This window comes from Cucumis sativus, chromosome 5, assembly GCF_000004075.3.
Source record: "Cucumis sativus cultivar 9930 chromosome 5, Cucumber_9930_V3, whole genome shotgun sequence".
Classification (NCBI taxonomy): domain Eukaryota; kingdom Viridiplantae; phylum Streptophyta; class Magnoliopsida; order Cucurbitales; family Cucurbitaceae; genus Cucumis; species Cucumis sativus.
In genome coordinates, this window is record NC_026659.2 from 6,859,816 (window position 1) to 6,931,904 (window position 72,089).

Sequence of the window (72,089 nt, forward strand, 5' to 3'; positions counted from 1 at the left end):
ACCTATTTCTAGTCATATTTGGCTCACATGATCCACATAAGAGTTGTAGAAAATTAAATAAGCTTTCCAACCATAGTAGATAGAGCTTCTAATTCAAATTGTACACTCTAAGCTATTCGAAAAATAAGAGGTTTTTCAGTTTTGCCACAGAAACCTAACATCAGAATTTGCCCAAACTTACATTAAGAAATTTGTTAAAAAGTGAATTAACTTTCTAAAATGTCAAACTTCACCTTTTAGTTCTTCTTGTGCAGCTCGAACAACAATAAAAACCAGAGATATTACATATGAAACCAAAAACTGTCATGATTGCCACTACTTGAGTTTTCTTCCATCATCTTCAACCTCAAAACACCATAACTTCTTCTTTTCTTTCTTCTCAATCTCCACCTCTCGATTTTGCTCTGAAGTTTGAAGAAGAAATGATGGAAAATGGATGAGAAAAGAACCTAAAATAAATTGGGATGGTGGACTTCTTAAAAAAAAATTGGAACGGTGGACATCTAAACAAAGATTAACTCACCACTTTCTCTTTTACTTCTTTTCCTTTTCCTTTATAATTAATTTCCCTTTTCTTTTCTTTTCTTCAAATTATTTTTCTAAAATCAACTTCAAAAATTAACTCTAAATAAAACTACCTTTAATTTAATTTTATTTTTCCATTTTCTACCATAAAGCAACAATAAATTTACAACCAGTATGTGATTGAACAAGAAGTAGGAATGTCTTGCATTTACAATAGATGAGACTATTAATGGGATGAGAAAGAAAAGTAACGTATAACTATAACTATGTGAGCATATCTATGTGAGTATGATCATATAACTATCCTAAATGTTGATGTATTGAAAAAAATTGTAAGATATGAAACCCTAGATGAGATGAAGATGGAGATGTAAATAACATGAATATATCTATGTAAGTATGGTCATATTTATGTGAACATACTAAGTATGTGTGAACATTTACTTATGTTGCTTAGCTAACCTAGTTTATAGACTTCAAACAAGACAATCTTGTAATAGGGTACATAAATTTGCCTATGATATATTGTAAATGTTTTTAATGAAAAATGAGACACACACTGTGTAAATAAGGATCAACTTTACCCTAATTGCATCTAATCCTATTAGAAATTAACATGCATTACTACCTTAATTAAAATAAAACTGGGGTTAATGAAACTCATCTTTAAAGCTCCTCTTTGCTTGACATCTCCACTTGATCTCAGACCGAATCACCACTAGTGTTAATCAGGTATTCTTCGAATTTAGAATTGGATTGTGGGATTCGATGAGTGAAAGATTTGAGACAGATGGAAATTGGATGGGTTGAAAATTTTAAGTAAGTTTTTCTCTTTTTAATTTTAAAGAATAACATAAAGTTGCCAAGAAGTTCATTCTTATTTGAAAAATTATCCGTTGAATACACTAAGGACATGCAACTATTGCATGTGTAATTCACCAAAGTTCAATACCTCATATTCTATTCATTCTTAGTGAGCCTGTATCATTACAATGAATTTCTACTTAGCCTACTTATAAATTAGTGGAATTATGCAAAAAAAAAAAAATACACTTTCTCTCCGTGGGCTTGGTGTTATCACTACGAGCCTCCACATAGCCCATTAGTGGAATTATCCAACAACATATTGAATTTTTCCAACTTTAGTCAAAGTGTAAAATAATTATTTGACCATTCAAGTCAAAGTCAAAAGTTAATATTTTGATTTCTTTACCTTTTTGTCAACTTGACTAATTTCTACCTCTCAAGCATAAATCCACAATCATTTTTTCAAAATTCAAATCACATTTGAATATAAAGTCGATCAAATGTTGACTTTTATAATCAAAAGTCAGCCCTTTGACTATTTACAACTTTGCCCACTTTCATCATTTCCAAGCTTTCAAATATGAATCTACATTCATATTTTTTATATTTAAATCATATTTAAATATAAAGTTCTATCTCTAAACTAATAATCGACCACTATATCACATGTACATGTCAGTTTCTCTCTCCTTACCTAATTCGAACTATCCAAACTAATCCAACAATTGGGTTTTATGTTCTAAAACTCGTAGATAGTAAATTTAATATATTGACCGTTATTAATAAAATGTTATTATTAATAAAGTGTGATTATTATAATTTCAATAAGTGTTATTGATTATATTTTTAGTTTTGTCTTAATAACCTAAATCCAATAAACTAACATCGTAAGTTGTTTGATGAGTCTTGAACAGTATGTAGAGATATACATGGATCAATGTTTGAGATATAACTTAAAGGGTCAATAATATAGGGATAAGGTTGGATACCTTATCTTGGTAACACTATAGATACAACTCACTTTGTATTTAATACAAACGCAATGATTCAACGTGTTCGTGTAGGTGACATGAGAGTGAGGATATCTTATGCAAAGAGTTTGCATAAGATCGAACCACGAAATAGTAACCACTAGATGTAACTTGTTCACTAGTTAGATTTTTATGGCATTAGAATGACTTAGGTAACTTAGTTTTAATCCTTAGTATATTATGAACTCCAGTTCGCAAGGGATTGTCCTTTGATTTGTACAGGTGAGAGTCGCCATATTTTTAACTCAATATGTTTATCATTTGGGGGCAGGGACAAGTGGAGAATTGGAAACATAATCACATAAGATGGAATTCACTACTTCCCGACTTTAGGGTAACTAGATAAGTGTTCCCTTAAATGATGTCTCTGAAACTTGAACAAAGGGTCCTACCCTTTCTAATGGCATGAGAGAGATTTCTATTTAGTGGTTGGACTATAAACAAGTTGTTCATTAAAGGAGCACGAGTATTTAAGGACTAGAGGTAATCTAGGGGTAAAACAGTAATTTGACTCTGTTGGTGTTAAGAACACACGTGAAGAACTAACTTATTGATATTGGTCTATATCCGTGGACACAGAAATATATCTAGAGTGAGAAGAGCTCAGCTGTGAGTCTTTAGGAGAGTGTACACATAGTTAACGAATATTGATTTATGTGGTTAAATTAATGAGTTTAGTCAATTAATCTCATATCGTTATACTTTTTGATCTGTAGATCCATAAGATTCCTTTCCTAGCTCATAAAGGGTAGTGAGATTTATTTGTATTGGTTGTAATTTGAAATGTTCAAATTTACTTTGAAAATTAATATAATGTATGGTGATACATTATAATATAAAGTTTATATTTTAGTTAAACTTTATTATATAAATTTAATTTTGGATATGATTCAACATTAATTTATGAAAGATAGAATATTTGAATGAGTTCAAATATTAATTTAATATGAATTAGATTTATATTAAAACTATAGGTTAAAATTTAATATGTATATGATACACGTTAAGACGATAAGATATGAAAGAAATTTATATTTGAATATGGTTCAAATTTGGATTAAATTAAATATAAAATATTTAATTTAGAAATTAATTCATTGGAGAATTAATTAATAGTTTGGTTTAATTTGATTTAATTAAATTAAAACTATAGGTTATGTGAGATATACTTATTTAAATATGATTTAAATGAAATATTAACTTAATTAATTATTTATTTTAATATTAATTCCCACGTTCTTTTATTCTCTCAACTTTCCTCTTCTTGGAGTTATCAGTAGACAAAACGATGTAGAGTTTCTCTTAGGATTCTTAGTATTTGCCTCTTGTGAATTCTCTCAGGGAAGAAAAATGTTCCCTAAAAAAATTTCCTTCCAATTTTGCTTTCCACAAACTAAATCTCTCGCTTAGAGAATAGGAAGGACTCCAAGTGATGGTATCCTACTAATTTGGAGTTTTAGTAGGTACAGAGGCATCAAACGAACGTAACTCTTCTTCCTCTTCTTTGTAATTCTCCATCTTTATTTTTATTTTTATAAGCATGCTTAGCCTTTAGGTTATAGAAATTGTTTCTACCAATGTATTTGGTATTTTTAAATTTCAAATTAAATTGAGTTTTACGGTCTTTGTAAAATCTTCTGCTACGAATGGCTCTAATCGCTTCACCAAGATACTATTTTAAGTTAATTCCATATGAGCTAGCAAGAGAACCTAATGAACCTATAGATCATGGACTCCAACAATCCGAGATTAATTGGCTAAACCTTTTTAGACTAAGCTAATCAACATTTGTTAGTTAATGGATCATTTTATTAAAGTCTCGTAGTTGCACTCCCCTCACTATAGGTATGTTTGTGTCCATCTGATATAACCATGATTGGTAAGTTAACCTTTCACAGGTTGTTCGTTGTCACGGCTAGATCAAAATACTATTTTACCCTTGAGATTATATTTTGCTCTTTATGTCCCACTGATCCACTATTGAACAGTTAGTTTAAGGTTTAGCCCTTTAAACTGAATTCCTCTCGAGCTAATGAGAGAGTAGGGTCCCTTGTTCAAGACATGAATTTAGTCCTTAAGGGAACAGCTTATCTACTAACTCTATAGTAGGTAGAAGTGAATTACGTCTTGCACCTTATGTCCATAGCTATCCACCTAGTTTTATCTTTGGAATAGAGGGCTTATTGAACCAACATTGTTGAGTTTCTCCCACCTATGTAGATCTAAGGATAGTCTCGTGTGAACAAGAATTCATAGTTAGCTCAAGATTAAGCTTAAGTTGTCTAGGTAATCAATAATCAAAATAGTCAGTTTTATATAGTTAATAGTTCTATAATGTAAAAGTGATTATTTCATGATTCAATTCTTACGTAAACTTTTTACATAGGTCGCCCCCACTTTTTTGTCTCCACAAGAATAATTCAAGATCACATCATTTGTACTAGATACAAAACAGACTACATCTATAGTATCTTCAAAATAAGGCATCCAACCTTATTCATATACTATAGACTGTTTAAGTTATATACTCAAATTTGATCCATAATTATGTCTTTATAAAAAGTTAAAGTATACTCAATATAGTCTCGAGACCGTAGTAATGTATTGGATTCAAGATTATAGTATTCAATTTTACAAATAATTTCTGAACAACAACTTTATTGAATAGAATAGAATACAATTTAGTCAAGAAGTACTATTAAGTGAAGACTTCGTTTATGTTTTTACAAATTTGAGATATAAAGTTAAAGTTGGAACATTGAAGGAAGAAGGTAATGATAGACATTGTATTTTGTATTTGGGAAGATACAACTTTGTTCTTATCTGCCTGAACAATCTTTCATCAAAATAGAGATACTCCTCATCATCTTCTCATAATTAGACAAAACAGGAAAAAAAAATCCAAGAAAATAGAAACGTGAGGAACATGCTTAAGATTAATTTAACAATAAAATCTAGGCTAAGTTACAAATAACTTCACTTGTAATCTGACTTTCCTTACCGAAAATTTCTACTACATTACACTTGTCCATGATAACGATTCAAAAGGGAGACAAATTACAAATATTGACAGAAGAATTTTCCAGAAAAAAGATTTGATGCCATTCTCTTTTGTGGGTCAACAAGAATCTTCTTGTTACTTAATTTTTTGAGTACTCCCAGCAAGAAGCTGACCCAATTTTCAATTTAATCAAAGGGATAAAGTTGATTGATTGATGATAATCTGACCCTTTACTTAAATCATCTGTCTCAGTTCTTTCCCCCTCTTTCGAAAGGAAGGAGGTCGGAGCATCCATTAATGGCGAACAGGATAAGGTTTGGATCAGTGTTTTTACTGATTTTGTTACTCTCGGCGGCATATGTGGCGATTGCAGAAAGAAGAGTGTCACTATTGAATGGTTACGATAAATCGATTTTCAAGTCATCATTTCATCGGATTTTTGATACCTCCAAGTACGGCATACTGCAGCTTCAAAATGGGTTGGCTCGAACGCCTCAGATGGGGTATTCTTCTTTTTCCATACCTCTCAATTTTCTAAGTCTCCTATGATTTTCCTCATCTTTTGAACAACTGGGTTATAGTTCATTTCTAATTTTGAGTCCATTTGGAGTTTTATATGGGAAGAACTAGTAGAAACTTTACAATTTTTTGACGATTGGGAATATCGAGTTTTGTTTGCTGGCTTTGCCAAACTGTTTATGGCCTTTATGTTTTCAATGATCAGTGGTTTTCGGGTTTGTTTTGAAGATTATGATTGTTTTTATGTGTCCTTTCAGATGGAATAGCTGGAATTTTTTCGCCTGTGATATTAATGAAACTCTAATCAAGGAAACTGGTAATCCTTCTTCCTTGCTTTCTTTCCCTCATATTCTGTGTATTGGCTGATTTGAAAAAGTGGCAGTGAAAAGCTTCTTATGCATAGTACATCTTTAAGTTTAATGGTTACACTTTGCAGGTTAATCTGCTTTTAAAAGCAATATTTTCTGTTTGAAATGGAAGACTGAATATAAACTGAAGTTTTCTTAGAGGATGAGAAGTGTTCTTTGAGTTAATGTTCCACTGCTTTCCTTCTTAAGATTGTCGGTTTATCCTGATGAAATTAATTTATTTGTGAAGTTTATGACTTATGTTAATTCATCGGGTTATTGTGCATACAAGCTGCGATACATTGAGTTCTTTAGTTCATATATGAAAATCATCACTTTGCAATGGTTGAGTTGTGTGTCAGTTACTCCTCAATAATAATGGTATTTCTCTTTCTTGCTTCTGTTTCAACATTATTTGGAAATTGGTTTTGACAGCGGATGCACTCGTTTCTACGGGTTTGGCTGAGTTAGGTTATGTGTACGTCAACATAGGTACATTTCCTGCAGTTTGAAGTTCCAACTTTTCTATATGTTTTGTTTTAATTTAGTTTTGTTTTAATTTAGTATTTACTATAGTTTAAATAACTGCAGATGATTGCTGGAACACTCAAAAGAGAGACTCAAAGGTTATTCCAATTCCATTTTGTGGAAGAAGATTTGACTGTTCAATGTTTGAAGATTGTTTTAACAAAAAACATTGGATGGAGTTGTAATTCTCCAATTTAATATTTATCCTACTCTGCCTGCGAACTTTCTTGAGGCCCATTGTGTAAATTATGAATGTGAAGTGACAAACTATTCAAACTTATTGATGCTATCATAGAAACTACCAGCAATATCTTAGAAGAAAAGAATTCTACATGATAAACCATGGAATAGGGCTTTTTGGTGACATTGTACTAAGTTCCTTGTTAAGGCTCCCATCCTTGTATGCAGGATCAACTGGTTCCTGATCCCAAGGGTTTCCCGTCAGGAATTAAACCTCTTGCTGATTATGTTCATAGTAAAGACTTGAAGCTTGGAATATATTCTGATGCTGGGTAGGAAGAAATGTCAATTTAACTTCTAAAGCTTAAGAGTTAAATTTTATCTCACTCTTCTCGTATATTACTTTATAGAAAGGCATGCTGATAACTTTTATTTTGATTCTCACATTTGACAGTCTTTTCACTTGTCAAGTTCGAGCTGGGTCACTTTACCATGAAAATGATGATGCACAGTTGTTTGCTTCTTGGGTGAGTAATTGTAATTTAACTTTTGATAATGGAATGGTGTATTCAATACTTTTCCTAAGAAGCAGTATGTATAGTTTACATATGGGTTTGCTTAGTGGTTCTTGGAGCAAGTATAGAAAAAGTAAAAGGATGGCTTTGAGAAAGTGAGTTCAAAACTTCAAACCATGGTGGCTATCTACCCAAGACATTAAAGTCATACCAGTTTTGTACTGACCAAATTTCAGGGTTTGAAAAATTGTGTAGTGAGATTATCAAATGTGTGCATAAGCTTGTCTAGACACTCAAGGTTATCAAAAGGGAAAAAAAGAAAAGAAGAAAAAAAAAAGAAAAGTAATCTACAGACATGTGTTTTATGATCCTTTTTCTCTGGCCCCATCATCCTCAGTCGGCAAAGAATTTTGGCGATGTTTTTGTTCTGAACAATTTTTAATCCTCCCTTGTAGTCATATTCCTACCTTTCCGAGGGCTGGACATCTTTTCTCCCTCCAAGATGGAATTTGATTGGCTCATTCCACCTTATTTCTTCATAACTCATTGGCCTATGGAATGTACGCTTTTTTCTTTTTTGAATGACTTATTGGAGGGTGCTTCCTCAAGGCAGAATATGTAGGTTATAGATCGACATTCAAGCACTTTTGTTTAATGAATAAACATTCATTTGTTTTGGAATTCTAAGCTGTCCATAGAATTCTACTATCACTTCAGTTTTTAAGTTCATTTTATTCCATCTGATTTACCATTTGTTTCCATATTTTTTTTTCTACTAGGGGGTTGATTATCTGAAGTATGATAACTGTTTCAATCTAGGAATTAAACCAATAAAGCGGTTTGTACCTCAGTAAACTCAATAGTTTATTTGATTGTAAATTGGAAGTTTCTTACTGTTCTGAAATTAACTTGTGACTTACAGATACCCACCTATGCGTGATGCACTAAATGCAACTGGGCGGAGTATTTTCTATTCACTTTGTGAATGGTACTCTTGTTCTTCTAAACATCTTTGCTGATTTTTAAACTTTCTTTGTAATTTTTTTTCCTTATCGTCTTTGAATTTATTGGGCTATGATTTTGCTGCTGCCAGGGGAGTTGATGATCCAGCATTATGGGCCGGCAAGGTTGGAAACAGTTGGCGTACGACAGACGACATTAATGATACATGGGCAAGGTCAGGTTTTAGGCCTTCCCATCAATCATTCTTCTCTACTGGAGATTTTTAATCTTCTGTAATTTGCCTCAAGTCATTCTCTGTTGACACCATATTTTAGCGCATTGCTCGAACTTCTGAGCAGAAAATCTTTTGAACTGGTTAGAAAAAATTGGAAGTTATTTTTAGTTTTATCACTTTGCCTGCATAGATTTGCGTTTCCACTTTTTTTATGAAACTTAGAATTAAGACAGTTTTCCTTTGTATTGATTTAAATTCTTAAAAAATTAATTGTTGGTTTTAATGCTAAATCTTTGTGACATGCTTTGAAATCCATACCGCTACCATATCTTTCATCCCTTTCCTTTTCAGGTAGTGCTAATGCTAATTCTTATCTATTATTATGCTGATAGGTATTTTATTTTGTGTTTTCTTTTCTTGTTCAAGCATGACTACTCTTGCAGATCTCAACAATAAGTGGGCAGCCTATGCCGGACCTGGTGGCTGGAATGGTAGGAATATGATTTTATGCAAAGGTGTTGATTTCTCTGTTTGTTATGAGGCTTGTTATTTATTTTAACCTTTCATGGACAGATCCAGATATGTTGGAAGTTGGTAATGGAGGCATGACTTATCAGGAATATCGTGCTCATTTTAGCATATGGGCTCTGATGAAGGTTTCTCCATCCCTTTCTCTTTATAATTTCACTGTATGAAAAAGTCCAATACAGTTAATCTACCTCTACTGAGTTATTTTTTTGACAGCCCTACATATGCACATTCATGTAGAAATGCCAATTCATTGACCATCCTAAGCTTGTTTTCTTTTTAGTTTTAAACGCCTTATTCTCTCAAGTCTCATTCCTCATTGGGGAGAAACTACATTAAAAAAAAAAAAAGACTTGAAGGCACATACGTAAATGATAAGTTGTATAGAATTCTATGTCAATCAGGTAACTTATCAGCGTATAATTCAGTAGATGATTATACTAATACATGCTCTGTTTTTATAAAAAAGGAGACAAACTTCTTTATTATTAATAAACTCAATGTACAAGAGATCTAGACAATGAAAATAATAGCGAAGCCAAGAAAACTAATACATGCTCTGGTTTAGAGTGACAGATAAGGTAGTTAGGGAAATTGAAAGGTTAAGATAATTAATATGGTTAGAAATAGTGGGCTTAGGCCTCGATGAAAGACTGTGCGTAGTTATGATTTACTTTGTCCTATTTGTTTTTCTTTTAATTAGGCTTGTGTTGCCTATACATTTTTTTCCTTTTTATACCTTTATGATTATCAAAAAATAATAAGAAACATATATTGTGGTTTTCTTCTTGTACTGGGGTTTCCACTTAGTTCTTCTGTTCTTTCTTCGTTTTTATTTTTCAATATGGTATCAGAGTGGGATATTAATGAAACCCTAGACGGCTTGACACTTGATGGAACTCAAACGGATGGAACTCATGTACAAATTTCCTCTCTAGGAATAGCCCAGAAACAATTGGACATGCTTTGACAGCAAATGCGTATTGTTGAAGGTGGAGGAGCAACGATGAAAAGAATCGAGATCGACGGAAAAATGAATAAAGTCGAAGGAGACAAGAACTCGAATGGTCATAGTAAGTTTAAGAAGGTCGAGATGCCTATGTTTAGTGGCACTGATACAAATTCGTGGCTGTTTGGAGCAGATTGGTATTTTCAGGTCCATAAATTGACGGATTTCAAGAGAAGTTGGTGAATCTGGAGAATAATCGAGGAAGGAGAAAAATATGGACAAAGGAGAGCATAGGTAGCTGAAGAGAGATCGAGATCTTATTGAAACTGGAGGGGCAAAGAGATGAGCATGTTCGCATGATGAAAAAGAAAACCAGGTGTGGGTGGAGGAAGAAATTTATAAAGAAATATCTAATACCATCGAAGATATGTCAAAACAAGAGGAAGAGAGAACAACAAAAACTAGCATGGTCGAAGATAATATCTTGAGGAAAACGTGGTTGCAACTACAGAGAAGGTGAAGAGGATGGCGAAGAGGGACCAAGAAGAAACTATAGAGGAAGGTCAGTGAGGATTGCCTGTGAGGCCTGAAATGGAGGCTCGAGTGAAGAAAAGGTTGCTGCTCAAAGAAGCAGAAAATGGCTGGTTGCAATGGAGAAAGAAGACGCTGGCAGTTCAAGGATTGGGGCAAAGAGTACGCAAATCGAATTGTTGCAAACTGCACCGGAAGGAGTTAAAGGGGAAGTCAATGAAAGTGGAAGCATTGATTATGGCAATCAAGGCCGAGTTACGGCGCTTGGCATCGTTGTTAATAGCGAGAAAAGCCGATCTACGGTGGCCCGAGAAGGTGGTTTGGAATAGGGGTGAAATGTGTGTAGAGGAAGAAGTTGCTGCCTATGTGAAATGTCATGAAATGGTGTCAATGACGTGGCAGAAATTGGTAGGAAAGTGGGTTAGGGTAAACGAAACAATTTATCTTGGGTTTCACTAGTTCAAATGGGCTTCAACGTATTCTAAATAAAACATTAGAGGCCTATCATTTTGTAGGTGAAGTGGGTGGTGAGTTCCAAAAATGGGAGAGAAGAAAAACGTGTCTGGAGGTGGGTCCTGGAAGCCCATGGCTGTTTTTAAGGAGGGTAAAGGTGTGCTGGCCCAAGATAACTGGCGTTTGGCACAACAATTTGATTATAGACCTAGCCTTCTAGAGAAGAAGAGGTTGAAAATTAAACACTTGGTGTTGGTGATATGTAATGAGTTAACCATGACAACGTGTTTGGAAAAAGGAAAATTCAAGAACATTGGGCTGCCTTGTGGGCGGAAGGAAGATGATTCTGGACTATGGCCTGAATTCAATGGACCTTATTGGAGCCCAGAGTTTTTCAAAGCTTAAGGGGAGAATTTATTTTTCAACATTGAAGAGCAGAATGATGGGGATGGTTAGTAAATTAAAAAAAAATGGCCAATTTTGTGACCATGTTTTTAAATACACCTTGAGGACAAGGTGTTTTGAAGTGCAGGATAATGTTAGATACCTAGATTAGTATAGGATTAGGGGTATAAGGGTACTTAGATATTTAGGCAGTTACTAGTAGTAGTAGTGGTTATAAATAAGAAATTGGTGAGTGAAGAAGGAGGACTAGGAGGTTGTTGAGTAGTTAGGTCTTGAGTAGTATTCTCAAGAGAGGGTGTTTCAAGTACCATAAACTTGGATCATATTGTAGTTCTTCATTAATTCTCAATATATTTCAGATTTTGATTCTTGTTAGAAAGTGGTGTTCTAACAGAATCCAGCATCTTGTTATGTGGAACTATAAATACAAAGATATTTGGTCCTTTGACATCATTCTGCTGTGTGTGTTTCTATGTGTATGTTTAACAATTTTCAAACTTTGTTGGTTCGGACCCTTGTCACACTTTGTACATGTTTACCAACTGATCTAATTTGTTTTTCCTTTTTATATTCTGCTTACAAGTGAGTGGGAAATAATTTGCTGCCTGTAAGAAAACTGGAATTAAGGCTGGTTATGTACAAACAAAATCTTCAACCAGTTTTTCGTCCTTTAATATCTCAAATTTTTGGCGTCAATGTGCAGTCGCCTCTTTTGATCGGTTGCGATGTTCGAAACATGACCAAAGAAACTTCAGAAATTCTTATGAATAAGGAGGTGATTGCAGTAAACCAAGGTGAGGCTTATCTTTAATCCTTCTTTCATATCTCATTGTCTTGAGCTGAAGCTGTCTTTTCGTAGTTTGTTATCTTTGTAGTTTTTCTTGTAGTTTCGGCCTTTGTGGTTTCGTTTTCTTCTTTGTATTGCCTTTGTGTATTCTTTCCTCTCATTGCCATAAAAGTTGGTTTAATCATATTAAAAGTTATTTAAATAAAAATGAGAATATCCACCAATAAAACTGTTGATCCAATTAATTGATCTATTCTCAACATTGATAGCAGTGATATTTTCTCTCGTATACATGGTCCATGATTAATTGTTTCCAAAACTTAAAATTGATCACTGAGATAACCTAGAATGTTTTAACTTAAACTATCTCGATAACAATTGCCTTTTAGTTTTTTAAAAATGAGCATGTTTTCTCATGCTTTCTTTACCACGATTTTCATTCAAGTATAATTCAGTGTTTTAAATACTACTTTTTTTAGATTTCAAAACTTGGTTTAGATTTTTTTAAAAAATATCTCTAATAAATAGATAACAAAACAAAGCAATCCATAGTTAAAACTAAACTTCAAATGGTTACCAAATGGGGCCTTAATTATTTGTCTATGGAGAGTGGACATAATGTATTAAAACTTATTTTATGCAGATCCTCTTGGGGTCCAGGGAAGGAAGGTTAAAGTTTTTGGAAAGGATGGTTGTCTTCAGGTATTCCAGTTTTTGCATCATCTTATAACCCATAAATATGGCAATATTTACTTATATTTGATGTCGAATAATGTCAAGTCAATAACTGGAAATATCTTTACCTTACAAACGTGCTGTCAGTGTTCAAATGAAAACTGAGAAGGCAAATTTGAACTATTTGAGTTTTGTTACTGTTATGGTTTGTACATTATTAACTAACCAGTTCAGTTAGCTGAGTTAGGTGTAAATATTTCAGAATTTAAAGAGTTGTCCTACAGGTTTGGGCAGGTCCTCTATCTGGAAGCCGCTTGGCTGTTGTTCTTTGGAATCGATGCTCGGTTGCATCAACAATCACCACGGATTGGAACGCACTTGGGCTTAAACCTAACACCAGCGTCTCAGTAAGAGACTTGTGGCTGGTAAGGGATCTAATCACTTGAGAAAGAATTTTCCTACAAGTGATCACTGAATTTTTTATGTTGAGATTATACACGGACACTCTTTACTTTTGATGGATTTACAAGTAGGATGTTAGGTTATTACCTAACAAGAAAACTCAAGAACAACCAAGAACACAAATATATTGAAAGACAGAAACATATAGTGCAATATCAATGAAGAAATTACAGTTTCATAGCTTTTGAGGAAGCTACGCTCTTCCAAATTCCAAAGTCACACATAGGAAATTCCTACCAAATTGATTCGCACTTTGTTCAATTGACTGACTATTTATTACCATAAGACCCTAACAAACTCACTAGCTAGCTACTAACATGTCCCTTACTAATGACCATAAAATAATCCTAATATCTCCCTAACTAGGAGTGTTACATAGGAGTAGTAGAAGCGTGTACAATGGACACGTGATAGAGCAACTGGCGTCTGACAAAACCCAACTTAATAATCTGGCCATGTTCTTCTCTAGTTTCTTTTCGTTAGGTAGGCGAGGAGATTCAATGGTTGGGTCATTTGATGCCTTCATTTTAGTTGCAATGAGCTCATAATCATACGGATAGTAGTGTTAAATTTGATAGTACGAGGTTCCATCTCAAAACCAATTGGCAATGAGAGGAGTAGCCTATCTATCTTATATGGAGTATGAGTCTCCTTGGTTTTTTCAACGTGGAACTCTCAACTTCTCCAACAAGTAGCTAACCTATCTACACGTCTTTCAATTTGTTTTTTTTACCACCTAACCTATTTTGTGAACTAACTCAGTAACTTGATTTTTGCAGCACGAAGATGTTGCAGGAGATGCAATGTCATCATTTGGAGCAGAAGTCGACCCTCATGACTGCAAAATGTTCGTATTCACACCTGTAGCCACGTTCCGTGCTGAAATGTAAATTATCCATCCTCAACTGCTTCAAAGCTGGAAAGGATAGCAAACTCACAAGTGATCCTCCTATTTCAAGTATCATTGGTGATAGTTGATCCATCAGACTGAAGAAGTTAATAAATCAATAATTGGCTCGCCCCATTTGGCGCATTGTAGCTATTTTGTGCAAGTTGTATGGTTTCTGATGGTTCAACTTTGTAAAAGCACTAAACAATGTTTGTGAAAGTACTAAACTATGTGTTTGAATTAAGTACTGAAATGAAAAACAGGGTAAAGGGATTTCAGTTGCTGTGCCTTGGATGACAAAAGATCACTTGTAAAGTATTTGTTTTTGTGTTCAATGTTATTTTTCTGGTGTTTTAAATATGTTTTTATAACTTACTAATCCTATTGAGCCTTTTCTTAAGTCATTTAGGAAAATAAAATATTCATTTATTGTATGTATTGGTTTCTACAATTGTAAGAGGTCCTTTTCCCATACAAGAAGGCCTAAGTTTGTACATAACATATTAATTAAAAATAATGATTTTATTGTTTGTCATATTTCCTCTTCAATTGAACATTTTTCATAGTTTAAACCCACAGAGAGTTGTCTTTTTTGTTAAAATTAATTTCAGTTTTGTTCACTACCATAGTTCCATCATATTGCCTATTCTTCTTCTTTCTTCAATTTATATTCCTCATTATATTATAATGAGATAATTAAAATTGATGATAGAAGTTTTTCTTTTATTGCAGAAAAATGAACCATTAAATTGACTAACAATATCTCTTTACAGTTTGTTCTTAATGTTTTAAAATTAACTTGTAATCTTTTATCTGTTTTCAAGCCCTTTAAATATTCTGATTATCATATTATATTTAGTAAAACACATTGATTGCTGAGTGTTAGGATACTTGTGATCTTTACTACTTTGATGAAGGTTCTTTTAGCTGTAAAACAGGGCAAGGTCATTGTAGTATCAATTCTCTTTTCATTAAAGAAAAAACTGCACTTTGGCATCATAGACTAAGACATCCTAGTTTTTCTTATTTAAAATATTTGTTCTCAAATTTGTTCAAGGGAGTTGACTGTTCATCTTTTGGCTGTGAAAGTTTCATTTTCTCAAACTGTCATCTATCCACATATTTTTCAAAACCTTTAAAAGACTTCAAAACTTTTTTATTTAATCCATATGATGTTTGAGGTCTTTCTAAAATTACAACCCACAGTTGAAAACGATGGTTTGTTACCTCTATTGATAATCGTACTTGTTTATTTGATTGAAAAAAACGAGGAGAAAGATATTTTAAAACATGAATACAATATTGAAATCCAATTTCAAACTAAAATTTATGTTTTATACTTTGATAATGGGATTGAATACTTTAATAAGGTTTTTTGGTGAAACTTTTTAAAGACCAAAGGAATCTTTCATCTATGTCTACTTGGTGGGATATACTCGTCGACAAAATGGGATTGCTGAAAGAAAAAAATAGAAATTTACTTGAAATGGCACACGCCCTAATGTTTTCCATGCATGTTTCAAAATGTTTATGAGGGGAATCAATTTTTACCACTACCGAATAGATAAACTATGTAATAAGATCTTGAATTTTAAAACAAATGTTAAGACTCTCATCGAATGTCTCAAAAATGTGAAAAATTAATTTGATCAAAGTAACATTTAGCTATATCAAAAGATATTAGCGGTAAAACTAGCTAAAGTAAACAATCAACAAATAACACAAACGACTTTGGTAATCTAGTTCAACAAATACAACCTACATCTGAGGAGCTTCTTTGCTCAGATAAGAAATTGAGATTCATAAGTTTGTGCTACAATTATCAAATTATCTCCACAACTTAAATATACAAATTCAAGCTCCCTTGACAGAATTCTTTCTTAAGATATTCTATTGCCTTTGAAAGTTCTTCATGAGTTTCAATTATATCAAATCCTGAGTATGATTTCTTTATAAAAATGCATGGACGTATTGGATTACTTTGATATTCTTCTTTCAATAAATATTCACTTAGGAGATTGTAGCACATTCATCCTAATTGTTTCAATCCATAAAATCATCTATGTAACTTTATTGAACATAGTTCCTAGGAACTTGATTTATATGTTTCAGGTATCTTAAATCATTTTGGGACTTTCATATAAATATTATTATCAAGAGATCCATATAAATATGTTGTGACTACATTCATAAGATGCATGTCTAGATTTTCATACACAGTTAGGTCGATTACAAATCTTAAGGTGGTTGTATTAACCACATAAGAATATGTCTCCTCATAATCAATATCAGGTCTTTGTGAAGAACCGTGTGCAACTAATCTTGCTTTATATCTTGTGATCTTATTATTTTCATTTTTTTTTCTCACAAATACCTATTTATATCCCACAGGTTTGACACTTTTTGGTGTTCGGACTACTGGTCCAAAAACCCAACGTTTGGAAAGTGAATTTAATTATGTCTCAATTGCTTCTTTCCACAAAAATCAATCTTTTCTATATCGACGTTCTTTAACAGATTTTGGTTCATAAACCTTGTTTTCATATATAATATCAAGAGCAAGATTATATGCAAAATTGTTGTCAACAACTGCCTTAGTTTGATTTCATCTTTTTTTCCTGTCATGACATAGTTTATTAAGATCTCATTATTATCCTCGGTTGTTTTATCTTCTTCGACATTTTTGTCAAAAGTTAATTTTTGGATTACTTCTAGAACATCCACATCTTTAATCGAGTTATTGACTTGATTCCTTTTTCGAGGATTTTTATCTTTGGAATGAACTGGACTACTATGCTTCTGGCGTGTTCTAGATTTATTAATGACAACATGTTGTATAGGGATATCAATCTTTGATGAGACATTTGCAACTGCTATATATGATTTAGTTACTTTCTTTGCATCTACAAATGCATCTGGTAACTGCTTTGCTATATTTTGTAAATGAATTATTTTTTTAACTTCAAGTTCACATTGATCTGTATAAGGATCTAAATGAGACAATAATGATACATTTCAAGTAATTTATTTTTCCAACTTCTTAAATCCTCCCCTTAATGTTGGAAATTTTGTCTCATTAAAATGACAATCACAAATAAACACATCACTTGTCAGGGGTTCAAGATATTTAATAATTGATGGGGAATCAAAACCAACATATATACTTAGCCTCCTTTGAGGACCCATCTTAATACGTTATGGTGGAGCAATTGGAATATATACTACATATTCAAAAAAATTCAAATGAAAAATATTTGGCTCATGGTCATATGCTAATTGTAACGACGAGTACTTGTGATAAGTTTTTGGGCCTAATACGCATAAGTGACGCAACATGCAAAATAACATGTCCCCATACAAAATACAGATGTATGGAGTTTAGATCTCATAAGCAAGGGTCTAGTAACTATTGCAAACGTTTTATAAATGATTATGTTAGACTATTTTGTGTATGAACATGAGTTGTTCAACACTTATCCCAATAGACATACAATAACTACCAAATGTTCGGGATGTAAATTCACCAACATTATCAAGTCCAATATTCTTAATTGTATAATTAGAAAATTATGCTCTTAACTTAATTATTTGAGCAAGTAATTTTGCAAATGCAAGATTTCGACTTGATAATAAGCAAACATGCAACCATCTGCTTAATGCGTCTATTAAGACCATAAAATACTTCAATAGTCCACTTGGTGGGTTAATTGGTCCACAAGTATCACCATGAATTCGTTCAAAAAATGTAGGTGATTCGATTCCACTTTAGCGGGTGATGGTCTAATTTTTTTTTTTTTTTAAGCAAGTATCACATGATAATTCATTAGATCGAAGAATCTTATGGTTCTTTGATAGATGTTCATGTGAATTTTTAATAATTATTCTCATCATTATGGATCTTGGATGACCCGATGGATTATGTCAAATTGCAAATATGTCTAGATTCATGAACTTCAGGTTCATTGTTGCATATGTTTCAATTACTCTTATACGAGTATAATATAATCTAGAGACAAAGCATGCAACTTTTCTAATATACATTTTTCATTGGAGACCATAGATATAATATAAAGATATTTTATTTTATTCTTTCTATCAGTCTCAATATGATAATCGTTATAACGTATATCTACAAGACTCAATAGATTTCTCTTTGATTGATTAAAGAACGATGCATTATTAATTGTGAATTTTGTTCTTTTAGGCAAAATAATATTTGCTTTTCCAAACCCTTCAATCAGGTTTGCAAAATCTAATATTGTATTGACTTTTGCTTCCAGCATTGTCAGTCTAGAAAAATATTTTTAGTTGTAAGTATTGTATGTGTAGTTCCACTGTCTGCATTTCTGAATCACCTAACGATTGAAAATGATTCATATTTCTTCATTTAAAAGAAAATAATTACAATAAGTAGAATATACTTGTATATTAATTAAAATAAAATACGGAGAAAGATAACAAAACAATAATATTATTCTAGATATTTTCAAAGTAAAAAAAAAAAAAAAACATTTGTTGTTTCACCAATTGTATCGATTTTCTCTTTAGGAGTTTCAAATAAATCTGTCACATCGAATATATCATTATCTTGAAAGGCACAATTGGCTTCTACATTTTTTTCCTTTTTTCTTCCCTAGGGAAGCTTGATATATGTCAACTAAGTGTTTCAATGTATGACAAACACGTGACCACTGTCCAGTCATTCCACACCGATAGCATATTTTTTCATCACTTTTTTTAATTTTTGTGGAGCTTTTCCTTTATGATCATCGTTGTTGTGGTTCTTTTGAAATTTAGATTATAAGAACGACCATCATGGAAATAATAATTTTTTCTTCCTCTTCCATGGTCTCTTCTTCAACCATGACCACAACCACGACCTCGTCCACAATTAAAATTCACAACATTTGCTTTAGGGAATGGTGTTGTTCCAGTTGGTCATGATTCGTGATTTTTCATCAACAACTCGTTATTTTGTCCGACAACAAGAAGACATGAAATGAGTTTAGAATATTTTGTAAAACTTTTCTCTCGATAATGTTGCACGAGCCTATTCGAGATATGAAAAGTAGAAAATATCTTTTCCAACATATCCATATCAATAATTTTCTCTCCACATAACAACAATTTTGAACCAAGCCTGAATAATTCAGAATTGTAATTACTTTTTGATTTAAAATCGTGTAGTCTCAAATGTATACAATCATAACGAACTTGAGAAAGATAACTAATTTTAAATGAGCATACCTTTCTTTCAATTTATTATACATTGTATAAGGATCTTTTACTGATAAATATTCTGACTTTAAATCCTCATGAATATGATGAGGAAGGAAAATCATGGTTTTCGCTTTCGCTTGACTGATCATTGCATTTCCTTCTTTAATTATATTTCTGAGATTAATGGTGTCTAGATGCAATGCAGCATCAAGACCCACAACAAATAATTGCTACCGTTATTGTGAAGAGTCGTAAATTCTAATTTTGTAAGATCTTTCATGGTAATGCTTTCATAAAATATTATAATTATATTAGAAATTTAATATATATTAAATATGAAAAATAATATTTATTATAACAAGTAGGAAAAAAACCGACATACTGTTAGGACCTCCATTTGACAGAGGAAGCAGTCGGAGCTTCGTGTTGATAACTTGTTGTGAAAACGGAGCACATTTGGAATACGGAATTTCGGAAGAAATATAATATATAAATAAATAAATAAATTAAAAAATATGAAAAGGAAAACAAAAACAAAAACCTATAAAGTCCATAAAAAATGCAGAATCCAACGATTTCCCGCCATGTTAACCGTAGCGCCAAGAACCCTATCTCCTTCACCGTTTCTTCACATCCCACAAACAAACTCCCATTTCCTCACCTCTTCATCCATTCATCTCTTCCAATTTTCACACTCCAACAAAATACCCCTCAACAATTGTCTCTCAAACAATCGCACCGAAAGGGGCTTAGATTTCGACATCGGAGACACCTTCTTCCGTCATGAAAGCGCCACCGGACGCGACTTGGGCGTCCTCGCCGCCGCGCTTTACCGGAAATCCAAGGGCCGTCTTCGGGTTCTCGACGCATTGTGCGGTTGTGGGATCCGATCGCTTCGGTACTTGGTCGAGTCCGAGGCTGATTTTGTGTTGGCGAATGACGCTAATGATGAAAATCGGAGGGTTATTGTGAAGAATCTATCTAGAGTTGCGGAAAATATTGGGGACAATCGGCGGTGGTTGGTTACTAATTGTGATGCGAACAGGGTAATGACGGAGTTTTACTTGAAGAAGGATTTCTTTGATTTTATTGATGTTGATTCCTTTGGAAGTGATTCGTCGTTTCTGAGACCCGCTATAAATGCTTTGAAATTGGATGGATTGCTCTATGTTACGTCGACGGATGGCTTCTCTTCCGGCGGACATCGGCCTTCTCAGTGAGTGCAGAATCTTACTCTTTTAGTTATTTGCTTTAACTGGTTCATTAAAATCTTGATATGAAATATCTTATCATTGTAATATTTTGTATCTATGCATAGAGGTGCTGAGGGATTGATAATGTTTATAATTAAATTTAACAATAACTCAATAGTTTAAGCTCTTGGGTCTTTGAGTGATTAGATATGGTATAGAGTTGATGTGTTTAAACTCTGTAATGTACTAATGTCATCTCCTTCCCACTTAATATTGTTTTTCACTTTTGTTGGGAATTTTATATAAATTTTCAAGAGATAACTGTGGTGGAGTGCTATTGTTATAATTAAATTTATCACAAATTATCAGCTTAAACTTTTTGGGTCAATTATTTAATAAAAAAGATTAGATATAGTTATTTTAGTTTTGATTTTTAGTAGTTGAATTTGGTGTTAGCTCTCAATTAATAGTGTTAGTTACTTGGTGAGTCTTTGTTTCTAGGACTAAGCAATTAGACTTGGAACTGACGGATTGGTTAAACAAAAACTTTAAACTGACTTTTCAGCGGAATGTTTTAAAAAACTGAACTGAACTGAACTAGCTAAATTGACAAAACCAGCTTAAATTGAATAAGGGTTGCTAAAAATAACAAACTTTCTCCAAATCATTCTGATCGTTTCTGGTTTTGACTTGCATCCTTACTTGTACCAAGTTTTAAGCCTAAAAGTGAAATGGTTGCTAAGTATATGAATATAGGTGGATAATTATATGAAGATGTGGTAATTAAAATTCTTTTTTCTCCTTTTTCTTGTTTCTCTCTTTTTCTTTCCATTTCTCTCTAGATCTTTAGCTGCATACGGAGCATATGTGCGTCCCATGCCATTTTCAAATGAAATTGGTCTGCGGATGCTTATAGGTGGGGTTGCACGTGAAGCTTCTGTACTGGGTTTCTATGCTACTCCACTCTTTTCGTATTATTCGTACCATGGACCTGTTTTCAGAGTCATGCTACGAATCAATCGAGGGAGGATTCATAAAAACAGGTGATAGTTGATGGGTTTAGCGTTGTCTGCTAGTGTTGGATGTATCTAGTATGATCATTGATGGTGATTGATCGAAGCTCTCACTATTCAATATCAGGCATTATGGTTTTGTTAGCTATTGCGAAAAATGTGGAAATTCACAAGCTTTTTCATGGAGTGAGCTTGGACAGATGAGCTGTCCTTGCAATGATTCAAGGGTAAGATAACGACTACTATGATTTTGCTTGAAATGATTAATGAATATGCTTGGATTTGGTGGTTTCTTATTCGTTTAGGTTCTTGATTTCTAGTGTAATTACTTGCAACATTCAATCTTACAAGTTCGGAGATACATTAAGTTTTTTGACTTGTTAGGTTTCTGAGTCACTTGTGGTCTCGGGACCTCTTTGGATTGGACCTCTACACAGTGCAGACTACATCGAAGACATATTAACCTTGGCCAAGCAATGGGAATGGATAGGCAATGGCCAGGGGAAGGATCTTGAGAAACTTCTGAGGCAGATGGTGGATGAGAGCGACTCCAAACTACCAGTAGGGTACATCAAAATGGACGAGGTGGCCAATTTTATTTGTTCTTCTCGTGATTTAATATTTTATCTTGTTTTGATCCAATAATGCAAGAAGTGATCTATCAAAGCCCCCCTTCTCTATGCTTAGGTGGCAAGTCGGGCAAAAGTGAATTCACCTCCCCTCAGTACCATGATGAGCGAGATGATCAAGGTGAGAATACTGGTACTTAAGATGTGATAAATTGTGTGATGAATGTTATTCCACACGGCTTAACTGGTTTTGTTGTCGTGATATTCTCTTGAATGCTTGAAAATAAAGAAATATTGTTGTATACATGAGACACAAGACAAAAAAACAATGATGGGTTATTCTCTATGAGTAGGACATAGCCATGGCGTGGATGTGCTTTGCTAAAATTTATATGTTTTTGAGCTATATCGTTTTTATACAATTTGAAGTCTGTAAGCTTTGTGTGTATAATCTATTTGAAAAAATAAGTTTGGATAGTTTTGTTTCAATATTTATTATTATTATTTTAACAAATTTTTGACACGTGTCTAACAAGTGCAAAAACTTATACTCAATTTGTTTAACTACTGTCCAGCACATGTCTATTTGTCTTGTGGGTACAAGTATATCACACTTGTTCATCATGTTTTGGAAGTGTCCAATACGCGTTGAACATGGACGATTTGTCCAAACTAGCATGTTTTTTTGCTTGGATCGTAGATGGGTGAAAAGAAAAACTGTTCTCTCTTTTCTCTCTCTTTCTGAGGGTTTTGGTTGTTGGCAGGCTGGATATGCTGCTAGTAGGTCTCATATTGCCTCAAACGCAATCAAGACTAACTGTCCTATGGCAGAGTGCATCAGAATTGCTCAACTGCAGCGAAATTGTCTTGGTGCGCATCAAGTCACATGAATGTTTTAGCGATAGTTTGTGGTCATGGAAACTAAACCCTTCATACGCAGACAAGAACGAAATGAAACCAATGTAAGCATCCATCTATCTCTCTTTAGTTATCTCATTTCGAAAATTGATGAAGATAATTGTGGGTCAAAAGAACCATGTCCTTGCCCAAAGCTCTCAAGAAATTTCGAACAACTTTAACTTTCTGTTGCATTCTGTCAAGATAGACAAGAAATGAGCACACACAAACACAAGACAGAGTCACAGAGACACCATGCCATGTCATTTAAAGTAAAGTGTTGTGTTGATGCTTTGTAGAAGTAGATAAAACTAAAATGTTTATATCAAATTCATGCATATTAAGTGTAAATTAGTTTATATGAGCCAGGATGAGATCACTGAAGCAGTTGAACTCACGAAAGCTGTGCGGAGCTCAAGCACGGGACTTGATAAAGAAGCTGCCGCCCAGACTTGTTAGCCACAATTCTTTATCTTTACTTCTTATAGAGCCATGATGTGATGTGATGTGATTTGATATGATGTTCTCATCTTAGGCGCCAAAATGAAATATCAAGCTAGAAAATGCAGGCCTATAGTAAAATTTACCTTCTCAATTTTTAGTTGAAAATTGCTGACAAGACTAACTTAATATGTAGGATATATTATGAAATTCTCAATTTTTGTGTGCAACAGAAAAAGTAACTCAATCATAAATGGCATAGTCTGCCTCCTTAGCTTGTAGGTTCAAGATTTGATCCCTATTCCTGTGATTGTCGTACTAAAGCAAATTGTAATTTAACATATGATGTTATACTCTAATATAACAAACTTCTTTGGTTTGTAATATAATAAGTTCTTAATTTAAAAAAGAATAAAAATGTAAGTTCTTGAAATATCTCGTTCATTAAAATGCATAAACAGAATGCAAACCTTAATCAAATATCGAAAGAGAATATCGGCTGTTGACACATCTAATTTAGGAATGTTTTGTAAAATATTACATTTTATCGATCAATTGGAAAGAAATGTGCTACAAAATCTAGAGAGAGGCAACCCCTTCGAATTTGTGAAATATTGCAAAGTTGCCTTTTTTTTAAATAAACAATACATTTGCTTGTAATTGTGATTGATTATATGTATTTTTTTTATTTAACATGTACAATTTTAAATATCATTGTAATAAAATTTTTTAAATATAATATGAACATTCCTTGTGATAAATATGACAAAAGAAGCAAATAATATAAATAAGAAGATGAAATTAGCGATTGATATGAAGTTAACAATGTGAAAGATTATTTATAAGGGGATAAATAATATATAATATATGCATAGTTCAAAGTTAAGTAATTTCAATGATGGAATAAAGACAAGATTAACTTATAAATTTTTAGTTCATAAAACTTCAAATTTTAACACCATAATTTGATATAACCTCGTAAATAGGACAGTAATGATTTCATAAAATATTGAACAAGCACTTAAATGAACTATTACTTCTTCTTATTCAAAGATTGAACAACGGCTTCTCAACAATTAAACACCTCAGTGAAAATATGAAGTCCATTAGTTCTTTCTTATAAATTAGCAACTTTGAACATTAATAAAATATTAACTTGTAAGTTAGTATTCAACCTTTGACCTCTAAAAACAAACTAAACTCACTTTTCAAATATTATGGTGTTGGCATAATCATAGATTAGATTTATGTTGACACATTGCCATTAGAGAAAACATACAAAACCACTAATGTGAAAGATAATTGTAGTACAATTGTTTTTAGACAAAAAAAATCTAACACAACCAAGTGTAAGTATTCGGTATATTTTGCAATTTTTTACGATTTTTCTTATTTTTTATATTCATTGTATCACTTTTTAATAATCTTAATGGCAATAGCTAATGACTTTTAAGTCTAATAATTAAGGTCACATCTACCTAACCACAAATACCATCGTGGTGATATGAAAAATGAGTTATTTGATTACATTTGTTAATACTAGAAAATATTAACGTGCGTTGCACGAGTAAAGATTATATTGTTGGCTTTTTATATTTAAGTATTAATAAAGAAAATAATATGTTACTAAGAGCAATTTTTTTTAGTATAATTGAGTAATACACTTTTATCACAAATGAGCTATGTTCTTTTTCACCACTAAGAGTAATTTAAAATGAGATCAAAAAAACAATTTTAATTTAGAAGTAAACTTTAATATATATAGATAGATAAATTACCTCCTCAACCACAATAATAGTTCTCAAAGTATCTACTTATTCTTTGTTCTTGATACATTGTAACAATTTTATACATATATTGCTTGAGAAAATCTTAAGTCACATATTCACATTAATTATGCACGACAAAATAATATAGTTCTAAACGTGAACTAGAAATAAGTTTTATAAAAACAACTTGACAAATTTAATGCAACAGAATAAATCGGACCTTAAAATAAAATGTAATAAAAAGAAAAGAGAAATAAGAAAATTTGTGAACATTTGTGAACCTTTGCCAACATGAACTTAACTCAACTAAGAGGTTTCGGGTTCAAATCCCCACCTAATACAATTCAGAGCATTTTTGATCTTGGAATCACAAAACAGATCAAGTATTAACATATTATAACACACAAAGTATATTAATTACAAGGCACAGAAGTAAAGCCAAAGATGAAGGATGAGAGTTTGATAAATCAATATTATATAATATAAATTATTATAAAAAAAAAAACATATACCTTTATCATAAAATGGAAAACACATGTAGCAAGTAAAAAGAAAAGAAAATCAACTTAAATGATCTTTTGAGATCTCATGTAAAAATTTTGAAAAGATAATCAAAAGATAATATTGATAAATTTCATTTACAAAACAAATTGAATATAAATGATTTTTTTCTTTTTTAAAATTTAAACAATAACTGATATCTATTTGAAAATATGGGATAATATTGTAAATTTAAAATTGAGAAGAGTAGAATCGTCCATTATTATAAAATTGTACTAAGATGAAAGAATCGACGGTGATTGAATTTGAAATGTACATGCAGCCAACTTTGTTGTTATGAATATTATAATTATTGCTTACAAATATTGTATGCTTCAATCGTATTTATTATGGTTATAAACAACAAATATGATAAATCATAATTAGGGGCACAACAATAACAATATATTTAAGTAAACAAGATAAAAGAAACCAATCCAACTACATGTGCTATTCGAACTCATTAATCCATCAATAAAATTTCATTATAAATACAACACTTTTCATTCTATCTGTGAGACTCAAGACTCCAATTAGTGATATGATTTAAAAGTTAGATCTAACATTTTGAGCCTAATTGCTAAGTTTGCCACCATCCTTTCTTTTCATCATTTTTCCATAAATACCTACTTTGGCTGATATTCAACACATCTTGAACCTTTGAATATGACCAACAATTAATAAGAATAGTATCCATAACCTTACCCGTTGGGTAAAATTAAATGTCATGGAGTTTTTTCCTCCATTGATTTAATTTTTAAGTTCTCTAGTTTCCCCCTCATATAGGTATTAGGAAAAACCAAACAATCTGGCCAACTGACATCAATAAATTCTCGACCAGACATTCAAATTCCATATTGTTAATAAATGGGAGAAAATCCAATCCCACCCAAACAAGAAAGTGAAGAAAACACATTAGATAACTCAATAAACGGTCTTTAGCTCATTCCAAGTTGCAAAATTCTCGGATAAGTTCGTTTCCATATTGATTCAAAAATTCACTTTCATCCACATAAGAAACAACCAAACTATAAAAGAGCGCCTATAAAAGAACCCTACGACTTACTCGTAGAAGCCATAAAAAGGTTTCTTTTATACACGAGCAGGATTTCCAGCTCCAACAGGACGAGGTGCTTGACCTGGCTGACCGGGCTTTGCCTGATCCTCCTGAAATAAAAAAAGAAATGGGATAAGGCAACAGACACTCCAAGCATCACTACTATCAAACGAAATTTTCCACAAGTAAGCATGCTTAGGCACGACTAGACAACAAACAAGACTGAGTTGCATGTACTAACAAGCATACGATGAGTCATAGTCGTTATCATCATTAAAATAAAATATACACAATCAAAACAAGTAGGAGTTTAACATGTGAAACCGCCAGTAATTGTAGGGGGGAACCATTTGAACCAAGTTTTTTTAAATATAATGATGTCTGATGGATTGTTTTTTTAATACATAGTAATTACATTAATATATTCATTTGGTAACAAACATCCAGCGAACAAAATACCAACTAAAAGAATTTCACAAATCTATGTCTTAATTAATCTTTAGAAATTGTAGATGGATCCTAGGAGTTTGGAGTTTCTCATAATCCTCAATGACTATAAAAGAAGCTTAAGAGTTAAAAAGTCACACTATGATGCAAACACTGTTTCTGCTACCTACCATAAGAATTTGAGCTCATCAAACATTATAATGTAAGCATGGATTTAGCAAAGTAAAACTAGCATTATCAAATTCAATGAAAACATCAATACTTCACGATGAATCAAAACCATAAAAAAAATTAATTCACTGTTAATATGGTTACTTCGTTATGAATCAACATTATAAATAATTTTTGCAAAGACTAACCCTGCGTCTGATGAAACGCTGTGGTGGTTGCCGATTTCTTCTATCAGTGCGAGATCGAACTCTCACAACATGTGAGTGAATAGCACAGGAAACACAGTACTGCATCTTAGCATAAAGCTTAGGAAGAGTATATTCTGCACAGAAAAAATAAAAAGGGATATATATCAGATATGAAAAAAAAAATTACTGCTATTTGAAATAAAGCAACCAAAATATATCATGAGAGAACAGAATAACTTACGGTCATAGACACAGGCTTCTTGAACATCCCTAACAGCAGCCTGCTCCACAATATTCCTCACGAGAAACCTCTTAATAGCCTTGTCCTATTCTCATCAACCAAAATTAATGAAGTTAGATTTAATTAACTTCATCTCTTGGAAAAAAATAAAATTGAACCGCTCTTGTTCAATCACCAACAGGCACTGAAAAATCATTGTCCAAAACTAGTGTGCTTATGCAATGTTTCAAAAATACCCATATTCTTTGCCCATAAGACGACAAATGGTGGTCTCAAGATTTAATAAGCATTTCAAAACAACCCTTAAAGTAGAAATCAATTCAAATATTGGATGAAAATTGAAACTTGAAACAGTGAGGTGGAGACTTGAAAAGAAATTGAAACTTGAATACCACTTCACACTGTTCAAAGTCATTGTCATATCCATTCAAGGTTCCAATTTTCATTCAAAATTCTAATGGATTTCTACTTGAAGAGTAGTTTGGCAAATTATAGGAAAAATTAAGGATAATATATTGCAACTTTAACAATAATAATTTTTTAAACAAATGGCAATTTCATTGATACTTTTATAACTCAGCCAAATTTCTAATAAGTGAATGTTAAGATCACCACCATGAAGATTGGCTTATTTATACAGTTTTATCTTCAAAAGCCTTGAAACTTAGATAGTCATAGGGAGTGTTGAATTGCCACGAGTCATATATTAACATTACAAACACAAAGTAACCCTTCGTATCTATAGAAACTGGGTAACTTGTGTTATTTTTCTAATCCTTCCAAGAGGTGTAAAGACTTTTACTTTACGCCTTGGTGCATTTTCAGGGAAGGGTAAACTTTCTCATACAAGCTAACAGTCCTTTTATGGTCCAAAGAAGGCATACCCAAGGCTAAAAGTTAGGATCTTGCCTTCGGACGAGCCTCAAATCTAATAAAGCGCTTAGTTTTGGAAGGCTTACGAGATTTCCATTTTATTTTAACAAAACCCTTTTATATAACGTCTACCTTTCTAACCTATCTTAAAAACCACCCAAGCAATCACTTAACAACAATATAGATTCACATTCGTATAGATACTAACATTCTACATAAAAAAAATCATATCCCCAGAAATTGGCAGACACTTATCCCTCGCAATTTCTAGATGAATCAATCATAAACACACTAGTAATAATTGCAATCAAGCAATTAGCAGAACCTAACAAAACACAAAATGACCCAATTCCGAAAAGGAAAAATGACCCCTGTCAATAAATAAACAATCAATTAATGCAAGCAAGAATTGGGGAGAAAGATGTATAAAACAATAACCTTAGGGCAGCATTTCCCGCAGTTGGAGCAGCGAATGAACTTAACGTGTCCACGGCCGTGCTTGTTACGTCCGCCGTTCCTGCGCTTGAAAGTCTGGGAGAAACAAAAGCAGAAAAGATGAGAGGAGAAGGAGTTAGAAGAAGAAAACTCAGAGGAAATAGTAAGGGGATAATAATCTTACCATTGTTACAAAGTTGGAGATCTTCAAATGAAGCAGAGAGAGAGAGGCAGCCGATTAGGGTTTTGTGTGGGCAAAGGCTAAGCGTGAGATAAGTGGATCCGTACCGGTAAACGCTTTATATAGACCTCCGGTCCCGCCGAACCAAACCAACAAATACAAAAGTAAAATTGCAAAAATAAAACTCTTTTAACGTAAGGATGAATTTTAGAAAGTTTTATATCGAAAATTTTCAAAAAGTATTTTTAAGTGTTAAACTGATTAACTAACTCTTACTCATCGATATCAAAGTTCGGTTTCAACATTTACAAAATCGACTACGGATAATAATGAGATTTCGACAAACTATGTCATGACACGAAAAGGATGGAACCGCAAACTAACCGTTGTTGACAAATTTTTTGCATATAATACTTATTTTGATATTATATCAGAAAATAAGGACCATAAACAAAAATTTTTTGAAGAATATCGACAAAGAAAATATGGGTCTTTATAGAAAGAAGCAAGTGATATATAATTAATTTTTTTAAAAAATATAAGTTTTTTTACCAATAGTCTAAACATCAGAAGATGACAAACATGTGAGATATAAATTGGTATATGCGAGGGAAAAAATGAAAATAATGAGGTAACTTAATATAAAGCAAGATTAGTTGCACAAAGGTTTTCAATAAAATAAAACCTGGTATTGATTATGAAGAGACATATTTTCTCTGATGGTGGATGCAATCACACTAAGATTTTTAATTAATCAATTGTGTATGAAAATCTAGACATACATCTTATGGATGTATAATCACAACATATTTATATGGATCGCTTTATAATGATATTTATTTGAAAATTTCAAAATGATTTAAGATATCTAAAACATATAAATCAAATATCCAAGAACTATATTTAATAAAGTTACAAAGATTGTTATATGGATTGAAACAATCGTTTCAAGAAAAATGTGATATTACCATCTGAGTGGATATTTGTTGAAAGAAGAATATCAAAATAAATAAATATATCTCTATGTTTTTATAAACAAATTACAGTTAGAATTTGTTAATGTAACTGTATATGTCGATAATTTAAATATAATTAGAACTTCTGAAGAGCTCTCAAACGCAACAAAATATCTTTAGGAATAATTTGATATGAAAGATCTCGAAATAAACAAAATTTTTCCTTAACTTGCAAATTAAACATTTAGAAGATGAAATATTTGTTCGTCGGTTAATCTATACAAGAAAACTTTTGAAAAGATTTTATATGAACACCCTAGATACCAATTAAAGGAATAAGAGCCCTACACGGTGGAATAATTTAACAGAACCCTAAACTCAATTTAATTGAAAAATTAAAAATATCATTACATTGAAAAAATAATTACATAAACTAATTTACTATAACCTAAACACCAAACATGCTTTCACAAATAATATAGAAATTAAAGAGAGGAGAAAATGGACACTTATTATATGCTTTCACAAATAATATAGAAATCATACATCAGTTAATCTGTATCGACTAAAACACCAAGAATAGTGCACTACCACTTGAAAACCTCCCTACGATTTGAGAATGAGATTTTCACTTTTGGAAACCAAAATTGGAATTGAAAAAAAAATCTTAAGAGAATATGCAGAGTTACAGAAGCACTCATCTTCCATTTTCTTCATAATGAAGAAGAGAGAGTTAAAGAGAGTATATGAGATACGTGGAAAAACCACCCACGTTCCCTAAATAATTCCTTACTTAAGGAGTTATCGATATGATATAATTTTTATTTAAATAAAATAAAATTAATTTAATCTAAATTTAAATCATATTGAAATGAATATCTCTCCCACAACCTATAGCTTAAATTTAATTAATTTAATTAAATCAAATTAAACTAAACTATTAATTAATTGCTATATTTGATTAAATATCTTATATTTAATTTAATCCAAATTTGAATCATATTCAAATACAAGTTTCTCTTCTAACCTATAAATTGAATGTATATCATATACACATTAAATTTTAAACTATAGTTTTACTATAAATCTAATTCACATTAAAATTAATATTTGAACTTATTCAAATATTTTATTTTCTCGTAAATTAATTTTGAATAATAGACAAAATTAAATTTATAATAAAGTTTAATTAAAATATAAACTTTATGTTATAATGTATCATTATACATTATATTAATGCTCAAAGTAAATTTGAACATTTTAAATTACAACCAAAATTTATAAATTTCATTACCCTTTACAAGTTAGAAAGGAAACTAATGGACCTACAAATTAAAAACTACAACGATATAAGATTAATTGGCTAAACTCATTAACTACATTAATCAATATTTGTTAACTGTATGTATACTCCACTAAAGACTCATAGTTGAACTATTCTTACTGTAGATATATATTTGTATCCACAGATATAAACCGATAAAAGTAAGTTAGTCTTTCACAAGTGTTCATAACACTAGTTAGGTCAAATTACCGTTTTACCCTTAGGTTACTTCTAGTCCTTAAATATCAGTGCTCCTCTAATGAACAATTTGTTTAGGGTCATTTGTTTAAGTCCTAAAGAAACCAATTAAAGAAACACTCATCCACTTACCCTAAAGCTGGGAAGGAATGAATTTCATCTTGTGTGATTATGTTTCTAGCTTCCCACTCGATCTTGTCCCTAAAATGATAAGCATATTGAGTCGATAATTTGGTCATTCTCACTCATACAAATCATCAAAGGACAATCCCTGGTGACCAAGAGTCCATAATACATTCAAAATTAAGATTAAGTTTACCTAGATCATCATAAAAAAAAAATAGAAACATAACCTAGTAAATAGAGTTACATCTATTGATTACTACTTCGTGATCTGGTCTTATGCAAACTCATTACATATGATAGTCTCACTCTAGCTCACATGTCACCTACACGAACACATTTAATCATTGTGTTTTTATCAAATACAAAGCGAGTCATATCCATAATATTACCAGTATAAGATATCTACCCTTATCCCTATACTATAGATCATTTAAGTTGTATCTCAAACATTGGTCTATGTATATCTCTACGTACTATTCAAGACTCTTCAAACAACTTAAGATATTAGTTTTTTGGATTTAGGTTATTAAGATAAAATTAAATATATAATCAATGTCAATTTATTGAAATTATAACAATAATATTTTATTAATAACAGTCAACGTATTACATTTACTATATGAGTTTTTAGGACATAAAACTCAACATAAAGCACATCTATTGAATATTCTGATGCAAGTTTGTTCACTAGATGTGATGAAAGATATATTTCAACCTTAAGATGATAATGAAGAACTTCTTGGTCTTAAAGTACCATATCTTAGTTCAATTGGTGCACTTATGTATCTTGCTAATAATACATGACCAAATATTGCATTTTTAATAAATTTATTAGCTAGATACAATTTCTCCCTAACAAAAAAGCATTGGAATTGAATTAAGCATATACTTCATTATCTTCAAAGAACAATTGATATATGTTTGTTTTATTCAAATAAATCAAATTTTGATTTAGTTGGTTTTGTAGGTTCTTGATATTTATCTAATTCACACAAAGCTAGATCACAGACAAGTTATCTATTTGCATGCGAAGGAACTATTATATCATGGCAATCAATGTAATAGACCATAACAGCTTCCTAAAATCATGATGAAATTCTTACAATGCATGAGGCAAGTTAAGAATGTGATGACTAAGATCAATGACTCAGCACATTTGTGAAACATGTGGCTTGTCTTCTAGTAAACATTTTTCAACGATACTATATGAAGACTACACAACATATATAGCCCAAATCAAGGGAGATTATATTAAGAGAAAATTGCATCAAATGACAAAAACATTTATAAAAAAAAAAAAAAGCTCATGACATCAATTTTTTGCATATTGTGAATATGGTAAAATTAATGATATCAAACGGCTATCTGACGATAATAATAGGGCTATTGGAAAACTATTAGACGGTAATCATCAGAGGATCATCACTTTTAAATTTGCTACTTTTGTAAATTTAAAAAATGTAGTGATATGGGTTGTATTATCATAATTTTTTTTTTTTTTATCTTTTTGCAAAAGCCTCTTATATTAAAGTAGATAGAAAAAAGCATTTCACCAAAACGTTTTTACACTCGTGATCTTGAAGAGAAAGGTGACATCAATATACAACAAATTTGTTCGAAAGATAATTTAGTAAACTTGTATATAAAATTATTACCTACCACAATCTTTGACAAATTGATGTACAACATTGGAATGTAACGACTAAAATATCTCACATGATGTATCCATGAGTAAGTTGTATTTTTGTAAGTGTATAAATTACATGAAATATGAACTATTTTTCATTCACTTAATCTCTTTTTCATTATGTCTTTTCCTAGTAAAATTTTAACGAGACATATTTCATAATGTAATAGACATCTAAATGAGAATATTATTAAAATAGATGTTCATTATGCTTAGTTCAATTGTCATGTGTCACTTCCTCCACATTTCATAGTGACCATGTAATCCAATTCATGCTTGTCAAGTTACCAATAGATAGTGATATTTGACGGGTTTTGTAAGACACACACATTGGTAAAATTTTCATTATATATATATTCTTTTTACAATAAAAATCAAGGTTTTTTTTTCTCTTATACCAAGAATCAAGTTATGTTCATATTGGTCATGTTTAGACAAATTTAAGAAAACAATGATTCAAAAAAGTTTTCTTTGATAACATCAATGGTGTTTTGCCCATTTTGTAATTTTTAAGATGTGTGGTAAAAAGTTGAGTTAGTTATTATAGCCAATAGATAATAATAATCAATATGTTACAATAGTTTATGTTTGGAATGTAAACTATTTTGTTTGGATAAAAAATAGTAAATAATGAGAGAAAATAGTGAATAACCTATCAAAAAGTGTTTTGAAATAGTATTGACTATACTTAATTCTAAGCAATAAATAGTTTAGAGTTACCAACATGAGCTTAGTTCAACTGACACCTGTATATTTCTGTGGACTAGATGACAGGTTCAAATCTCTATCCCAGTAATTATTACAATACCTTTGCAAATAAAAAAAGAGCTACAATAACTTTACTCCACCAACTTCTAGAAAATGTTCTCTACCAAATTCACAAATTTTTAAAAGTAATTAATCGATTAGATATAGATTTGAAATTTATGTCTAACCAAACATAACTTTTAGATCTCTAAATTTTTTAAAAAAATTGAAAGCATGAGGATAAGTTTGTTATTTTAAAATTTTATAGACCAAATAGACAAAAACCTAATTGAGTAGATATTACTTTCATTGAAAAGAATAGTATTTAGAAAAGTACTCTTTTAGTTAAATCCTACATCTCATATGTACATAATCTTTAGACCAAATAGCTTACTCCATTAATGTTAATGTATTCCATCATCAACAAGAATGAGTATTCTCTTACTATTAAAATTGTGAAAATCTAAATTAAGTCGGATGCAATTTAATTTCAATTTCTTTTAACAAATTCAAACATATGTACTTCGATAATTAATCGATACATCCTTGGACAGCATGCGAGCCTAGGCACCACAATAGAACAAAGTTTTCAAAAGATAGGCAAGAAAGTTTACCATCTAAATTATCATTAGTTTATTTCCACCCCTTGCAAAGGAAATGCAAATTATCGATGAAAGACTCAGAAAATATTATGAATCTATGTAATAGCTAATTAGAGAACAAGCATATCTTCAAATTAATATCCAATGATTAATCCTCACTCTAGAATAAAGGATTCCAAGAACCTATTTTTTGCAATCCAGTTCCTCTGCCACCGTAACCCCAGTTAGATTTCTTGTAATAGGAGACTGCATCATCAAAATGGATCCCCCCTCAGATCCTTCTTTCTTTTCAATCTATTTTGGCTCTTGATTTCTTTTCTTTTCTTTTTCTTTTGGGATAAGAAACAATGAAATGACTTTGAGCACCGGATAACTAAAAGTCTTAAAAGGGTGCCCACTTTTGCATACTTTGGCTCCTGACTTTGAGCTGTGTTTCTCAAATGGAAGTAGCTAGGTGAAGAAGAAATGAAAATTGAGTCTTCTTCACGAGAAGAAATCCAAAATGATAGAACATAGAAGAACATGCCTACCTCTCCTAATTGCAAAATTCTAATTCTCTTAATTGCCATATCTCTGCTGGCCATCCATAAGAGACACTGAACGTCATAAATGGAATTGGGATAGACAATTTTGATTTGACGGCTACTTATTTCATGGCTTTAATTTGAGCTGGGTCTAAATTGATGTCCTTTCACTGTGTTCTCCTAAATTGCATTGATTTATTCTAGAGATTTCATCTCGATTGAAATTTGAAATTTGGTTGTTCATTTGTGTACGAGGATCCCTGGATCACAGCAACCTCACTCAACAAATTGATCTCATGAGATCCACTAGATTCTTCATTATCTTCATTGTTTGATCAAGAAACCATTTTCAAGCATTAAATATATAGACAAGCTAACAGCGGTTAGATTTATGAAGATTCAAGCACGTATTTTTAGCACTCTACATTATAGAAACGATCCAAAGTTTATTGAATAACCCAGATAATTTGATGAGAAAGCATGATTTTGTTGAGATGAATACGACACAAAAGCTTTAAAGGGCGAAGGTGAATGATACGATTACCAACGCAGCCTGCACTAGTGCTCGAGCAGTTCATTTGCCTTGTCCAACCAAACATCGTAAATATCAGGAGCATAAAGGACAAAGTGCACCTGCAAATAATGTAATAACACGTCATTGACCAATATTAGATATGAGAAGAACTATAAGAAACGTCTTTGATCAATGTTTATGACGGATATTCTATGAACAAATGACTTTTCATTTTCGAAGGCCTAGGTTACAGTCAGAAACTAATGACTAATGAGACAACAAATTCTTCTCATTTTTAAAAAGTAAAATGTTTCTTTCAAAGATTGTTCATTGATATAAGACTTCAACCAAAAAACTGGAAAACAAAATATCAATTAACTGACAAAAACTGTTGTCGGTTTGGATTGAAATCAGTTTGGTTTGATGACATGAGTGTGCAAATAAGAAAAACAAAAAATATTAGGTCGGTTCTGTGTTTGCCAAGGCTGAGCCAAATATACCCAAGCAGCCCGATAATATAGATATATATTTAGAATTGAATTACTTTTCAGAAAGCACTAGTAGTGGAGCTAGCACAAGACACGTTGCCATAACCTCATGGTCTTGAGTTCAATAAACAGGGGGATGCAACCTTTTTATATTTATTGATGATTTTCTTTCCGGTCAACCAATTCAACCCAACACACCGTCCTATTTTCAGTTACCCTAGGCCTACCCTGCGTATCCCTGCAGTTATCCAAACAGTGAACCACCATACTGAACTGACTAAACCATCAGTTTATTGGTTTCAAGTGGTTCGGTTGTGTAACTATATAATTTTATTTGGTTTTCTTACTTTCTATAAAACTTCAGCAGTTTCGGAACTTTGATACTTAAACCGATCAGCATCGCGAAACCAAACCAACCTTGGTTTGACACTCAAGTGGCTTCAGTTCCACTTCAATTTGACACTTGTACCAAGCCAAACTACTTCATACAACATCTCTCTCTTTTTAAAGAGGAGGAAGTGGGAAGGCTCGCGTATCATGTCATAGCCATGATTGTCTAGGGTGGTGTGCTATTTGCCTAGGGTCATAAGCGCGGGACAACAAGCTTTTGTACTGCCTAGAGGAATAATTGAAGCTCTACATTTGTGGTTGATCTTGATCAGTGATCACTTCCCTATAAAGGGCATTCTTTCTTCCTTTTAAAGAACTTGTTCAAGAACTACGGAAAGTTTTTGGTAGGAAGAACCATGAAAGTGAGTAAAGGCAGTCCATTTCCAGCTCAAAAGGTTACCTAAATCTTGGCTAGCTCCGTTCCACGTGAAATCCGATATGATTTTTTCCAAGGTTTTAGGCACCAGGACATGAATTTTGAAGGGATGTCTGAAAGAACTGCCTGCACCAATGTTACCTTAAGAAATGTAAAAGCCTAAAGAAAATGGGAGGAAACAACATAGATTTCTAAGCCAGAAAACTACAAACAAAATTGCTACGAATTTACCTTTCATCCAAGAACCGGTTCTCGAAGCAGCTTCTCATAATTGTCATAGCTATGATGGTGGGTATGGCAGGTTGATGGAGGCTACAAGCTTCAAGTAAGATATCAAGAAGTAACCACCAATTTTCCAACAAACCATCTTCACTAAGGATAAGAATTGAAGGTGTCACCTACGTATGAAAATGAGAAACCTCTGTTTTCTACTTTCCCAACTTGAAGCCTTCAAGGATCTTCTTATCAAGACATTGATCAGTAAGGAAGCTAGAGGGGATCCCTCTAACATGAAAAGGAAGGGAGGGTCGGAGAGTAGGGTACGCCATTCTAGGCTACCACAAGGAACAATTTATCCTTTAACTTCTCATGGATGATACTGTTGAGTTCGCAGAGACAATCCAGAATCTATTAATACCATCTACTAGACTACTAGGCCAAGTCTAAAGCTTTTAAGCTCTTAAAAAAAACAAAAAGCTTTCAAAAGGTCGTCATCGTCAAGGTAAGGCCAATCTATCTCATAGGCGTTTTCAAAATATGCATTCAGCTGAAATCTCTTTTCTTTGGAGATATCCACTCTACCGCTTATCAAGCGATGAGAATGGCATGCAAAATATGCAAGATAGATTTGTTGTCCAAATTTTAAACTACGTCATCACTATTTCCATAATCTAGGAAGCACGGACACCCAAACGGCGATGCGCCAATTTTCAAAAAAGGTAAGATATTGTTATTTTTTTTATTAAAAAAATTAAACAAATGTTGTGCATGTAAACATATTGTGAAATATTCCATTTGAAAACATCAAAATAACAAGTTAAATGTTTGATAGTACGAGGTTCCATCTCAAAACCAATTGGCAATGAGAGGAGTAGCTCATCTATATTCTATGGAATGTGAAGCAAGTCTTCTTGGTTTTTCCAGTGTGGGATTCTTAACATCTCCAGCATGCCCCCTCAAGATGGTGCCTCTTTCGTTCATCTATTTTGGACCGAATACCCGTTTGGGCTTAATGGGCTCTAATACCATGTTTGATAGTATGGGGTTCCATCTCAAAACCAATTGGCAATGAGAAGAGTAGCACATCTATCCTATAAGGGAGTGAGTCTCCTTGGTTTTTCCAATGTGGGACTTTCAACATCTCCAACATTAAACACCATAAAATTCATCAATTTAGATGTGAAGGTTTGGGAGTGACCGTTTGGGCATGGAGAAATGAGGGATATCGTGGTTCTGGAAGGTCCTTTTTTAGGAAAAGAAAAGGACAGACAATAATAATAAGCCTCAAATGGATTTTTTTTATAATAATGTTATAATAAATATTGTTAAAAATAAAATTGTTGGAAAAGTAATGTAAGAAATAGGGCGGCGAAGTAGTGTACCCAATACAAGACTCAGCATTGAAGTCGTGTACCGCATACACGACTCAGCTTAGCTGTTTGTTGTTAGACCACCCATCATACACCAATATAGTAGGAGAAGGAATAGGAAAGAGAAGAAGGAGGGGAAGTTGGTTATGTAACCAACTGCAGGTGGGGACCACAGGTGAGTGGAGCGTCGTCGCACGATTCGCTGAGAGGGGACCACGATGAGGGAAGTGAGGGAGCGAATATAAATAAAGAAGAGAAGGAAAGGAAGAGGGGGTTTTTCATTGTCAAGAGTCCTACTGTTTTATTCTTGAAAGATAGGATAACAGGAGAGGGAGCCGTCGACTGAGAGCATTCTGTACTACTTATTTTCTGCCGTCCCTTTTTTTGTTTCTCTATTTGCCGAACTTTCTCCCTCCACCGTTTTTCCCGTCCATGTTTCTTGTACTGACGAGTCGATACCCTTTCCGCTTGCTAATACCCGTTCCTTGGCCATTGTTTCCATGAAGATCATCACCATCTGGTGAGTTTTCTCCACTTGAGCCTGCAAGTTTTCCATGTTCTGTGACATTACGGTAAGTTTCTCTTCCATCGCCGGGATTTTGTTGAGTTCTTGTTCGTGCGTGTCTCTTCTCTCTTCGCTTCTGGTTTGAACCATGGTTTCCCTTTCTTTTTGGATCGATGGGTGCTCTGATACCAAATTGATGGATCTTAACTGTTCCAACTCTTACTATAGAAGGATGAAATATATGCGATAGTATTAAGATGAAAATGGCAGAAAATAAGTAGTACAGAATGCTCTCAGTCGACAGCTCCCTCTCCTGTTATCCTATCTTTCAAGAATAAAACAGTAGGACTCTTGACAATGAAAAACCCCCTCTTCCTTTCCTTCTCTTCTTTATTTATATTCGCTCCCTCACTTCCCTCATCGTGGTCCCCTCTCAGCGAATCGTGCGACGACGCTCCACTCACCTGTGGTCCCCACCTGCAGTTGGTTACATAACCAACTTCCCCTCCTTCTTCTCTTTCCTATTCCTTCTCCTACTATATTGGTGTATGATGGGTGGTCTAACATTTGTCTAGTGTGATAGCGTTGACTGCCATGTTGTCTGGCATGCACGAAGTCGTGGACTACTTCACGGCTTCAATGCCTAGTTGTGTATTGGGTATACAACTTCCTCAACTTTAAAACTCTACACCCCTTTCAGCAGCACTCACCATACTGCCATTTTCTTTCAAAAACAAAAACCTTCCTCCTCTTCGTCTACCACCGTTTCCATCTCAACCATTAATCATCCACTGCTGCCATTGCTACCATCTAAGGTATATTCTTCTTTTCTCTTTTCTATACATTTTTGTTTATCATGTGTAAATCTATTTGTATAATTTAGTTGAATTTCGTATTTTTTTTGTTCAATAAATAAAACATTGCATTGTGAACAGAACGTTGTAGAGTTGTATGTTTTAATTGTTTGAGTGTTATTGGGTATGATTGGATTACATGCATTGTAAAAATCTTTGTCGATTTTTGTTCTATAGAAGTGTGGGCTTGATATATTAATATGTGGATTGTTAAAACAAAAATCAATGTTGAGCCGTGAAACCCCCGATTCGACAAGGTACACGACATCGTGTGCGGTGCCATATGGGGTACATGACTTCAATGTTGAGTCGTGTACCCGGTCCGTGACCTAGTCGTGTACTAGGTACACAACTTCGCCACGCTATTTTTGATAATATTTATTTAAATAACATTATTTTTTACGATATTTATTTAAGTAACAATATTTAAAAAAAAAAAAATCAGAGAACAGTCTTTTTTTCGACAAAAAGAGTTCCCCAGATAAAGGGTTCTCTTGAGGTTACTAGTTGTCGGCAACCTATGATGTTTGATCTTATTGATCACTCTCAGCTACATAGAGTGCAATCGAACTTCAAAAGTGACTCAAGTCGAGTTAAAAAAGCCTCTCAAGATACGTGAAAGAAAGGGGCAGAATGCAGTTCAACATCAACTTTTGAGTTCTGAGCTGGAGACAAGGTTCTAATCAAGTAAAAGCTAAAACTTGAGTATAAACTAACATCTCATGAGGAAGTATGGAGAACTTGTAGAGATCAACCCATAAAGTCAGAGAAACTAACAACAATATTGAATAAAAATTGTATACACTAAACAAAATGAGGTACCACGTGTTAAAATAATCACAAAAGGCCATAGAGACAAAACCTTATAGAAAGAGATCGACCCGACAAGGGAACATGATAAGTGGTATAAACATACCACTTGTAGGGTTGGTTTAAGCTAGTTTATGTTTAAATAGATGAAGTACCACGTGTTATTTGTTTGAAATTTAGGATGATAAGGAACTAGAGCACAATAGAAGAAGAATTCATGGACAAATAGGAGACTTTTGAGCATTAGAAAAAAAAGGTGAAGACTAGGCAAGCAACGTCATGACACTACCCTTAGCATCACAACCCTGTGACATCGCAACACTAGGCTAGGCAACGTCATGACACTACCTCTTTTCAATTTCAAACAAAATTCTATCTTTCATCTCCTATTTTGAAAAGGAGAGCTAGTCTAAATGTAAATAGGGTACCCTAAAGTGTTTTTTTCTTTTGAGAAATTCTAGAGTATTTAAAAGGAATCTAAATAGATTAGGATTATGATTATTCCTCCTAAGTAGAACTATTCGATTCATTCTAAGAGGAGGTTGACTGAGAGAGATCAAGTCCTTGAATATTTTCTGGATATTAAAAGAGTTGTAAAGTGACATCTTGAGAGATACATAACAAATTCAAGGCTTCAGATCGTGGAATTCACAATAGGAGCAAACATTGCACGAATCAGGAGTTCTTTCTTTTCCCTTTCTTTGCAGATTTTATTTGGATATTTTTATGAGAGTTCTTGTTTTTAATTGGTGGTTGGAGTTGTGGAACTCCAACTTTATGGATTAATGTATTGGATTTATGATTAAATTTTAACAAATATTCTCATGTTGCAATTATTTTTCATGTAAATTGAATGTGTAAATCCTAAAACAAAAGGGAGGGGTACACTTAGTTGTCATTGTAAAAAGGAGCTCAATGTCTTGCCCGTTTCTAAAAATCATTCAGACATGTTAGATTTTAACTTTAAGCATGAGACTTATGTTAGATACCTAGATTTAAATAGAGCTAAGGGTAGTTAGTTACATAAGGCAGTTAGATGGTTATAAATAAGAAGTTGGGGAGGGAAGAAAGACATGAAGATTTTGGTGAGATATTGGGCTGCAACATTCCTTGAAAGAGAGGAAAGGCAGAGGGTTAGGGTTCTTTTTACTTGTTTGTTCTTTTATATTGTAATTTCTGTTGAAGGTATCAATAAAATAGAAACACTATATCAGTGTTCTATCACTTATCTAAGCCTGATAAAACTTTTTAAATACTTCTACCTTCTCAAGCTAAGACAGGAACGATCTACTTGTAGCGACTGCAGGATAGATTGGGAATACTTTTAGAAGTCTTTTTGTTTTTTTTTTTAAAGGAAAAGCATCTCTTTATCTTAATAATAAAGAGACAAAGCTCTAAAAACATGAGGGGTATACAGAGAGCAGTGAAAATTAGAAACTTAGATTACTAGGCGCACCAGGATATCTCAACTAGGGAACACTTTTAGAAGTTAGCAGAAATTCAAAATGCTCAACTTGTAATTTATTATTCATACATATTATGCTAGGTTTTAATTCTATGCTCCTAAATTAATTAAGGGCAAAAGACGAAGTTAATAACCATAACATCGTCTTGACTCATGTATCTTGCATGCTAAAAGTAGTCTTTTTTGCATGAAACCTATCTTAGTTCTTTTCTCCCATTGTTGTCTCCACACAAACCCGAGCGAACCACAGACAATGCCCCACGTTAGGAAAGGGCAAGTGAAGAAGTTCATTGATCAAAAAGCTACATCTTCTAGGTCAACCTAAAGAAAATCGAAAGCCTGAAAGGAGCAGCTTCAAACTGAAAATAAAAATTAAGAACCCCCGGGAAGGTGGTCAGATCCTTAGTCACCCCTTGAAACATGATCTAAGGTATTAACCCTTCCATTTAAGACATACCACAAACAATTTAAGCTGCTTGGGAAATTTGAACTTCCATAGTGAGCAAAAGACAGGAACTAGCGAGTGAGAATTCACCATCCATAGAAGGAACTACAAGAAAAACCGACAAAGCCCCAAAAGACACTAATCCCTCTCCTTGGGCTAAGTGAAAACTTTCCAATCAAAGATAAGAGGTCAAAGATAGGAGGACCTTGATGGGATAATCCAAACACGCCCAAAATATGTGAAGAACATATTAGCATACTGCAACAAAAAGATGATAGATTCTCCAAGTGTACCATAGGAAAATTCTTACTTCTTTCAGGCCCTGGGAAAACTCTTTAATGGTAGATAAGGCTATTGTGGCAGCTTCATCGTAAGGATATCTGCAAGTTACAATCAAAATCAATAAAAGTATATGTTCAAAGGAATCTGGATCAATCAACCATTAACCAACTAAATTTTATGATAGAAAAATGGAACAAACCAGCATACGTGCACACACACAAACCACTAGAAAACGAAATTAAGAAGAACCTAATCAATCAATTATGAAACTGCTAATTTTTCTTTTAATGATTAAAGAAGGGTATAAAGCAAACACATACTGAAATTTCTAATCAGTATGATAACTTACCGAAATACACCACAGGATATGGCAGGAAAAGCAATATATTGAATGTTATTCTCCTTTGCCACGGCCAAGGAATTTCTAAATCAACATGACAATAGAAAACGTTGAGTCCATAATGATAAATCAAACTGAAAAGAAAAATGCAATTACATAACAAGAACCTATATGCGCTTCTCAATAGGGCCTGGGGGTTTCTACTAGCATTGTAGATGGGTCCAACAGTATGGATTACATGAGATGCTGGCAACTGAAAACCTCTGCATTTTAACATCACATTAGCATGTACAAATGAAACTATTGATCATGATCAGCTACGAAATCAAAAGATCCTACGGCGTAATCCTTGCTTCTCCAGTTGGACAACGGATTCCAGGTTGGACTTCTTGGACAGAATAACATGCTTGTATGAGATCTGGCCCAGCAGCATTATGTATGGCTACAAAACAGTGAGGAAAAAATATTCAAGATGGTAAGTTCATCCAAGTTATAAAACCAAAATAATGTTGAAACTCCTTACCTCCATCAGCACCACCACCTCCAAGCATTACCTGATTTGCTGGATTGACCTAAATAAAATTTAAGCCAAAGAAAACTAAGTTTAATAGATTTCATGGTATTGGAAACTCCTAACAATAAGAAAATACAGGATAAAACATATGGTCCATGTGGGTCCTTCTTGCAGATGTAGTATAATAAGTAATAGTTTTTTGATAGAAAGTGTAATTAGTAAATAATAATAGTTTTTTAATTTTAAATTAGAGTTTGTTGGTTAGTTAATTTACTGAGCAAGTGGGGTTAAATCTTCTATAATTACAAAGGTGCTTCTCTTGAATATTCATCTGCTTGATGCATGATTACATCACTTGCACCGCACAATGAGCTAAATAAAGGTGCTTAATCAGGAGATACAACACAGCATCCCAAAAAAGTTGGATGAGTACATTAAATTTCATAGTGCGTGCATTGATCCAAACAGAGCTAGTAGGATCACAAAGAATTCAGTCAAGACTGACGTCGACATTGGAATTAAGATGCATAATATTAGAGATGAACCATGGAAAATATTTGTCACCATGTAATGGCCAAACAGGAAATCATTTTGGAAGACAGTTTGCAATTTTGGCATGCAAGGCAAGGTAGTCGATAACCTTTTTTTATGTAAGAAACTACAATTTCATTGAGAAAAATGAAAGAATACAAGAAAATACAAAAAACAAGCCCCAACAAAAATAGGAGTTTGACTCTAACCTTAGCTACAGAAAATGACGCTAGCCTAAAAAAACAATACCACTATCATGCTACAAAAGGCTTGAAGATCGACCCTCAAAGGAGATGTTAAACTTATCCCCCTCCCATAACCTCCTAACCTCTCTATGAATTCAATTGTTCCTGGAAATATTCAAGAACTCTGAATCAATAATAAACACTTTTGGACAAGAAATCTTAGAGAGGTCAACAGAAGGAGAAGAAATAGACAAGAAATCTTCTTCTGAGGCACCTCAATAGTATTTACACTATTTTTAAGCAAAACCCAAGATAGAATACCAATTCTATTTGGAGCTTTAGACTTCCATCAACCTGATAATAATTCTTAGACCTCTCGCTAAACCAACCGCAGACCTTCCCCCTTCTCAACCCCTTCAGACTAGAAATTCCTCATGATCCCTAGACACTCACAAAATTAGCAATTCTAAAAGGAGACCATAAATAAATGAAATTTTCACTCAGCATCACCTAGATGAGGATAAGCTGCCCTTTAGAAAAACAAGTTCTTTTTTCCATGTGGACAACCACTTTGAACTTTCAAACATAGGGTTCCATGAAAAACAGGCTAATCGGATTACAACCCAAGAGAAACATAGCTACCTAGGCTCCTAACTTGAACCAGCAATAATTCATCCTCAAGATGGAGCTCTTCCTGTCGTTATTCATAAGATCAAAAATCTCTTCAAAAAGTGATAAAAACTATTAAGGTTAAGAAAGGAACTCACTTGACCCGATCAAGAAAAGAGTATGCCAACTATAAATTGAAAATACGTAATTCCCATTGAGTGGGAATCGAATCCTTTGCAGATGACTTAAATATGTGATAGGTTATCATAAGTGGAAAAGTGGTCTTGTTGTCACGATCCACTAAGATTCAGCCCTACTTTGAATCCGATTCGAAAAGAAAAGGCAAAAGGTGAACCAAATCCTTCCCCACCTTAAGCCCCTCAACCACTATCCACTTCTTCCTCTACACCTAAGAGCACTAACCTGCTTAGGTCATTGACCACCAAGAGAAAGAGAGAAGGTGACAAAGGGTCACCTTGCCTTGGACCGTCACGGTAGTTCATTAGTTTGGTGCCCTCCTTCTTTATCTTCATTCTTGGAGTTATGGTTTAGTTTAGAATGCAATTACACTTTTAATCAAATAAATTATATATATATATAAATTGGGACTTGGGAACCATTTAGAATTTGAGCTTAAAAATTATTTTTTTCACTTACGTAGTTTAAAGAAGATAAGAAAATAATAAAAAGTAGTGCCTACGTTTTAGTTGTTTTCACTTGATGTGATCTCACCAAAGTTGTCATCCTTTGGAAATCATGGAAATTGAAATCATTTCTAATGAACTCTACTGCATACAGTAACCTAAAACTATACAAATAAAAGCCCCCAATCACAATTCTATAAAAGAATACTTCACAATTTTGACTCTGTCCTTTTGATTCTTGTTTTTGAACCATCATTTTGAAGTCTTTTTGTTGGTCTTTGCCTATCCCCGACAATACTACATGCCTCATGACAATTATTTTGGTCGCTCATCCTTTTCATGATATTAAAAAGAATATATGGCTTGCTTTCTATAGTGCTTTATTCTGAATTCTTTGGATTGCTCAAAAAGGCCAACTCTTCATGGAGGTTTCCTGCTCTTTTGATCACTTTCTGGAACTTGTACTCTCTAGTGGTGCAAGAACAAGCAATTATTATTTTATAAAGCTTTTTCCATTTAGTCTTCAATGGGAGAGTCTTTTTGAATTTCAGTGTTTGGAGTTTTTACTTTTTACTAGTATATTTCATTCATCAATAAAATTGTTTCTTACAAAAAGGGGAAAAAAATCAAAGTTCTACAAAACAATTCTCAGTGAGTATTGATGATTCTAAGAGCCTACAGGACAAAGTCAAGCAATGGGGAAGCAATCCAACCCCTAAGTAATGTTCCCATTTCAATTCAACTACGAACTTAAAGCGATTCATAAAAAACAAACCATCCCATCATTCAAACAAAAGATGGTTCTGATCATTACTCAAAGACACAGGAGATTTCAACTGATTACATCTCACCAGCCTTTGCTTTAGCAGTAAACAAATAAGGAAGCGAATAAGGCCTTTAATAAAATAGCCTAGTCCGAGTAGAGGAGAAAGATAGAGTTACGGACAATGGCGTCAGAAGAACCGTCGATGAACCACTTTGTGATGTCACCCTTCTGAATAACGCAAGCGGTTGAGGGAGAGACTTTGAAGCGAACCACTCCACTGCCCGATGGCTTGGCCATTGAAACGGCAAAGGTTCTGGGTGTTGATGGTGGGAAGTGAGGTGCAAAGGAGGGACTTGAGGAGACGGTGAAGGATTGGAAATGCAATAGAGAAACCCGGCGGAGAATGGAGATTGCCACTGCTGAACTGTTATGCCAAGCAGTGCTTGTGATTGTCATCAAATCGTGGCAGCGGGTCAAATGGTTGCTGATGGAAGTCCGAATTTTGGTCTCTCTTTCTTTTAATATTTATATATAAAGCAGTTATAAGAGGGAAAATTGAAGGAATATTCCAATTTCTCATTTGAGTGTCTTCTAAAAAGTATTAATAATGGGAAGCTAATATTTTAATATCTAATCCAATTGTTCTATTTAACTATCCATCTATGTAAAGATCTAAAGAAAAACAAAAAAAATGACTGAAAAAAACTTAATTTAGTTGTTTAATTTCAATGGTAAATAATCTAAAATTAGGAAGTAACGAGAACAAAATAATTTACTAACAAACAACTAAATAGATCGAGAAGAATTAAAGAAAAATGAAGTTTTGAAATTTTAGTTTATTCATAAACTTTATAGTTAGAATATTATTGCAAATGAAATTGTTGAAGGTCAAATATACTTCTAGACCTCCTAATTTTGATGGTTCAAATTATGTATGTTTGAAAGCTAATTATGAAAATCTATGTATTGACCAAACTTTTCAAATTAAACTGAAGTTATTACTTAAATAAAATAGATTATATTTTTATTTGTGCTATATGTGTTATTGGGCGTTGAGTCCCTGTTCCTGTTAAGTTGTCGCCAATATTTCTCCCTTGGAGGTTGGGTAAGGTTTTGATGATTTTAGTGTAAATTTTCTGTGTACCTATTAAGCTGGGACTTAAATGTAATAATATCCACCATATTTAGGTGTTAGATTTGAATTATTGGAAGAATTTATTTGGACAAAGACGAATTTGGCTGTTTGTCACAAATTTATGATTAGAAATGTGAAGGCCATCAGAGGATTCTCTGGCTAAGTTTCAAAGCTTAATCTTGCAATTTTTAGAATACTCATTAAGTATGATATTGATATTGATTTCCGCATAACCCTTGGATGTTGGGATTGAGAGATTGAGGTTATTAAGAAGCTGTCCAACAAGATTAAGATGATCACTTTGGCACTTTGTTGGTGAGTTTTCATTGGGTTTTGTTTGATCATGGATACCCATTAGAGTTGGTTTGGAATTAATGCTTATTTGTACCTTTTAGTATTAGTATTGAAGTTTCATCTTTGGTGAATTTTGTCAAAAGTTTGGAATCGTCTTGGATCAAGCTACATTTGGGTAACTTTTCTCTGGGAGAATAACATTAATGTGTTGTCTAGTAGGTTGAGGTTAATCTCGACAAGATTTTGGTAAGTAATTGAAGTTTTGTAACTACTCGAAGTGTTAAGTGTGCTATGATTTAAGTTACAGTTCTTGGTTGTGGTTTTTCTTGGAGGTCTTTGAGTATCATTAAGTTTCGGCGTCAAGATTGATCTACTTATTAAAATTTTGAGTTGGTTAAGTATAGAACTTTGGGTGTATGCAAGTTTAATTTGGAGCTTTGAAAGACTATGAGGCTTTTTCGTTGGGATTTATATGTTTATAGTCAAGAAGTCGTTGAGGTTTTCACATGTCATCTTTGGTTATGCTTAGGTTTGAGTCCTTGAGAGGCTTGGAAAACGAGGATATGAATTCAAACTAAAGTGAGGAGAGCTTTATAATCCCAAAGGAGCGAGTTATTGACTGTAAGTAGTTTGTTTTCAAGTATTTTCATTATAAATCTATATATATTATTATAATACGTTATGAATGTGAAATTACCAGTATGATTGTTTTATGAACCATGTGTTAAAAAATCTTTTCAAATATGATTTTCGGTTTTCATGAACTCTTATATTTCGAAAATGTGGTTGAACCCAAACTTATTAATCATGATTTAGATGACAATTGGTTTATATAAAATACTCCTTGGTATGTTATTAAACTTGGATGGTTTGATTGAAATGTTATTTTAAAAGCATGTGTTGATGATTGAGGACTAATTAAAAACTACTTTATGAAAATGTGTTTTTACCATGTTTGAGACTTTTAAACATGAAATATGTGATTTTTATGAAAGAAAGTTGTGATTTCGTAGCGCGGCACCTATGCTAGGTGATTCTAAGGCTGAAAGAGATCGTAATCGGAGATCCGAGAACCTAAACATATATAGGTGAAGACATATATGGAAACCGTGGGAGTTAATATATATGTGTGAGCTCAATTTGGCTACATGATTCTTAGTTGATATGAATCGTGTGTGAGTTATTCTCGACCATATATAATACATGAGTTATGCTCGACTGTGTATTTGTGAGCTGGGTATGGTTGTATGTTTCATTGTTGACATGAAACATATATGAGCTATACTCGACTGCATATTTGACATAGCCTTTTAAGTTGACTTGGATATGGATAAGTTTTTTTTAGACAAATTTGTAATTATTTTATAATATGTGTTTAAGGAACTTTAATTTATTCATACTTTACATATCAAACAATGTTTCACGATTCCTACCGAAAGTATGTTTTATACGCCTTATTTTTATAAGCTACGACTCACTGAGCTTTTGCTCACATTTTAAAATGTTTTTCTCCCTAGGTAACGATTAAGTTCCAGGTGTCTGTTGAGCCGTCAAATGCCTCTCGTTTCTTATAAACATCTACGACATTATACTATATGTATTCAAAGAGTATTATTAGGATAGTTGGAATTTTTGTTAGTGAATGCCATGAGATGTATGTTTTTAATAACCACACTTTTGGATTGTAAGGTATTTGGAATTGATTTTTTTTTTAAGTGTACATACGAGGAATCTGTTTAGGATTTGGATGATATTAATGAGTGTGTGATGCAACACACTCGAAGTTTATTTTGAGATTATAAAACGTTATTAGTGTTTTCTCATTTTTCTTTTCTAGGTGTGGTTAGTCCATTTTTAGGAGAGATTACCAAAACTTTTACAAAGATTTATAAAATAATCTTTTCTTCACGTCTCGATCTAGGTTAGAGGGATAAACTAGAACGAGACGTGACACTTTTCCATACAAAAAAGACCCTTGGACCCTTAATATTTTATTTACACACCAAATTTAGCCTATTTTGGGTACTAGTTACACACTAAATCAAGATTAGTGGCGACCCCATTTCTTCTCTTGGAAACAACATTGGTTGTTCTACATCACAAACCACATAGCAATAGCTTCGCGACTCCATTGAGGACTTACTTTTAAGTGGTTTATTTTTATTTGTCTTCGTGTTTCTATAAATGGTCTTATCTTTTTTTATTATTATTTATTTTATTTTCATCACAAACATTTAGAAGCCCCTACCCAAGCTATACCAATAAGTTTAAAATTGAGGATTAGTAATAGTGACTTTGGTGGAGCTATGTCTTCCATGCAAGCATACAAAGACTTTTACCCTTTAGACACTAGAATATCACCACATGCTATGTTTGTATATAGTTGTAAATCATTATGGTTGTATTCGTCTATATATAGTTGTAAATCATTATGGTTGTATTCCATTCTACTATTCTCTCCTTATTTTTTATTTTTCTCTTACATGTTACATATGCATCACTTGTGGTGATTTTTTTGTTTTTCTTAATATGTACTTATTTTTTGAAAAAAAAAATGACTTTGTAAATGTTGTTTTTTAAATACCATTTTTTCCTCGTATAATATAATCCCATCTTGTAAAATAATAAATAAGGAAAAGTAAAAAAATCTCACATTTTATAATGACTTCGTGCACATATTTGAAACAAAATCTTTTTTACAAAAAAACCTTTCTAAAAAAGTTATTTATATGTAATATATATAGTATATATAAAAGTATAGATGAGGAGAAACTTTTTGTTTTCAATTTTGTCTTTTTTCTTATTAGATTTGTTTGTTTTCTAATTTAGTTTTATTGTAATTAGCTTTTTATTTATTTTTAATTTGAAATTAGTTATTAATAAATAATTGGGTATTAATAATTTTAACTTTTTCTCTTCAATTAGTTATATTATTTGACATTTCTCTAAAAACCATTCATATCCCTTCATCTCCCATCTATTCACATTCTCTTATCTCATATTCATTATTTTGTATTTATTTCAACCTTTTAAATTCTTTTCCTTTTCAAATATTTAGGTATAAATATCTCATTCATTTTCTTTTCTATTCAGGATCAAAGTCATAACAAAAAGTTAGGGTTTGAAGAAATTAGTCTTCCAACAAGTTCAAATGAAGATTTGTGAGTCAAAGCTACAAAAGTCCACGAACCTTCGTCATATTTTTGCGATGCCTAGAAACAAGCAATCAACCGAATAAAAAAAATGATGAGAATTCAAGGATAAAGGATGTAAAAGTGGAAGACTAAAGAGATAACGACCATAAGCTTCATTTTCAAAAAAAAAAAAAATAACAAAGTGGAATAAGAATGCCAAAGAACTAGGTTTCTCAATTTTCTAATTATTGCTTTTGTAATTAAGTACGCTTTTGATCATGTAAAATGTGGAATGTGCTTACCACAATAGTATATTATGGATCTTGTAATTGAGGGATCAAATGAAAAAGAAAATTTGTCTCTCTATTTGTATTATTTCAATAATATTTTTTCATTTAAATTTAATTGTTCATTTTAAAATAATAAATAAATTATAATTTTGGAAAAATTTGTTAATAATTATACTTCTCGAATATGATAGTACATAAAATATATTAGAATTAGCACAAATGAACAAATAATAATCAAGTCAATGTCAATATCCAAAATTCCAATCAATTTAAATATTCGATATGTAATTAATACATATAAAAAAACTTTACTTATCAATCTAAAGTTTGATTGAATTGATTGTTTCACCGTCATACTGTCAAATTCATTATATTTTAGCTCATTCGATTTCTACACGCATATGACAAGTCTTGAGTAAGATATCTCTCTAGAAATGAAGCTGAAAAATGTATTTTCAAAAATCATTTCAGTAAATAAATATAACTTCATACAATTTGTGTGAAATATTTCCAAAAATGAGATGTAAATAAATATAACTTCATACTATTTGTGTGAAAAATTGGTTTTATTGTAATTTACTTTTAATTTGAAATTAATTATTGACAAATATTTAGACATAAATCATTTTAATCTTTTCTCTCCAATTAATCATATCATTAAAATTTCTCTAAAAATCATTATCATTCCCTTAACTTCTAACTATTCACGTTCCACTTTCTTGCAAATTAATTATTTTGTAATTACTTCAACCTTTAAAATTCTTTTTCCTTTTCAAATCTTTAGGTACATTCTTTTTCTTTTCTATGCATGCTCATAATAAAAAGTTAAGAGTGTGAAGAAATTAGTCTTCCAACAAGGTTAAATGAAGATTTGTGAGCCAAAATTGCTACAAAAGAACCCACGAACCCTTCATCATATTTTTGCGACGTCTAAGAGCAGCCAATCAACCCAATAAAAACGATGCAGAGAAATTGATGAGAATTCAATGATGAATAATGTAAAAGTGGGAGACTAAAGAGAGAACGGTCAGAAACATCATTTTCAAAAATAATAAAGTAGCATGCAGATGCCAAATAACTATTTTTCAGTTTTTAATTATTGCTTTGTAATTAAGTTAAATGTGAATAATACATTATTTGCTCATGTTATTTTTTTCATTTAATTATTTATTAATAAAATGATGAATTGTGGTTAATACATTGTGTTTGAATTATATAACTTTTGTTGGAATCTAATTATTAGTAGTTAAAGGTAATACAATGTGTAAAAGTAGAAATACGAGAGCAGTCTCTCCGTCTTGTCAGAAATTAATTAAAAATAATAAAAACTTTAAATTTAATTTATTTTAGAATTTTAAAAGTTTTAGAAGTAATTATTTAAAAGTCATAACAAATTATAATTTGACAACAAATTATAATAAATTTAAATTTTTGAAAAGTTTGAAAATTTTAATAATTTAACCGACTACTCAACTCTTGAAATTAAATAGGCATCATCTTTGCGTACATTTTTCTATAAAAATCTTGTATATGTATTTGTATTTTTTTTTCTCCAAACTCAACCCATTTTCCAAAATTAGTTGTTTTGATGTATAATGTGCTAGAACATAATAGATAATCATACTTTTCTATAAAAAAGGTTACGTATGTTTATTTTTGTTCTTCTTGACATATAATTTATTTATTTGGTATGATATGAGATATCAGACAAGTGTATTGAGATTTTTTTTTTCTTCCTAGAATAAATTATAAAGTAGGTGCTTTAATAAATAATGTATGGTTATATTTGAAAAAATAATTTTAAATTTGATTTTAAACATCAACAAGTAGATAAAAAAAAATTATCTTAAGTGCATATACTAATCTCTTCCCTCCAATATATGTTTTCAAGTTTTTTTTTAATGAATACAATCTTCTTCCTAATAAGAAATGATATAAACTTTGAAAAAAAATATTTTTAAAATGAAAGTAGTATGTTTTACTTAAAAACAAAGTTTTATTATAATTCAAGAATTTAACATTGATTGTAAGCTTATTTTTTAATGCATTATATCATATAGAATATATTAAACCTTAAAACATTAACATAAAATCAATTTTAATTTTCTCCATTCTCCACTCCCATTTTGGAATACCTATGAAATTCATTATCCAATAATTTTAATGATAACAATAGTAATGTATTTTTTATACGTTTTATTTTTAAATGATGTATCTTTTGTACTTTTGAAAATTAATTTTGTTTAATTTTGTTACATGTGATTTTTTTTTATTTTCATATTTTTTACATTCATTTAACAAGTTGAAAGAGTCACGCACGTGTTGAAGGATTCGTATATATAAAAGGATGGAAGTTGATAAATTTTTTTAGTTCCATTTTACCCTTTCATTATAACATTTTTTAGTTTTGCTTTAGTGACAATTTTGTCATTCACATCAAATTAATGTTTGTGTTATTTTTCTTATAACTTTTAATGGTTGTTTTAGAGTGGAAATGATTTTTTTTTAACTTTAAATTTCCTTATTATAACTTTTCTCAAAATTTAAAAAATTTCACTCGAATTAATTATGTGATTTAAATTTATCCAAATTCATTCACATTTCTCTCTCCTTTAATTTTCTATCTCCCGATTATTTACATTTTTTTTATCTCTTTCAACCTTTCAAATTTTTCCTTTTCAAATCTTGGTTATAAATATCTCATTATTTTTTTTTTCATTTATGTTCACAAATCACAACAAAATGCTAAGAGTAAAGGAGAAATCATGTCATGCTTTTTTATTCTGTTCTAATTTTCTGTTTATTTTGTTGTCTATTTTTTTTTATATAGAAGTATGTTTGTGTTTATTCCTTCATTTATAAGTTTCTTTCTAGTACACAACATAAGTTGGAGAAACTTGAACCATAAACTTTGTGATTGACATGTAAATATGTCTATGCTTTTTATGCTCTTTATGTTTAAATCATGCAATATTGAGAATACTTTTTATAACTACGAGAATCTTGCTCATTTTTTTTCCATTTTTTTATTAAAGCTATTTTATTAATGAAATCTAACTAAAGGGAAGAAAATGGAAATTATTTGGATTAAAATTTTGCTAGAAAGAAAAGAAAAAGGAAATTTGTTTCATCTTCTTCTCCATCAAGCCCACGCCTCCCTCCTCTCCACTTTGCCGCCGCTCACCGCGGTAAGTTTGGGCGAGTGTTTTTGGATCTTTATGCTTACGGTTGGTTTTGAAATACCCATTAAAGGTTGGGTAAGGCTCTAAATTAAGCTTTTTTTTCTTTTTCTTTTTCTTTTTTACTTTTACTAAAGATTGGGTTTTCTTGTCCTTGAAGGTGCAATTGGAACCCTCCTGATTCATTTCTTGATTTTCCATCAAGTTTGAGATTTAGTTCAACATCCAATTTGGGTAAGTTGGGAAAACTCAGGTTAATTAAATTGATATTTTTTGTTGGCAAAATTTATTAATTTAAATTTTGTTATGTACAGATTGAATTTGGGAATTAGTTTGCAATAGGAAATTTTTATTAAGTTAAGGTAAGAGATTTCACACACCTTTCGAAAGGTTCAATTATGCTGAATGGATCGACTGATTATGCATTCACTGTAAAATGCATTGATAGGCTTATAGGAGAGTTCGACTGAAATTGTGCTTGTTTAACTCTGTGACTAAATATGTATTTGTGGAGCTATTGAATGACGTTACGTGTTATGCTTATTATTGGACTGAGTTTAGCTTTGGCTATTAGGTTAGTGTAGGTGTCTCTCTCGCGATCACTACCTTACTGATATTGATATTGAATATTGTTATTGATTGACGGTTAAGTGCACTTTTAGGTTCATTTTACCTCCATATGGATCGGAACCAATCTATTCTTTTATATTCACAATTTTTGCGGGATTGGGGTATTTTTTTATATTCACAATTTTTCTATGTTTAACTTTTTCTACTTTTGAAAGCAAGTTGGCAAGCGACAAAAAGGACTTGTGATCCACCATGGGGACTCTCTTGCTCATGCTATTTCCATGTTTTCTATAATTTGATTGCTAAAAGTTTTCTTTTCTCTTCGTTAAGAACTTTATGAACTTTCCTCTTTGTTAAGAACTTTGTGAACATTTTATGTTATACTTTTTTTAACATTAGATAGGACCCGAATTAGGTATATTTTCTTAGTACTTTTTGCTGGTTTGCCAAATTCTTATTTTCGGATAGTTTGTTTTATTTTTATTTAATGAAACAAGTAGACTTTGCTTCATTTTAGAATTTTGAAAAACTTTATCTATTTGAAGTAATGACCTTAGCTTAGATTTGAAAAGTTAGATCGTTACTGTTGGTATCAAAGCGTAGGTTTTAGATTATGTAATTGACTTATGATGTGAGTCCATGATTTTGTCCCTATGGCTAATACAGTCCTTCGTTTGTCACGTATGTTTTCATGATAAATGTTTATAGCTATGTACATAACCTTGCCTATATTAAACTAGAATTATATTGAATGTTATGACTCTGACAAATGTTTATAGGTATGTATATGACGTTGCCTATGTTAAACTAGAATTATATTGAATGTTATGACTAAAATGTAAAGGATTTTACGGTGGAATTTAGGAAAATGACGGCACGTAAAGTTGCAAGTAGGGGTGGTCAAGGAGGCAGAGAAGCAGGGCACAATCAAGTTGATGAACAACCTGCTGAACAAGTTACCAATCCTGTTGCACCCGTTTCCCAAGCTGATCTTACTGCCATGTCGACTCGGCTAGAGCAGATGTTTAAAGACACCGTGACTAAAGTGTTGGCACAACATCAGCTAGCCCAAGCAGCCCCTAGTCAGGGTCAAGCCGCACCACAGGATCTGCCGAATCAGTTGTCAGCTGAGGCTAAGCATTTGAGGGATTTCAGAATATATGATCCACAAACTTTTAATGGATTGTCGGAGGATCCCATTAACGTGATGTTATGGTTATCATCTGTGGAGAGAATCTTTCATTACATGAAATGTCCTGACAACCAGAAGGTTCAGTGTGCTGTGTTCCTGCTGAGGGAGAGAGCTGCCATTTGGTGGCTTTCAGTAGAAAGGATGCTTGGTGGTAATGTTAACCAGTTTACGTGGGACCAGTTCAAGGAGAGTTTTTACGCTAAGTTTTTTCCTGCTAGCCTCAGGGATGACAAACGTCAAGAGTTCATAGACCTAAAGCAAGGTCAAATGACACTTGAGGAGTACGATTATGAGTTTGACATACTATCCCTCTTTGCCCCTGAGTTGGTTGAGACCGAGGCTGCCAGAGCTCAGAGGTTTGTTTGGGGTCTGAAAAATGATCTTCGAGGTTTTGTTCGAGCCTTAAAACCAGCCACCCAAACTGAAGCATTACGGATAGCAATGGACTTGAGTGCCCATAAGGATGATGATCCACCGAAGGTATCAAGGAATGGACCATCTTCAGGTCAGAAGAGAAAGGCTGAGCAGAAGCCTATCGATGTTTCATGGAGAAACTTGAGGTAAGGTGCGGCACTTCGCTGCTATCAACAGGAGTTTGTTGAGGCGGATAGAACTTTGTGAGAGAGATACCTTATTGTAGTACCATTTAGGTTGCTGTGTGTCGGAGACTATGGCTTTCTTCAAACTCAAGGGGAAAGATTTGAAAATTCTATAAATAAGCTTTTGAGACGCAGAAGATGAAAAACTCTAGCAATTTTCTTTGACTCACTCACACATATACACTTTTCAGCCTAAATTTTTTTTCTCCTCCCTCAAAATATTTTTCTAAATTCACACGGAGAAACGTAGCCATTATCTCTTTGGAAATTTCTTGTTTTCTCATTATTCCATAAATCTCCCAAAACCACAACTAATTTCTTGTCTTCTACTTACATTCTCTTTCACCATACATCCATTTTTCTCCCTTTCACTCCCCAACAAACCTCCAGGTTTTCTCTCTTCTCCATATTTTCTGGTTCAAGTAACTTGCAGTTTATTTCTTACTAGTTTTGCTTCCTGGTATGATTAGCATTTTTCAATCTAAGATGATATGTTCACATCTTCATATAACATGTATTATTTGTCTACTAATCATAAACATATTTTCCTTATAAGAGTTCTGTTTCCAATTATTTTAAAAATTAAACAAAATTTAAAAAGATTTCATAAATAATCTTCCTACACTTGGTTGCCTAGGACACTATGTGGCCACCTAATCAAAAGCTCACTTGACTGCATGGATGTTCTTTTGACATAATTGGCCGCATGGTATTTCCTTGCTTGCGTAGTCAATTTTTTTTATCCTTTTTTAACTCTTTCACCGCTTAACACAACTTCTCAAAACACAAGGCTTCGCCGCCTACTTAACATCACAACCATCCAATAACATTTGGGCAAATTTCTCTATGCCTTTCAAAATCAATCTCTTTTCATTTTTTTTTCTTTCAAACTCAATATGTTTGCTAAGTAAGCAAGCTTCAGTATATTCTAAAAAAACAAAGGAATCGAAGGTTTACGGTTTACACAAGACACATTAACTCCACAACTCTAATTTCATCTAACTTCCACACTATTCTCCCTTCCTTTTCTATGTAATTCTTAGATGTCTATGATATACCTTAGTCTTCTAGACATGTATGCATTGAAAATCTTGATGTTTGCGAGTAGTTGAAATTTTCTAGCTGATGAGGAGAACCTCGTTGTAGTAAAATAAGTTGTGAGGATTTGTATTTGTATTATCATCTTATATAGAGAAACTTCTATGTTATGATTTATGTATGGATTAATCAACCTTACAAACTTTCATTCTCTTATTATAAATTCAAAATTGGTGTGTAACGTAACTTTTGAATGAATTGTCTGGTACCATAAATCAAAGCACGCTTGTGTGTAAATTGTTTGGTTATTCGTGAGAACCCTTTTACACCATTGAATGTTTTTGATATTAAGTTCTAACAATAAAATCAATTAGTCAAGTTATAAGCGGTACTTAAGTAACTATTCGTCTTAGCTTTATCGCTATATATAACTTAATGTGGCTGATTGACATGTTTAGTTTACCTTAGAGCTAGATATATTGATTTAGACTTCAATTTAGCGTTGCAAAATGCGTAATTTGTTAACCACTTGCATAAATGTGATGATTATTATTATCTTTAGTGTCCAATTAATATATAATTATACTAATTACATGGATGAATATATGAATATCATAGTTACCCTCATTATTTTTTCTTTTAACTTTTGTGCTCTTTTTATCTTTCTAGTCATTTTTCCATTGCAATCAAACAATCACACACAACAAAAGAAAAAAAAAACCATTGGTTACCTCAAAGAAATTGAATCTCAACTAGAAGTGGCTTCGTGTAGATCGACTTGATCTTAATAAGAAATTCACTATTCAGTAACGTAAAGAAAATGTCGCCATAAAAAACTACCAAACCCACTGCTAAAAGTATTACCAACGCTAAGACCCAAATTGCTAGAACTATTGCCATAGCTGTATAGCTAAAAGTTTCAGTTGTGTATTAAACATGTATCTATGAATATATGTAGTTTTATTAATATAAATGTGTTACTAAACATCAATTTTTTGGTAACATATTGTTTGCCATTATTTAATTTTTATAGTCACATCATAGGTTTGTTTCTAAATAATAAGTTTTAGCTAAATGTTAATATGTGACCACTACAAATAATTTTTATGACATATTTAAGCATTGGTAAAACCTAATACCCATTGCCATGAAACTCCACTTTTTTTGGCTATCAAAACAAAAGAACTCTCCATCAAAATTTGGAAACTTATTTTCAATCAATAAAGACAAAAACAAATGCACACATAATCAATAAAAATGATCATTTTGGTTCCAAAATTTCAAAACAACGTATATAAGTGAAATGTTTGTATTACTAACAAGGTGAGATTAAAAAAACCAACAATGTGATCTATTGAGAATAGTAAGAGAAGTGAAGTGTAAAGATAGAGAGATTGGTAAGATTCAAACTTTTAGACGAGGCTTATGTAGGTTAAGGCTTGGGCACCTAAATATGAATGAAATAGTGTTGGAAGAACTGAAATAGAGATTGTGGGAAGCATGAGAGCAGGTAGGATGAGAAAATGGCGTGTGGAAGCAGAGCAGGGGGTCAGGGTTAGGAGTCACGAGTCAGGAGAGTTGTTCGCGTCAAAGCAGTGTTGTGGGTCATCGTTGTTTGAAGGAGGAGGCTGTTTGCGTCGTGTTTAGGACACCGACATCAAAGCATTGAGAGCCGCACCTGAGAAATCCTCAAATCCTTCTAGTAGCATGGGGTGGCGTTGTTGTTCGTGTGCTTGGTGGTATATACTTTGGGAGCGTAGGACAGTAAACAATATGGGCCTTTTTTTTTTTTTATAAAGAGGGTTTTAATCTTCTTTTCTAATTTTATTTTTATTTTGCAAGAGAAATATAGGAAAGGAAAATTAAAATTAAGGGAAAAAAAGTTGGGAGAAAGAATTTTGACCCTACCTTTTTTGCAACGTCTGAGTGTGTTCATAAATATTTAACATTTAGTGGTATCGATTGCTATTTATTTTGACCCTACCTTTAGCAACATTTTAGTTTGTTGGTACAGATATTTAACATTTAGTGGTACAGATTGATGTATTACAAATTCTTTTAGTAGAGCAAAATAAAAAAGCGTAGCTAAGAATAATATTTTGTGCCACATTTTTGTTATAAATGGAGTTTTATCAATGAAATTAACTAGCGTCATTAAACATTTCTTGTTGGTACTTAATATGACCTTGTTGTAGAGGTTACTAAATCAATTTTATAAATTAATTGGTTGGTAAAAATTAAAACGCTTGACATTTTTGTCATCTACCACATTTCTTACCTTTTTACGTCCACGTAATTATGATAGTCATTGAAAACACAATTCTATTTAGTTTCCTTCTTTTACTTTTTTTATTATTATGATCAAAAGTACACCGACTTAATTTCGTTTGACACAGTAATTATATGTGTCAAGGGAACTAACTCAATAAACAAGATTAGATTACAACATATTCATTATCATTATATTATAATATCATATATAGTTATATATATATATATATAATTATATATATAAATAATGTAAAAGCCTAGCGGGTGCCAGATTATAACACCACAGCAACAAAGGTGCCATTATTAATTATGGCAATTTCATACCCAACTCCCTCCTTAAGATCCCTCCCTACCCTCTCCCAAGATCTCTTTTGAAGATTAAAATTTAAGAAAAAAGTAATAATAATAAGAAACCACACACTCAAACCAAAAAAGATGTAAATAACACCAAGTTTAAATGTTCCTCTTCCTTCTTCAAAAAAAACTTGAAAAAAGAAAGTGAAACAAAGTGCCCCCAGTTCTCGATCTTGTTTTTTTTTTTTTTGTTGTCGTTCTCGTTTTGTTGTTGTTTGTTTGTTTTGTGTGTTTTGTTTTGTGAAGTAGTAGTAGTCATAGCAGTGTGGCTGATATGGTTTAGAATTGAGGGCCTTCATAGGTTTGGCCAAATTGCCAATTGGAAGGAACGAGATTATAGGCAGTGAGAGTGCGACCATCACTAAGAGTGACTTGAAAGGAAAGGCCTTGGCCATTGAGATAGTTGTTGCTTTGCCAGTTTTGGCCCCAATTTCTAGACATGGATTGCCATCCAGTTCGAGACCCCTTTATCGACACAGAGTGGACGTCGCCTGCGCCACCGACGTTTGTGATCAAAACGAGGTTGAAGTATGAGTGGCCATTGATTGTAAACCTCACTCCACCTTTCTTCATACATGGTACCCTGCAAAGGTTTTAAAACAAAAAATGTTATGCTCTTAATTTTACAAAAACGTTGATATTGTAAATTTGAAAAAAATATATAAAACAACATAGAAATAAAAATAAAAAGTTAATAAGTAAACATTTTACCCTTTTTAAAATATGTTGATTAAAATGTCTATTATTTTTATTATATTCTTTATATCGCAGGGACGTGTTGTTTATGTTGTATGTTTCATGAATTTTCTTACGATATAACAACAAAAGTCCAAATCAAACTCATACATTTATGAAGATGGTGATGAGAATACAAATTTAATAATCTAACTCATTTTTTAATGTTAAAATTCAATTAGAGAAATGTGAGTTTAAATTTACAAAGGTTTTATTAAAAAGAAGGTAAGGGATCAAATTTTAATATCCTCCAAATTAGATAATTTTAATGTCCTACGAATGAACTAATAATTTAAACTAAATTATTTATTTTGTATCAAATCTAAATTGTGGGTCTACCCATCACTTAACCATTGAATTTTGTTTTGTAGTAAATAAATCTTCCAATAAATCTTTTATTTTCTTTTTAAGATAAGACATAGTTTAACTGTGATAATGTTTGAATTATTTATTTAAAAAATTCTCACACCTCCCATTTGTTCGAGAAAAAATTGGTTTATATTATATTTCTATAATTTTAAATTGCAATTTTGATCGTTTATGTGAACTCAATTATTAAGTTTGTTTTTTTTGTTTAGTAAAGGTTTGGAAAATGAATAGGTAGCTAGGGAGATGTTTACCTACGAAAGGAGACGGGGACGATACCGGCTCGGTATTGAGCGATTTGAAGGAAGGCAGGCTCAGCCATGTCGAAATGTTGGAGAGGAGGGTTGCACCATCCACCATTGTTGTTAGGGAGAGCAAAGTTAGGAGGGCAAAAGTTGGTGGCAGTGACCCTAATAGTTCCCGGAAGGCACCATTTAGGATCGTTTGTACAAGTCATTTCGAAGCAAGCACCACAACTTAATCCATTGTTAAATAGCGCAGTGCTCAGCGCCACCGTGTTCGTGCCATACCCTTGGCTGTATAAATTCCCATACCCACAAGCTCCACCTACACAATTGAATTTTTTACAATCATTCTTTTAAATATGGTTCTAGAATACAAAATTACTAAAAAAAACATGAAAACTTTTATTTGTAAATTTTGTAAGGGTTAATATGATTAAATTTATCATAACCAATTAACTTAAACTTTTAAATTCGTTACTTGACAAAAAACGAAAGAAAAAATGGAACAAATTTTGTAATTATCGATCAATCACCGAATAAACACAACTGTTCAACTAATTGTTTAAAAATCGATTGAAAGTGATTTTCAATTTTTTAAAAATGAATTTCAATATTAACCAAACATAAATTCTTTTAGAAAAAATAAAAGTAATTTTGACTACAACAAACAAAAATTGATTTTAGCTATCTCACTTCAAAGATGTTCAAAACTTAAATTTACTATCTATTGCATGTAAAAAAATGAGTATAGTTCTAACAGTGATTTACATGTACTAGCTTTCTTGAAGTTGAAATTTTTTTTATGGAGTCTATAGTTGATAATGGTTGACCAATATTAGGAATTTAAAATTTGAAAAAGTTTATCTTCTCTCTCTTCCTCTGTTTCCTACCTATCAAACAACATTATTTATTAACGGTAGGCAGCAAGAAAATTATAAATTTCTTCTTACCTTAGGAAGTTGAATTTCTTTTTTTGACAAAGGATTAAGCTATTGAGAGAGGGAAAAGGAGGAGAAGAAGAAGAAAATGGACACTTTCTTAAAATTTGGGAGGGAATAATTTGTGCTTAATTTCTGCTTTAAATTATACTCAACAAAGCACTAACCAAAATGCATAATAATAATAAAAAACAAAATTCAAAACTTAGAGAAAGCTGGACGAACATGGTGACAACCATTATAGTCTAACATAGTTTCAAAGTGTGTATATAAACAAACATACCCATGGTGCCAGATGCGTCACCACCACCATAAAAGGTGGCGTGGCCGCTCTGCCAGCCACCGTAGTCAGCGAAGGTGAAGACAAAGAAGAAAGGAAGAAGAAAGAGAGAGGAGAAGGGTGAGTAAGAAAAAGCCATAAGAATGGGTTTATATTTGAAAATAGTTTGTGAAGAAAAGTGGGGTTTGTTTTGTGGGTTTAGAAGAGAAGAGGGGGAAGAAAGGGGAGATTTATATAGAAGGGATTAATGGGGGAAGAGGCCATGTGTGTGATAGAGAAACAAAGAGAGGGACTTACAGTTGAAGCCTCAACATGTAATTATAACAATTTCAAAGGACTGAAAAGAAAATTTAAAAAAATAAAAGTTTATTTTCTTCTTCTTCATTTTTTTCATATATATATATATATTTTTTGAAGTCATTTACGAGGGGGTTTGTAAGAGCACATGGAAATGTTTGGGATAGGGCTCTCAAAGATGCCAAGAAACTTAGGACCCACTTGCACATGCTCTATTTTTCTTCTTCCTTTTAATTTGCTAAATTAGAGAGGACGGTGATGAAAGTACCTCTCTTTTTAATTACCTAAAAATAAGAGGAATACTCTTTCATTTTCGGACCTCTCAATTCGCTCTTTACTCCCTCCAACTATGGAAACACACCATACCATTCTATTTTTACGTTAACTTTAACTCTCATCTCGTACGTGTTTCTTACCATTTTCATAGAGTTAATTAAGATCTACTTTTGTCAAAATTCTATATGAAAGTAATTAATTTAAAGCTAGAGAGAGATTTATTCATTGTATTAGCTAGGGTTAGGCTCAAATGATTAGTAGGCAAATGACTCTTCTATTGTCGTGTTTTCTTTTGTTCTTTCGTTTTCATTTTGCCTAATTTCTTTAGGTATGTTTTCCCTTTTTAAAAATATTTATTTTAGTTTAATCACTCATTGCTTTGTTTAGTCATTAGTCTCCCATTTAATGATATGTTGAAGTTCAAGAAGGGATACTAATAATATACCCCCACATGAGAGTACAAAGTAGTGAACAAGTGGTTAGAGCATTTAAAAGTGAGACCCATATCGTGTAATTCATACTCTCATCGTCCACCTATCATAAAATATATATTTATAGGCTTGTTTAATAACTGTTTTGATCTTGTTTGGACACAAAGATAAAATGAGTGTATATGCATGGTGTTACTTTGCATCAATCGTCCTCAAATGATTACTCTGGATGTTCGATCTAAGGTGTTTATTTGTTGTTCTAAGTAGGTTTGGAGCTTCTCTTATGAAGATCCAAACAACCTCTTTTCCATGATTCGTGCATACTTTATTTTTGCTATTTGGTTAGTTTTGTTTTTGTTTCGTTTTTCTAGTTTGTGTGTCTGTCTTGACCTTCAGTTCTAAAATCTCTTTATTCATCAAACAATTCAATATCTTTGCAAACTAATAATAACCATTTTGATTTTGATTTTCTTTTAAAAATTGCTTTATATAATATAATTAAGTTAAACCACTGCGTTCACTATATTTTTGTTAAGTCTTCTTGTTTTTGTTATCTACCTTTTAAAATCTACTAATAAAAAAACAAGTTTTTAATAACACTAATGTAGTTTTTAGATTTTTTTACGTTTTATAACCATATCTTATTTTGTAAAATTATGTTTATCGTCTCTCAACTTTTATACCATGGTTTTCACCTTTTCTAAGTTAAACATTTAAATTTTTGACTTATTGATTAGTTTCGAGGCTATTTATTAAGTTCTAGATTCCACACTTGCACAAGATGAATTAGAAAACCAACTTCACTTCTATTTTCTTCTAATGAAATCACTCTTAGTATTGAACAAAAAAAGAAAAAAAAAAACTAACCTTTTTTTTCTTTCAATTTCATTTGTGAGTAATTATATCCATTTTAAGTTAAATATCACTTTTTGATTAACTTTGGAACAAAAGAGCTTAATACAATTTATAAATGTTAATCTAACTTTATATATATAGCAATTTAATGTTTTACTATGGAGAAAACTATGGTTCATATACAATTTACGTACATAAGTAAATCAAAATATTGATAGAAGCACATATGTGATAATTAACAATAAACTTCAAAGTCAATTAATATAGTTTATACGTGAAGAAAATTCAAATAAAAACCAACAATTAACATTTGGAAAATAATTGTTTCCAACCTTACAAACTCACTTTGTCTCTCTACTATCTTTAGATGATATTAAGTTAACTATGGTAGTACCATATCTTTGTTTAAATTTTGTATTTTGTGTTAGAACCACTTTAAAATTTGAGGAGCAGATGAACACAGAGGTATACATGTAAAGTGGGAAAAAAATGTAGGAAATAATTCTAAAAAAAATTGGTGCTTTTATTTGGGTCAATAAAATAGAATGAGTAAAATTAATAAAAGCAATATTGGTGGTTCTTTTTGTAACATTGCAAGAATTAAGAAATAAGCTAAGCCTCTCTTCTACCCTTTTCACTTCCCTTCTTACCCACTCAACGTTCTCTCTTTGACAACCAAAATCAATTTGTTAAAAGCAAAAGTTTTAAAAGAAAATGTAATTGAATAGTACAAAGGCCTTGATTTGGGTCATGAAAAGGAACCAACAAATTTGGTACTCTATATATTTGTGAAATTTATTATGCATGGGTTGCTTTTATATATATGTACATATTGAACAAAATGAATAAATGAATGTAGGGTCATATAGAAAAGATATGAATTGTATTTTATATAATATAAATGTTTATATGTGAGATTTAGCCAAACAATAATACGAAACAATTAATCAAAATTGAGTGCAAATTATTATATGATCAACTTTATTTATTTATTTTAGCCTTTGAATAGTAAAAAAAGGATTATAAATTTTGGTTTTTGCTTTTATTATTTTAATTTTAACAATTTAATCATCACATAGGTAGCTTCTAATATATATGTGTACCAATATCAATATATGTTCATGCATAAATAAACAATAAAAAATTTGTGAGGGTGACAATTAGGAATGTTCGTAAATAAAGCGATATGGACTCAAATATTTATATATATAGTAAAATATCGTTGTCTATCAATAATCAATGATAGATATTGACAGATGAATATTAAAAGTTTGCTATCATCTATCCCTAATAGATAATAGATATTACTGTTTATGATGATAAACATACCGATTTTGCTATATATTTAAAAAGATTCTTAATTAAAAGCATAAAAACATTTTTTTAAAAGGAGAAGGTATAGATAGGATAGACTTAAAATGAAAATTAGATGTTTATATATTTTAGCTAAATTTTAATTCAATTTTGAAAACAATTATGAAAAAAATGAAAACTTAAAAGGTTTTGAAATTTTAATGGACATTTTTAAGTATAGTAAAATAAACTAAAATATTTATAATATATAGTAAAATTTTGAATTATATCAATGATAGATACTAATAGATTTTTATTACTGTCTATCAATATGACTAGTAGAAGTATATCATTGTCTATTAATATTTATCAATGATAGAATCTAAAACTTTCCTATATTTTGTAAATACTTTTATTATATTTTTCATTTTTGACAATTCTCCCAATTTTATTTTTAAAAAGGTTTTTGGAATAAACAATAATTTGTAAAAATTATGATGAATGAATCTTGGGGCGTAATCCGGTTGGGTGTTGGGAGACATTCTCAACCCAACCCTCCCAACGCTCAATCCATATTTTTCGGTTATATGAGTTGGCAACCTGAATAACTCAAATTTAGTTTCCAACTTAACCCGTAAAATATGGATTGAGTTAGGTTGGGTTTAGGGTTTTTTTTCTTTTTTCTTTTTTAGGGTTTAGGGAAACGGAGGTGGATGACGCGATTGTAAGGGAGAAGACCGAAGAGGAGATCGAAGAGGGAGAAAACTGACGGTTAGAAATGAAGATGGACAACGCGATTGTGAGAGAGAAGACTAGAGACTAAGGTGAGACAGAAGAGAAGAATCGAACAGAAGAATTGAAGATAGTGAGAGGGGTGAGCGGCGCGTGCGATGGGAGGAGGAGGAAGGAAGACCTAGTTTTTAGATTTTATTTTATTACATAATATATATATTTATATTTATATTAATTTGGGTTGGATTGAGTTGAACCGAATTTTTTAACCCTCCAACCCGAGACCCAACCCAACTAAAAAAATCCAATTTTTTTAATCCAACGACCCAATTCATATTTTAACCTAACCCAATTTGAATTATTTGAGTTCAACCCATATTCTTACTCCTTTAAATAAATTTGATCAAGTTAATTGAATATGGTTAAAGTTAGTATTGATGGATATAAAATTTAGAGTGAACAACAAACAAAGTCTTTCATAGAAAATAGTTATGGGGAAAATTTTAAAATAAAAAAAAGATTTATCCATGGACTGAATTCATTTTGATTTCTAAAATTGGACTACAATATTCAAATAATAAACATGTTGACTATGGAGTATAAAATTTATATATTTATACACATATATATATATATATATATATATATTGTCAATGATGATCTTATAGTTCTTACGTTTTAAAAATCAGTATCTTTTAAAAATCAAATAATGCATAATTTTCTCTTCTTCTTCTTTTTCTTTTTTTAATCAAATAAGGCATAGAATATATATTTTTTAAAAAGGAAAATCAATATTATATAATAACACTAATAAAAAGGGTGATATGTATGTGTCGGTTCCCATAAAATAAACATGTTGGATTGCTATACCATTTTATAAATTAAAAAAGAAAAATAGGGGAAATTAGGAAATCCATATTTACCTTTTGAATTTTTTTATTGTATATTCAAAATAGAAAATTATCCAAATTTTAAAATTAAACTTCTTCTAGTGTTAAAATATGCTAGGTTTAGAATAACTTATTTTAACTAGGAATGCAATCAATAAACTTATTTTTGTATAATAATTTCATTGAAATTAATCAGTTTTTTATGATTTATATTTTGCATTTTAAAAAATTTAGAGGAAGTTGGATGAGATATGTGTTACTATATATATATATATATATACATTCGAATATAAAGTTAGTTTGATGAGATTAAAAGTTAGAGTTGCCATATATATACTTGAGTGAGATTAAGGATAAGATTTGTTTTTTTTTTTTTTTTGTAGGTTAATTTTTTAGAAAAAAGTAAAAAATAAATGGTAAAAAATAGAACATTTGATACAATATTTACACTTCAAAGAAAAATCAAATATAATAATTAATTTTATCTTTTTGATGATTCTATTCCACATGATGTTCTTGAAGTTGGTTGAACGCCTAAGCTTGATTTGAGGAAGCGGAGCATATGAGGTTTTTGAAGTTGGTTGAACACTTACGCTTGATTAGAGAAACCGGAGCACGTAATGTTCTTGAAGTTGAAGTATTAAAAGGAAGCTTGTATCTTCAAAAGAGCTTCAATCTTCGAATATGGTCGACTTCAAGAGTTAGGGACTCTTCTAGCTCTTGGGAGAACTCTCTCTAGGAAGCGAAGAACGTTATGTTCTTGAAGTTGAAGTCTTGGAAAGGAAAAAAGTTTATATATTCAAAAGAGTTTTAATTTGTAAGGGTGGTTAGCTCAAGGAGTTAGAGAGTCTTCTACCTCTTTGGAGGATTCTCTCTAAACCTTCTAGAGTAAAAAAATTTCAAACCCTTACAAATGATGAGAACTCTTCCGAGTTTTCTAGTAGGCTTTATAGGCTTGAGCCTGATTGGTCCATGGACCAAAACCATGGACTCAACCACATAGATTTGGGTCATATTTAACCTTTGGACTCAATTAAACTTTTTTTTTTTTTGCTCAATTGAACTTAGTCCAAGTAAATAATATTTAATTGAATCAAAATAATTAACTTGATCCAATGATTATGATGAAAATGATGCGACAATTGTCAGAATTGGCCAATTTTGATTTCAATTTTAATTTGAGACACATGTCAATTCTTTTAATTAGTTTCAAATTCAATTATGTGTACTTTTCATCATTAATTTAGTAAATGATGCGACAATTTGTGATCAGTCTCAAAATTTCCTATTCAATAGTTAGAAACTTAGAATGGTAAAGTTCAATTAATTGCACTGATTTAATTAGTTTATTTAGACCGTATATTTTATTGGGGGATTATTCTAGAATCAACTGTAAAATGGTCAAAGAAGAGCAAGAGAAGATTGAGAGTAATAGGCTAAAAAAAAAAACTGGGTTTGGTCGCCCTTAGTTGGTCGAGGTTGATCAACCTCTTTTTAGCTTGATGGTTACAAGCTCATGATAACCTAGGTCCTAAGGGATGAAACCGGCCTAACAAGTCTAGCAAGGATGTTGGGTCGGTCAACCTCAATCCAAAGAAGATCCACATGCCATTTATATAGTGTAAAATACTAAAAAAGGAGGAATAGTAGATAAAAGGAGTAATTATGAAAGATAGCAATTTTATAAATAATATAATAATTAGTTAGTATTTACCAACATTTAAAAAAAATTACAAATATATAGTAAAGTCTATCAGTGATAAACCAATATTTGCAACATGGTTTATTAGTGATTGATTTCTATCATTGATAGACTCTTACAAATTTTGCTATATGTCATATATGCTAATATTTTGAATCTAATTGTTATATTTGCAATTATCCATAGATAAAATAGGCTAGAGGAAAATGATTAATGAAATTTTAAGCCAAAATATAGCTCGATTGGCCTCAACCTCGGCCAAGGATGAAGTCAAGGCTCACCTTCTATGTTTATCGATGAAAGCTCATTATGACCTATTTAGGCTTTGGGAAAATGATGGCGGATCACAAATCCAAACCAATTAACCTCCTTGGCCAAGGATGGGTTATGATGAGGTTGAGGACTGATCTTTCCCTTTTGGATCGCATTAGCCCATTCTGCTTGAAAGATAACCAATTTTATCTAGGATTAGAAAATTCATTATATTCTAATTCTTTTTAGGACAAAGATCACAAACCATATATCAAATCTTTTGTAAAATCACCGTAATATATAGTTTTATATAAGATAATTTAAACTTCCTATTCTATAATATATTATGATGACTTCGACAATAAAGCTATTTTTCTTTATTTTGCAAGTTCTCTCATCTCAAATTACAAAATCACAACGGTTAAATTAGTGTCACACAAAGGATGGATTCACTTTTTCTTGGATAAAATTTCACATCTATCCATATATAATATATAATATCCGAAAGAAATTAAAGTTTGAAAGGGTACAATGATCAAACCCTAATAATTCAAATCATTTTTGTTTTGGTTTTATATTTTTCCTATACTGTAATGAACTTAACAATCCAATTAAATTCCAAATGTTGTATGCATTCGGGGCTCTATCATTTCCCCTTTTCTTCTTTTTCCTTTTCTTTCCTGAGTCAATAATTTAGTTTGTCATTTGTTTTGAACTGACTCAAACTCAGATTTATATCATACAACAAAATCTTTGACCTTGTCTCTTTATAAACTTTAATTTGTTATAGTTTTTGCTTTTTCCTCAATCGAATTCCCCATCTAAATCTTGTAGTTTATTTTTTGTCAGTTGGTTTCAAATGTAAACATATACTTCCATGCATTTCACTGTTTCTTGATGTGTGACCCAACTTTGAACAATAGATCTTCCCTCAAAATCTGTTCAAAATAGCCGATAACATCAATAGTCTTTCAATGTTGTAACGTTAAAGATAAGTGTGTCATCAATATAATTGGATCTCTAACTCCTACTTTCTCAACTTTAGAGATTTAATTAGTTTTGTATATATATTGGTCTCTTCTTCAATTAACCCTTTAATTATTTCTTATATTTTTCAAATTTGTAATAATTTAAAACTAATTATTTATCCATACAATTTAATTTAATTGGTGTACTTTACAATCATTCTATGTAAAATATGTGATTAAATTTTCATATAATTTTCTTGAAAGAGAACTAAATTTGTAGATAAACTATAAGGTTAAATTACATTTTGTTTTATTTCATGAAAAAAGATTCAAACTATGGGGAACGCTAAAATGATATATAAATAGATTAGGTAAATTAACACAATTTTGTACCATTTTAAAATTCTCAAGAAATTATTTAATATTAATTTAGCATTTGAGATATTGAAGAGAATTATTATAACATATGATTAAAGATTAAGTTAAGTTGGAATCCATGCATGGTTGATAATGATAGATTTGAACATTATTGTAACTAAGAGAGTGATAAGATGTGTTGGATGTGACCCTTCACTGCTCCAAAATGATTTGTGGAAGAATTCAATGGATTCTTAATAAGTTATATGTTGTAAAGGCTTGGAAGTAAAAAATTGAATCCACAAATATTATAAATATTCAATTTTTGTATATTCTAAATCTTTATATATAATGAGTCCAAATTTTGTAATTTAATATTTTCATATAGCTTTTTTGTTTAA

The 72,089-nt window shown here is 31.8% G+C and overlaps 6 protein-coding genes across 12 annotated transcripts; 3 read left to right on the plus strand and 3 right to left on the minus strand.

Moving 5' to 3' along the window:
• The first annotated feature begins 5,524 nt into the window (after nt 1-5,524).
• Nucleotides 5,525-14,662, plus strand: GAL3 (alpha-galactosidase 3). The gene is given in 15 exon segments (NM_001305751.1): nt 5,525-5,867; nt 6,141-6,199; nt 6,666-6,722; nt 6,822-6,856; nt 7,167-7,270; nt 7,393-7,465; nt 8,233-8,291; nt 8,376-8,441; nt 8,547-8,630; nt 9,057-9,121; nt 9,204-9,286; nt 12,200-12,290; nt 12,927-12,985; nt 13,243-13,383; nt 14,200-14,662. Coding segments are annotated over 15 exon segments (1,293 nt in total). The 5' UTR covers nt 5,525-5,661; the 3' UTR covers nt 14,311-14,662.
• A 5,429-nt stretch (nt 14,663-20,091) lies between these two features.
• Nucleotides 20,092-24,028, plus strand: LOC101218946 (tRNA (guanine(26)-N(2))-dimethyltransferase). Of its 2 annotated transcripts, none has more exons than XM_011656737.2 (7): nt 20,092-20,745; nt 21,565-21,765; nt 21,863-21,962; nt 22,120-22,320; nt 22,423-22,485; nt 23,069-23,266; nt 23,557-24,028. In XM_011656737.2, exons 1-6 carry the CDS (start codon nt 20,114-20,116, stop codon nt 23,192-23,194), a joined length of 1,323 nt encoding a protein of 440 aa, XP_011655039.1. In that variant the 5' UTR covers nt 20,092-20,113; the 3' UTR covers nt 23,195-23,266; nt 23,557-24,028. The 2 variants fall into 2 exon arrangements, with proteins under 2 accessions (XP_011655039.1, XP_011655038.1); XM_011656736.2 differs by having other exon boundaries at nt 23,571-24,028.
• Nucleotides 24,029-26,760: 2,732 nt separating this feature from the next.
• Nucleotides 26,761-29,708, minus strand: LOC101210535 (40S ribosomal protein S26-1). The gene is made up of 5 exons (XM_004146393.3): nt 29,548-29,708; nt 29,367-29,459; nt 28,056-28,140; nt 27,815-27,948; nt 26,761-27,118 (listed from the first exon to the last, which is right to left on the minus strand). The coding sequence occupies exons 1-5, from the start codon at nt 29,548-29,550 to the stop codon at nt 27,044-27,046; spliced, it is 390 nt and encodes a 129-aa protein (XP_004146441.1). The 5' UTR covers nt 29,551-29,708; the 3' UTR covers nt 26,761-27,043.
• Nucleotides 29,709-35,988: 6,280 nt separating this feature from the next.
• Nucleotides 35,989-47,503, minus strand: LOC101210287 (macro domain-containing protein VPA0103). The gene is made up of 7 exons (XM_004146392.3): nt 47,196-47,503; nt 44,290-44,338; nt 44,106-44,208; nt 43,934-44,029; nt 43,776-43,850; nt 43,455-43,524; nt 35,989-36,341 (listed from the first exon to the last, which is right to left on the minus strand). The coding sequence occupies exons 1-7, from the start codon at nt 47,469-47,471 to the stop codon at nt 36,267-36,269; spliced, it is 744 nt and encodes a 247-aa protein (XP_004146440.1). The 5' UTR covers nt 47,472-47,503; the 3' UTR covers nt 35,989-36,266.
• Nucleotides 47,504-54,920: 7,417 nt separating this feature from the next.
• Nucleotides 54,921-57,554, plus strand: LOC101209878. Of its 6 annotated transcripts, none has more exons than XM_011656742.2 (4): nt 54,921-55,056; nt 55,208-55,281; nt 55,362-55,409; nt 56,482-57,554. In XM_011656742.2, the coding sequence occupies exon 4, from the start codon at nt 56,486-56,488 to the stop codon at nt 57,371-57,373; it is 888 nt and encodes a 295-aa protein (XP_011655044.1). In that variant the 5' UTR covers nt 54,921-55,056; nt 55,208-55,281; nt 55,362-55,409; nt 56,482-56,485; the 3' UTR covers nt 57,374-57,554. The 6 variants fall into 6 exon arrangements, with proteins under 6 accessions (XP_011655044.1, XP_011655046.1, XP_011655043.1 ...); XM_011656740.2 differs by having other exon boundaries at nt 54,964-55,125; XM_011656743.2 differs by having other exon boundaries at nt 54,970-55,120.
• Nucleotides 57,555-61,264: 3,710 nt separating this feature from the next.
• Nucleotides 61,265-63,866, minus strand: CS-EXPA1 (expansin-A8-like; the record flags this gene model as incomplete). Its single annotated transcript, NM_001280621.1, is given in 3 exon segments — nt 61,265-61,654; nt 62,427-62,739; nt 63,639-63,866. Coding segments are annotated over 3 exon segments (753 nt in total). The 3' UTR covers nt 61,265-61,350.
• Between the last annotated feature and the right edge of the window lie 8,223 nt (nt 63,867-72,089).

What these genes read in the sequence shown, in the direction of transcription:
- LOC101218946 (XM_011656737.2), top strand. Translation starts at nt 20,114, where the DNA reads ATGTTAACCGTAGCGCCAAGAACCCTATCTCCTTCACCGTTTCTTCAC. An exon ending in GGGAGGATTCATAAAAACAG is followed by an intron (nt 21,766 to 21,862) that starts GTGATAGTTGAT and finishes ATTCAATATCAG; the next exon opens with GCATTATGGTTTTGTTAGCT. An exon ending in TGATGAGCGAGATGATCAAG is followed by an intron (nt 22,486 to 23,068) that starts GTGAGAATACTG and finishes GGTTGTTGGCAG; the next exon opens with GCTGGATATGCTGCTAGTAG.
- LOC101210535 (XM_004146393.3), bottom strand. An exon ending in GCGGGAAATGCTGCCCTAAG is followed by an intron (nt 28,141 to 29,366) that starts GTTATTGTTTTA and finishes TGATGAGAATAG; the next exon opens with GACAAGGCTATTAAGAGGTT. An exon ending in AGAAGCCTGTGTCTATGACC is followed by an intron (nt 27,949 to 28,055) that starts GTAAGTTATTCT and finishes TTTTCTGTGCAG; the next exon opens with AATATACTCTTCCTAAGCTT.
- LOC101210287 (XM_004146392.3), bottom strand. Translation starts at nt 47,471, where the DNA reads ATGACAATCACAAGCACTGCTTGGCATAACAGTTCAGCAGTGGCAATC. An exon ending in AGGTGGTGGTGCTGATGGAG is followed by an intron (nt 44,209 to 44,289) that starts GTAAGGAGTTTC and finishes ACTGTTTTGTAG; the next exon opens with CCATACATAATGCTGCTGGG. An exon ending in CTATTGAGAAGCGCATATAG is followed by an intron (nt 43,851 to 43,933) that starts GTTCTTGTTATG and finishes ATGTTGATTTAG; the next exon opens with AAATTCCTTGGCCGTGGCAA.
- LOC101209878 (XM_011656742.2), top strand. Translation starts at nt 56,486, where the DNA reads ATGACGGCACGTAAAGTTGCAAGTAGGGGTGGTCAAGGAGGCAGAGAA.